This window comes from Cajanus cajan, chromosome 4 (assembly GCF_000230855.2).
Source record: "Cajanus cajan strain Asha chromosome 4, NIPB_CcT2T_4, whole genome shotgun sequence".
NCBI lineage: Eukaryota > Viridiplantae > Streptophyta > Magnoliopsida > Fabales > Fabaceae > Cajanus > Cajanus cajan.
The window spans coordinates 8,190,365-8,262,453 of record NC_138520.1 but is presented as its reverse complement, the minus strand read 5'-3'; the positions used below and the strand labels follow the sequence as shown (position 1 = coordinate 8,262,453).

At 33.5% G+C, this 72,089-nt stretch overlaps 2 protein-coding genes and 1 pseudogene across 2 annotated transcripts; 2 read left to right on the top strand and 1 right to left on the bottom strand.

The window, feature by feature from the left end:
- The first annotated feature begins 14,098 nt into the window (after positions 1–14,098).
- On the top strand, positions 14,099–19,407 carry LOC145957136 (alpha-L-arabinofuranosidase 2-like; annotated as a pseudogene).
- A 348-nt stretch (positions 19,408–19,755) lies between these two features.
- Positions 19,756–21,770, top strand: LOC145957135 (uncharacterized). The gene is made up of 3 exons (XM_083073350.1): positions 19,756–21,385; positions 21,477–21,613; positions 21,717–21,770. The coding sequence occupies exons 1-3, from the start codon at positions 19,756–19,758 to the stop codon at positions 21,768–21,770; spliced, it is 1,821 nt and encodes a 606-aa protein (XP_082929476.1).
- A 24,038-nt stretch (positions 21,771–45,808) lies between these two features.
- LOC145957133 (uncharacterized) lies at positions 45,809–48,503 on the bottom strand. Its single transcript, XM_083073349.1, has 3 exons — positions 47,603–48,503; positions 47,234–47,353; positions 45,809–46,572 (listed from the first exon to the last, which is right to left on the bottom strand). The coding sequence occupies exons 1-3, from the start codon at positions 48,501–48,503 to the stop codon at positions 45,809–45,811; spliced, it is 1,785 nt and encodes a 594-aa protein (XP_082929475.1).
- Between the last annotated feature and the right edge of the window lie 23,586 nt (positions 48,504–72,089).

Here is a 72,089-nt window from a genome sequence, read left to right as displayed (position 1 = left end):
TATATATATTTTTCTTTTAATACAATGTGGAAACGAAATGCGTACATTATTTTTTTTAATATTTTAAATTTTAATATTGGTAATAATATTTTCTTTTTTAAAAAATTATAATAAAGTATGTAAATAGAATATGAATTTATCTTTCAACAAACTTATAAATTTCACTTTATTATATAAATCAACAAGTTTAATATTTAAAAATATAAATAAAAGTATATATAATTTCAATATATTATAGTAAATTTAATATGATAATAATAATAATAATTATTATTATTGTTATTCTTTTTTATTCAAATAGATCAATCTTTTAAGTGTAATATAAGTTTTTATTAAATAACTTGTAGCGTATGCTTTTAAACTAAATAGATTATAGTAAAAAAATAAATATTTGATAAAAAAAATAAATATTATTAAAAATTTTCATTTTTTATTTTTTATTTTTATAAATTAATGATGATAAAAAATATCATACTAATATTTGGTTTTAAATTTAATATGAAAATATTATAATACAATTAGATAAGATTTTAAATTAGTATTTTATTAATGGTTAATAATTAGAAAATAAAACAAGAATAAATATATTTTTTGAATTTTATATCTTATATTTACAAAATTTACATTTAATATACAGTTATTGAGCGGTGTAATAATTAGTAAAAGTTACACCGGTGTTATTATAGCCCTTATCATTTTAAAATATATAAATTATTATTTAAACTTTTAAATTTATAATAAATAATTTAAATTGTATCATAATATTAATTTTAAATAGAAATAAGTAGATTGTTAATTATACAAGTAAGTATATCTATATATATATATATGTATATATAAATAAAGATTAATTAAATATAATATAATTATTATTATTGGTAATATAATTATTATATATTTTTATATTTTTATGGTCAATCTGTGTAAAAGTGAACTCTAGAACGGGCGTTCTGATTTTAGAACGGGCCGTTCTGCTTTTTTGAAACGGGTCGTTCTGATTTCAGAACGGACCGTTCCAGTTGAGAAATTTACGTATATTTAAAGGTCCCGGAACGGGCCGTTCCGAATTCAGTACGGGCCGTTCCGGGAGCGCCAGGATGCCTATAAATAAGGGCATAGGGGGTGAAAAATTTATAACTTAGTAAGAAGGTGAAAATCTTAGAGAGAGAAAGAGAAAGAGAGAGAGAGAGAGAAAGAAAGAAAGAAAGAGAGAGAGGGAAAGAAAGAGGGAATCCAGAGGAGGAGGTCCTGCCCAAATTTTAGGTCTAACTTATCCAGGTAAGGGGGAGGAGAACCTTATCTCTTTAAAATTTTATCTACCACTATTTTTATTTATTTTATTTAGTGGGGTGTCCCTAACCTCATTTATTTGCTTAACCTTTGATTATTTTTGTCTATAATAATTATTAAGGTGTTCATATTTTATATTGTTTCTGTTCTTACCGGAAATCTGCTGTAGAGCTGATCCGCCAGGTAAGATCGGTGAGCCTCTTTCACAGGTACGCTAGTGCTCCAAGATGGGAGTGGTACCTGCAAAAGAGACTCCGATGCTAAAGTTAGTTCTTGTGGGAGTATGAATCTCGTATAAGTAATGCACGTACCTTAGTGTGGATTAGGGTTGCTTTGGGCCTTGGGCCTGAGATAAAATATGATAGGATTAAATGGTGGATCCCGTCTGAAGCGAGATCCCTCGAGATCGGTTATGATCTGCTTAAATGTCGAGCTGACGTCGCGTAGCGCGTGCCCGACCTCATTTTGTGCTGTGATGTCGAGCTCGGAGCTCGGCTTCGCGGTACGGACAGTACAGTTTCATTATTTTATAATGATTGTCATTTTTATTTATATTATTGGTACTATTAATATATTCTTTTTACGTAAATATATTTATAATTAACTATGATATAGTTTTGTTAAAGTCTCTTTGACTCATATTGTTATTATTTCTTCACGTATTTATGAAGATAAATATTGTTCTATGGCCATAGAAGATAAAGTTTGAATTATTTGTAGTTGGAGGTTTGACCTTGGAGATTTAAATGAGTAAGGAATGAAGGTGAAATATCCTATTGTTGGTTAAGGTGAAATATCTTTTTGTTGGTTGGTGTTATGATGATGCTCATTTATCCTGACTAGTCACTACAAGTATAATTCAAATTTTATTGTATCATGAAAATCTAATATATGATTTGTATATATATTTATATATATATATATATATATTTAATATTGATTATAAATAATTCTGTTTATTCTTTGAATTATTGTATTTATTGGATATTGTTCTTACTCCTTTCCTTTCTTTATTTTTTTTAAATTAAATATATTATAAAATAGATGGATCTACTTGGGATTCCAGATCATTTTGCAGTTGTTATTACCGTTGTCCTACTTGGGAGAAATTGGAGTATGGAGACTTTTTGATGGATTTGTTATAATTTTATTTGTCAATCATATTATTTCAATTGCAGTTTTCTTTTCACTATCAATGTAATTATTATAATAGAAGTGGAAGAAAGAATTAATGTGTATAATAATACATTATTGTAAATATTTTAGAACGATATGTCATGTATTAAATTCATAAAATATTCTTTTTCTTTATTTTTATCTTCAAAATAAAATAAAAATATTGTTAATGATTTAATTGTAAGATGAAAATATTATATAAGAAAATATATAATTATTATTATATAATTATGGTTATATAAATCCGACGTTACAATAAGGATGAGTGACCTTCTGGGAAGTTTCCAGAAAATGTGCAGTAAGGAAAAAATACGTTAAAAAGTTAAGTGTCATGAAATAGCATCCTTGAGAGGCCAAATATGAAGGTTGTTACATTAATAAATTTATTAAAATTAAAAAAAATTCGTAGGTAACGTTACCTACGAAAAATTTCTGTAGGTAACGTTATCTACGAGCTTATTAACTACGAATTTTTTTTCGTAGGTAATTCGTGGGTAATTAATAGTTACCTATGGATTTTCAGCATTATCTACGGATTTCTTCCATAGATAATGCTGATTTTTCTTATAGTGATTGTTTCTTATTCTTCTTCTCTTTATACTCAAACCCTATATTCTTTCTTCTTCTTCTTTTTCTGGCCATTATACTCGATACATATTCACCTCTCTATATTCACCTTGAGGTATTTTTTCTTTCTTTTCTTCTCATTATACTCACTGTATTGTCTTCACTTTATCTTTTTTTTTTCTTTTTTGAAGACAATGGAAATCATGGATTCTTCTACAGTCTTGCTATAATGCTCGTGTCATATAGCCATAATCTCCTCAATTACCTTGAGGTATTTTTCTCATTATTTGTGGTGCTCAAGGTATTTTTCTCATTATTTGTGATGTATCACAATATTTATTACAGTTGTTTATTTGTATATATTATTGAAATTATTGCTATTCTTTGATTAATTTTAAATTGTTATTGAGCTGTTTATTTTTCTCATTATTTGTGGTGCTCGAGGTATTTTTCTCACTATTTGTGATGTATCACAATATTTATTATAGTTGTTTATTTGTATTATTGAAATTATTGATATTCTTTTGTTAATTTTAAATTGCTATTGAGCTATTTATTTTTCTCATTATTTGTGGTGATTGAGATATTTTTCTCACTATTTGTGATGTGTCACAATGTTTATTATAGTTGTTTATTTGTATTTTTGAAATTATTGATATTCTTTTGTTAATTTTAAATTGCTATTGAGCTGTTTATTTTTCTCATTATTTGTGGTGATCGAGATATTTTTCTCACTATTTGTGATGTGTCACAATGTTTATTATAGTTTTTTATTTGTATTATTGAAATTATTGATATTCTTTTGTTAATTTTAAATTGCTATTGAGTTGTTTTTTCAACTTTTGAGTTCTAAAATTTGTTTGGATTGATGTCTATAATTTTTCTTACAATTGGAATCTTTAGTTGTTCTTAATTGTTCCTAACCTTCTTCATACAATTTTTATTGTTCTTAGTTGTTCCTTTAGTGTGGTGACTATGGTGTTAAAAATGTGGTAAATATTAAAACCTCACAACTACACACTTAGATGTTAAGACCTTTTAGATTTATATTAATTATAACATTTTTATAAACGACAGAAGATGGATATTCGACAAAGTTGTGGTTGGATGTATGATAAACTAAGATCGAAGGGGATATACTAACGCATTTTTAAATGGGCTAGATGAATTTGTGTCTTATGCATCCCTACAAACAAACTTATCAAATGGAAAACTGAGATGTCCTTGTTCTAAATGCAAAAACTTGAAGTTCTTAAATTCTGAAGAAGTTAAAGTTCATCTTTATAAGAAAGGATTCATACTTGATTATTAGTATTGGACATATCATGGAGAAAGTGATCTAGACCTGTGTGTAACTTTTAATACCCATACTACTACTACACACGAGGGATATAATGATCATTTAAATAGATTTGAGAACATGGCTTATGATGTTGTTGGTTCAGACTACGAAACCCATTATGATCAAGAAATGGATGAGTCTCCAAATATAGATACTCAAAAGTTTTATGACTTGCTACATGCAACTCGAAAGCCATTATGGCCAGGATGTAATGATCATACTAAATTATCTATTGCTGTTAGATTGCTGGCAATTAAATTAGTGGGAAACATGTCCCAACGATCTTTGATCAAACAGTGTATCTTATGAAGGAGACACATCCTCCAAATAATCTTATCCTGAAAGATTATTATAGGACAAAAAACAATAGTTTCAAAACTTGGTTTGACAGCGAAAAAGATTGATTGTTGAATCGATGGTTGTATGTTATTCTACACTTTTGAAGATATGCAATTAAAAGAATGCAAGTTTGTTCATAAACCTCTTTACCAAAAAAAAAAAAAAAGGTTGGCATGGGTAAACACAAAGAAGCTGTGAAGAGAATGCATTACTTACTACTCATTCCAAGGCTTAAGAGATTATATGCCTCAATGAGTTCTGCTCCACATATAGGGTGGCATTATGAGAATAGACGAGAATCAAGGGTGTTGTGTCATCCATCAGATGGTGAAGCCTGGAAGCACTTTGATCAAATGTATCTTGAATTTGCAAGTGAACAAAGAAATGTGAGGTTTGGTTTAAGTGTCGATGGTTTTGTGCCTTTTACTAATATTGCTAAACATTATTCTTGTTGGCTAGTAATTGTCACATTGTAACACCCCGGAATTTCTACTATAGCAATATCAATTATTGTCTATTTTTATATATTTATGAAGATTATTTTTATAAGTTATTTTGGTTAATTAAAAGGGGCTTTTATAAAATATTTGTAAAGGTTTTTAATAATTTAAAATTATTTGTAAAAGTTTTATAAAAATCTATTTTTTTACGCCGGAACGGGCTGTTCCAATAGTGGAACGGGCCGTTCCAAACAAAGAAAATATACTGATTTTGAGGTAGCAGAACAGGCCGTTCCAAAAGTGGAACGGGCCGTTCCAGTTTAGTAAAAAGGCCCATTTTTGTTTTCGCAGAACGGGCCGTTGTTGAGATTTTTGTTGAAACACTTTTGTTAATATTTGTAAATTCGTTTAATTCTATCAACAGTCTCAAACACGGCAAGTATACCGGCCGTTCAAGTAGTAAAAATATCGTATCCACAGGGATTAGAATGTAAAATAAGCATTTATTGACTATTCGTGACTAAAGAATAATTCCAATTTGTAGTTTGTCATGTGAATGTGAATTAAAGATCATGACTACTGGAATGAAAGCTATAAAAATATTTGTTTGAGAGTGGAAAAGGATAGAAATGATATTGTGGTATTGTGAGGTTGTGGGGGTCAGATTTCACCAAACGTAACACTAATGTATCCTTAATCTCTTGTTACATACATTGCTTAGTCAACCCATAAGTTTACTCAAACCTAATCCCTTAGAGAAAGAGTCTAGGTGCGGACATTGAATATCAATCCCTTGAGTACCCAATATCTACACCCGCATTACGGGCTAGGGTTTAAGACTACTAATGGGTCAAGCTCTATCCCTAGATACAATCTCCACTAGGCATATGTTCCAGAACAAGTTTCAAGGGTATTTCCCAATACTCAATGGAACCTTAAATCATGCAAAGGGTGATCAATCCAAAGCAAGCATTAAGCGTAGAAACGTACACAACAAAGAATGAAACAATACATATATATATATCATTAAAAACGTAAGGATTACAATAGAGTATGTTGGTTACATCTAACCCCATAAAAATGGGTGGAACCACTCAACAATGAGGGTAAATACAAAATAGAGATGAAAGGAGAAGTGAAGAACCGAAGGAAAGATCCGCACACGAACGATCCCAAGCCCTGGGAATCCCTTCTGCAGCTCCTAGAGGCGCCCAATGTGTGAATGAGGGTTTCTCACTCGAAAATGGCTTCAAATACGAGCCTGGGAGATCAGATTAGGGTTTCGCGCTCGGCGTGTACGTCTTCGCACCCGGCGCGTAATCTTTTGAACACTTTCTGCCTCATTGTAAGCCCGACGCAATTCCATTTTACGCCCGGCGTAATGTCTTCCAGAGAGTTTCAAGCCTCTCTGTCACGATCACGCCTGGCACAGGTAGTTTCGCGCCCGGCGCATGTGTAACTTGCAGAAATTGAATGCTCTGCTTTTCTCAAGCCCGACGCGGTTCATATTGCGCCCGACGCAGACACTCTGCTCTGCTCCTTAGCTCCTTAGATTTCCAATCCTAAGGTCTTCCATCCTCAATTCACTAGCTCAATACCTGCACAAAAAATGAGGTGTATTAAGGTATTGTTAGCTGAATTTGGGTTAGTTATATCTGCACACAAAATGAACCAAAAAGTGAACAATTATATTGCAATGGTTCAAAGGATGAGTGAAATTTGTTCAATAGGTCTCATCCAAAAAGAGGTAAAATTGAGACTTAACAACTCCCCCAAACTTAGAACCTTGCTTGTCCTCAAGCAAAAGGTAATTAATCTAGCAGATAACAAGCAATGCAAGTGTGTCAAGTTCTACATCCTAGTTTACTTGTATTTTTTTTTCGCAAGCATGAACCTCAGATGAATTTTCAGTCACAGTTATTGCAATAGAACATGACAAGGTGTAAACAAAGGTTTCAAAAGAGATCAAAGAGCTGAGAAGAGTAATGACTATCTGTATATGCATCCTCACTAGGAAAGTGTTTCTCTCTATGCACACTAGTGTATCAGGGCGAGTGTTTCTCTTTAGTCTACTACTCACGCCACATGATTCAACTTTGCTCTTCGTTTCCAAATGAAACCAGTGGTCAAACAAATGCAGGCACTTATGAGAAGGTCTTTATTAGGGCAAATATGGGTTAAGAAGTAGCAATCTCATGGTATCTCATGGTCTTTCAAGGATTCAAGTTGCTATGGCTTAAGAGAGCAATTGAAATTTCTACAATGATATCCCTCTCCATACCCCAATACAACAATTTAGCACATGCCCTTAACTGAATCTAAGCCATTAGCCTTTATGAGATGCATATTTACACTTTTACATCTTAATATTTTTGTTTTTGTTTTGCTTTGTTTTTCTCCCTTTGTTTTTCTCCCTTTTTTTTGTAATGGCTGACCACATACTTTCTTCTTCCCAAAGTTCCCCATTCTTCAACTCCCCCAAACTTATCTGATGTCATCGATTTGCTCTCTTAACCAAAGCAAAGGTTATGGTTAATTTTTCATGATTTGGGACAAGTAGAAGGTGTGGTGTTTAGGCTTAGGAAGGTATGAGTCAAGTGAAAAGTGGAAATGGTTTCTTGGCTTAGAAGGTTAACAAAATAAGGGAAAATATGAATGCCTTGATCACATAAGTACACAACATAAGCAAACCACTAGGGAAACTCAAGCAAAGTCTATCATGCAACTTAAGTGTAGTTCACTCATTAGTGTTTAGGCTCAAACCTCACCCGGCTATGCATCCACAAACTATCAAACTCAGCTCAGTTCTATGATCAACATTGAAACCCGTATGCAACTAGTCATGAACTAAAGATCTAACGTGACTTGAAAATGTCTAAGGTACACGCACCACAAACATCAAGCAAACCACAATCCAGAATCGACCACAAGCAAAGCGAGTATCAACGAGATTAAAAACCGTGCTAAAGCAGACTATTCACAAAAAGAACCAACAGAGTAATCATAAAAAAAGAACTAAATATAATAATAACAGAGTTCAAACATAAGAACAATTAAACAAACTAAAAATAAACTACAACAAAAACATAAAAATGGCCTAAGGCAAGCTCCATATGCATCCATCACGGGGCCTGATCATCATCATGTCCAGCTCCAATTCCAGCATCAGCATCAGCATCAGCAGCTCCACCCCCCCCCAAAATGAGGAGCCTGGTCCCCAGGCCACCTAGTGTAAGCATGATAGTCAGCAGTGGCGGGGAACTGGTAGGCAGGAGCGGCGTGCAGGGAGAAACTCCTGAAAGTATCCAATATGAACATCTGGCCGCGGTGGAGAGACTCCATCCGGTCCTCCTGCCTCTGCATATAGGTCTCCATGCGGCCCTCCAGTGCGTCAAAACGCTGATGGAGAGTGAGTAGACGGCCTGGAGCAGCAGCATCCTCCATGGGTATGTCCTCCTGAGGCGTAGCGGCATGAATAGGCTCTAGTGCTGCCGGTGGTGCGCGGTCCTGGCAATAGGCAGAAATGTATCTGCTATCAATGGCCCTGCCAGGACCCTCAAAAGGTGGGGAGTGGACATCCACGCCTGCGAGCTGGCATAACTGAGTGATGAGTGACGGATGTCCAAGGGCGGAGCCAGGAGCCGAGTTGGCACAGCCAGATATCTCCATACAAATGATGCCTCCCAAGTCCACGGTCCTCTGTGTCATGATGCAGTACATAAGCATGGACCTGGACCAGTGCAGGTCAGAAACATGGGAGCACGGGAGAATGTTAGCATGCACCAAGGCGGACCAGATCCTGACTACTAGAAGAAGATCCTGACGCTTCACGTGGAGAGGCAGCTGAGATCGATTCCTGTGGAACCCACGTCCAGGTACGCAGATAGTCGCCTCTACTAAAGCAGGGTCCATCGTCTCAGTATTGTAGTTGTCATACTTAGACGCCTCATCGGCCCTCAGTGCAGTCCCCAGAAACTGATTGATCATCCGGGCATCATAGGGGACATGCACACCCCTAACATAGCTTGTGAATGGTGCAAGGCCCTCCTGTCTCAGGGCATTGGTGTAAAATTCCTTCACCACAGCGATGTTGGCCGGGAGGGGGTAGGAACCAAGCGTATCCCACCGGCGTCTGCGCAACTCAGCCTGAAATTCTGGAGCCTCATTTGGCTCCAACTCAACCCGCCTCTCTAGAATGAACTTTCGGCCACTTATAGACTCGAAATGCTTCTCATTGCGCTCGGTCAAAAAGAGGTTGGAATAGGGCCGACTCGGCTTGCGCGGAGGCTGACCCGATTTGCTGGCACGGGGGCGCTTACTAGAGGAGGTCATCTGCAAAAATAAATAAAAAATTCCAGGCAGATAAACATGAGCACAAAACATACAATGATGACTAGTGTAAATTAGTCAAAAGGAAACTAGCCTTAGACTAAAACTGGGACCTAAAAAGAAACTAAAAACCAACGAAAACAAGGGTTCAAAGGTGAATTGCGCCGGGCTTATGATTCATGCGCCTAACACAGAGAGTGTAGAAAACTCTCTGGAGTCATTCGCGCTGGGCGCAAAATAGAATTGCGCTGGGCGCAGAGAGTAGAGAGGACTCTCTGGAACCGACTGCGCTGGGCGCAAAAATGAATTGCGCCGGGCGCAAGTGAACGCTTTTTTGAAAAGTAGCCCAGAACGGGCTGTTCCAAGATCAGAACGGGTCGTTCTTCAGTTCAAAACGGGCCGTTCTGGAATTGGAACAGCCGTTCCAAAGTCCGAAACAGGCCGTTCTGGAATTGGAACGGGCCGTTTCGAGGCTTTGATAGAAGGCGCGCCGGGCTTAGCTTCAACCAAAAAAAATTCAAGTCACGTTTGTGCCAAGCGTGATTCTTCGTGCCTGGCGTGATTGCACCTAGGGGTTGCCTTTTGTGAAGACATATCAGCCCTAAACCCCAATGTGGGTGACAAGAAACCCTCAAGGAACCCAAAAATAAAAATAACTGAAAAATAAGGAAAAAGAAAGGGAAACGAGAAGACCTACTTGAGTTGTTGAAGGAGAGGAGAGGAAGATGCGTTCCCTTGAGATGGAGAATGAGAGAAAGATGGAGAGAGTGGGAAAGAGAGAGACGTGAGAGTGAGAGGATTGAGTGAGAATGGGAGCGTAAAGAGTGAGTGGGAAGTTGAGAGAGTGAAGAGAGGAAGAGTGGGCGCGAAGAGTTATGGGGCATCTGATGGGTCACGCCGGGCGTGCAATTCTCCCGTGTCTGACGCGATATCAGTAGAATCTCAAGAGTTGCCCTCATCTGGTGTGGCGCCGGGCGCTGCCGTTTCTCGCCGGGCGTAGTAAGGGTTACAAACGTGCAAGCATTCAATGTGCCCGACTTGGGAAGATTCGCGCCCGGCGTATTTAAGGCTCAGACCTTCCAGTAGTTAATGCGCCCGGCGCCCCAATAAATGCACCGGGCTTAGTCGTTCTAGGGCTTTAATGAAGTCTGGGCAGGGCGAAATTTCTAATTGCGCCCAGCGTGGGTCTTGGCAGAGGCCCATTTACTCTAGGTGCGCTGGGCGTGGCTAAGTCGCGCCCGGCGTGGTTAACTCTGTGAAGCGTCCACCTAGATTTTTCCACTCCTCACACTCCTAACATATTCTAATCTATATTAACCCACTCAAGCAAGATTCACATAATTAATACCTAACACAAAACAAATATAATACAATACAACATACATATCACAGAACAGAAACAATCACAAAACAAGTCCCATAAACAAGTATAGCATATAATTATAACACAATCACAATAAAAGTTAAAACACTAAAGCAACCGAAAGGCATATAAAAACATAGTTCAGATCTCTGGGTTGCCTCCCAGGAAGCGCTTGTTTACTGTCCCGAGCCTGACGATGACCAACTTGAAGTGCTCTGATTCTCCTTCTCCTCCTGTTGCTCTTGTTCCCCTTTGCCCAATGTGCAACCTCATGATTGCTCAACAATGGCTCAGGAGGATTGGTGAATATAATTTGAGCAGTACCTTGCATACAAGAGAAAGCTGAAGACTAGAGTACACAAGTTAGCTCCAACAATTCATTGCTAACATAAAAATAATAACAGCAATAAAGGATTAAATCACAAATAGCTATAAATACTAAATTGCCTTGCTAATCCCCGGCAACGGTGCCAAAAACTTGTTGAGATTTCCGTTGAAACACTTTTGTTAATATTTGTAAATTCGTTTAATTCTATCAACGGTCTCAAACACGGCAAGTATACTGGCCGTTCAAGTAGTAAAAATATCGTATCCACAGGGAACAAAAGGTAAAATAAGCATTTATTGACTATTCATGACTAAAGAATAATTCCAATTTGTAGTTTGTCATGTGAATGTGAATTAAAGATCATGACTACTAGAATGAAAGCTATAAAAATATTTGTTTGAGAATGGAAAAGGTTAGAAATGATATTGTGGTATTGTGAGGTTGTGGGGGTCAAACGTAACACTAATGTATCCTTAATCTCTTGTTACATACATTGCTTAGTCAACCCATAAGTTTACTCAAACCTAATCCCTTAGAGAAAGAGTCTAGGTGCGGACATTGAATATCAATCCCTTGAGTACCCAATATCTACACTCGCATTACGGGCTAGGGTTTAAGACTACTAATGTGTCAAGCTCTATCCCTAGATACAATCTCCACTAGGCATATGTTCCAGAACAAGTTTCAAGGGTATTTCCCAATACTCAATGGAACCTTAAATCATGCAAAGGGTGATCAATTCAAAGCAAGCATTAAGCGTAGAAACGTACACAACAAAGAATGAAACAATATATATATATATCATTAAAAACGTAAGGATTACAATAGAGTACGTTGGTTACATCTAACCCCATAAAATTGGGTGGAACCACTCAACAATGAGGGTAAATACAAAATAGAGATGAAAGGAGAAGTGAAGAACCGAAGGAAAGATCCGCACACGAACGATCCCAAGCCCTGGGAATCCCTTCCGCAGCTCCTGGAGGTGCCCAATGTGTGAATGAGGGTTTCTCACTCGAAAATGGCTTCAAATACGAGCCTGGGAGATCAGATTAGGGTTTCGCGCCCGGCGTGTAAGTCTTCGCACCCGGCGCGTAATCTTTTAAACACTTTCTGCCTCATTGTAAGCCCGGCGCAATTCCATTTTACGCCCGGCGTAATGTCTTCCAGAGAGTTTCAAGCCTCTCTGTCTCGATCACGCCTGGCGCAGGTAGTTTCGCGCCCGGCGCATGTGTAACTTGCAGAAATTGAATGCTCTGCTCTTCTCAAGCCCGGCGCGGTTCATATTGCGCCCGACGCAGACACTCTGCTCTGCTCCTTAGCTCCTTAGATTTCCAATCCTAAGGTCTTCCATCCTCAATTCACTAGCTCAATACCTGCACAAAAAATGAGGTGTATTAAGGTATTGTTAGCTGAATTTGGGTTAGTTATATCTGCACACAAAATGAACCAAAAAGAGAACAATTATATTGCAATGGTTCAAAGGATGAGTGGAATTTGTTCAATAAGTCTCATCCAAAAAGAGGTAAAATTGAGACTTAACAGCCGTTCCCAAAGGGAAACGGGCCGTTCCAAGGTTATGAAATTGCCTAAAGACCTTAGTTGGAAACGGGCCGTTCCAACTATGGTCAATCAGTGTAAACGTGAACTTAAGAACGGGCCGTTCTGCTTTTTGAAACGGGTCGTTCTGCTTTTTGGGAACGGGCCGTTTTGATTTTGGAACGAGCCGTTCCCGTTGCTAAATTTGCCTATGTTCGAAGGATCCAGAACGGGCCGTTCCGAATCCAATACGGGCCGTTCCGGGGACCCTCGGATGCCTATAAATAGGGGCAAGGGGGGTGAAAATTTTATACTGAGTGAGAAGGTGAAATATTAGAGAGAGAAAAAGGAGAGAGAGAGAGAGAGAGAAAGAGCGAGAGAAAGAAAGAAAGAAAGAGAGGGAAGGAAAGAGGGAATCCAGAGGAGGAGGCCCTACCCAAGTTTCAACTCCGCTTATCCAGGTAAGGGGGGGAGTGAGAAACCTTGCTCAGGGGTGTGGGGATAATTGTTGGATAGTTTGTTTGTCGGATTGGCCCCCAATCCCTTGCCGTTGTTCTGTCTTATTTTCTGTTTGCTCTACTTTATTTCTTGTTGGAAATAATAAATAATTATGTAATCTCAATCCCTTGTCGTTGTTCTGTCTTATTTTCTATTTTCTCTACTTTATTTCTTGTTGGAAATAATAAATAATTATGTAATTTCAATCCCTTACCGTTGTTCTGTTTGATTTTCTATTTACTTTACTTTGTTCTTTGTTGAAGGTGCCGTTATTCTGTTTGATTTTCTATTTACTCTACTTTGCTCTTTGTTGAAGGTGTCGTTGTTCTGTTTGATTTTCTATTTACTCTACTTTGTTCTTTGTTGAAAAATAATAAATGAATATGAAATTAATGTTAATAATAAATGAGTTTTAATATGAACAAGAATGCTCTCTGGATCTCTGTGAATTCCTGTGCGGACCTTATGAGGAGTATTTATGACATGACCATGTGAAATATGGACAAATGACATGAGACCTAAGAATGGACTATTGAGACAAACTATGATTATGAGACTATGACATGATGTACTAAATGAAATTATGTAATAAGTTAAATGTTGAGTCAATGAGATTATAAATGTATGACATGCATCATATGCATATATTACTCCAGGTGTGGCGCTGAGGCCGCATACCCACGACTAACAAGGTGTACCTTATGGTCAACCACGATGTAACATGCTAATAAGGGTGAATCTTCTACCTTGTGATATTTGAGACATTTGTCAACTATGAAAGATTTTATTTACCCAAAAAGAAAGAAATTTTTTTTACATTTGTTGTATATTAATGTTGGGGTAGAAGGGTGTCACACACACCTTATAATCTTCCTCCAGAACTATGCATGACAACTCCTTATATGTTTTTGGCATTACTCATTCCTGGACCACATAATCCCAAAGGTAAGATAGATGTGTATTTGCAACTGTTGATAGATGAGCTAAAACAGTTATGGGATGAAGGAGTGGTGACATATGACATTTCGAGGAAACAAAATTTTGTAATGAAAGCTACACTAATGTGGACTATTAGTGATTTTCCTGCATATGCAATGTTGTCAGGTTGGAGTACATCTGGTAGATTAGCATGTCCGTATTCTACGAATCAATCAAAGGCTTTCAGATTGAAAAACGAAAGTAAATTTTCTTGGTTTGATTCACATTGTCAATTTTTGCCTATTAACCATTCTTTTAGGAGAAATAAGGATGCATTTTACAAGAATCGGATAGAAAAATCTCAACCACCTCAGTTTTTAAGTGGGAATGAAGTATGGGAACAAGTTTGTTGTCTCCCAAAAATAATTGAGGTTAGTCCTTGTATATGTGATGGACATGGTGTGTCTCATAATTGGACAAAGCAGAGCATCTTTTGGGAGTTGCCTTATTGGAAAACCAACTTAATATGACATAATCTTGATGTGATGCATATAGAGAAAAATGTCTTTGTTAATGCTTTAATACAGTGATGGACATCAAAGATAAGACTAAAGATGATGTTAATGCAAGAAAAGATTTGAAAGAGCATTGTCGACGACGTGAATTAGAACTATAAGTGCATACTAATGGAAAAGAGTTAAAGCCTAAGGCAAAGTTTGTTTTATCCAATGAACAAAAAAAGGTTGTCTGCAAATGGGTTAGTGAGTTGAAAATGCCTGATGATTATGTCTCAAATTTGCATAAATGCGTAAACATAGAAGAAAGGAAGTTTTATGGAATGAAAAGTCATGATTGTCATGTTTTTATGGAGAGACTATTACCCATTGTTTTTCGTGCATTAACATATTAAGTATGGAAACCTATTACCGAGTTAAGTAAATTTTTTAAGGATTTATGCTCAATAATATTACGAGTAGATGATTTGTTGTTGATGGAAAAACATTATTGTTACAACATGTAAGTTGGAACGAATCTTTCCACTTGCATTCTTTAATTCCATGTTTATGTTTTAAAGCCTATATTCATTTTCCACTTTTGTGTTTTAAAATTATCCATTCAGTTATCAAAAACAAAATGTTTTGAAATTATCCTCCATGTTTTTTCGCTGACAGTTCACGTATGACGTACATCGTTAATAGTTTAGACTTTAGATAAGTACCAATTTAAAATATGAAAGTATTTAACGCTTTTGCTTTTAACCAACTAATACAGAAGATGATTCGGTAAGATAAGATTATTTTAAGTAATTAAAGTAGTTAAAGTAGTTTTTTCTTAGTTTTTTTTTTCTTAAAATTATTTTTTTCCCTTAAGACAATTAATTTTATTTACAATTTATACAATTTCGTTGCCTATATATACGATCGTTTTGTTAAACAAGGATATCATTAAAATCTTGAAAAAAATGGTGTTTTGTTCTTCCAAAGGTTCCTTGGGTGTTATGTTGTATTCCTTGGTGATTTATTTTCTTGCATTTCAGTATTGCTACGTTGATGCAAACTCAACGCTAGTTGTAAATGCTGCTACCAAAGCCACTACAAGGCGAATTCCTTACACCTTTCTTGGAGCATTTCTCGAGGTAATGCAACAAATTATTCTCCTTGCATTGCATGCATGACATCAATATTCAACTTTAAAATTAGTAATTAATGCAAATGAAACAAATTTAGAGTTTGAAAATTTCCTTTTAGCTAAACACATGTTTTAAAATATTTACAAAATTTATTTATTAAATAAACGAAATATAGACCAAATCACGAAAGATAAACCAAACTCATTTCTAAAGATGTATTACATAATAACCTATTTTTCAGGAGATGAACCTATAGAAAACAAGTATCAGAAAAAAAAGAAAAAAAAATTCAATTTCTAAAATGGTCATCAATTTCTTTGAACTTATTTTTCAGGAGATTAATCATGCTGCCGCCGGGGGACTGTGGGCAGAACTTGTTAGCAACAGAGGTTATATCCATATCCCAAAAACAATTCTTCATCTTTGTCTTCCTAGTTCAATGTTTCATTTAGATTTCAATATATTTTAAGTGATATTTTTCTATTATTATCAATCTAATTTTAGGCTTTAAAGCTGGAGGCCCAAACAATACCTTAAATATTTATCCTTGGACAATTATTGGAAATGAATCGTTGATTTCTGTATCAATTAACCGTTCATCTTGCTTTGAGCGTAATAAAGCTGCATTACAAATGGTGGTGCACTGTGGTGGTTACACACCTTGCCCTTCTGGTGGCGTTGGCGTCTCTAACCCTGGTTACTGGGGCATGGTAAGAAAATAATTAATACATATAAATATTTTTCATATTTTTTCTTTTTATTATTTAAGTTTAAATATAGCAGAAATGAATCTGAAAATAAAGACTTAATGTCACACCTTTATTTTTCTTAAGAAATGACAAATTTATTATTAGTTTAATGTATATCTTTCTAAAAGTTTTTCTTTCTTCAATGATCATCAGAATATCGAGCAAGGGAAGAGGTACAAGGTGGTCTATCATGTTAAATCAAAAGAAAAACTTAATTTTCAACTTTCATTCACGGGTGTTGATGTTAACATAGTGTCATCAAATATCAAGTTAGTTCTTTTTTTTCTTTAGAAGACATGTGGTAGAGATTCTGCAACCTATATTCATAAGATTATTTGTTGTGATGGTTCTTGACAGGTATGGTTATGGAGGTGCAAAATGGAACAGGGTGGAGATAATAGTGGAAGCAAAAGCTACTAATCATATTTCAAGTCTTCAAATAACCACTACTATCCAAGGGGTTTATTTGTTAGACCAGGTGTCAGCGTTGCCATTGGACACTTACTTGGTTAGTAGAATAAAAGAATCACACCTTATAAATCAACAAATGTGGCTAAAGATGAAAACCCCATTACTTTAATTTTGTAAGATTTAATATTAATTATTTTGTCTTACAATAATTTAAAGTGTCATCGATTATTCTGGGGAAAAAATAGTTCACCCAAATTTTTGGTAATTAATTACTATTGAAAATTTAAATAAACTTTGATCTCACATTAAATTACAATCGTAATTTAATCCCAAAAAAAAATCCTAAGGAAGGAATTATTCAAATTAATTATCATAGTAGTAGTTTTCACGTGTTCTCAGTAATAAAATAATTAATAATTATTATAATAAGTTCTCAATACCCAATGATGGCAGTGCATTATATTTTGTTTGTTCTTTTCCTTGATATCATTTCACTCTTCTCTTGTCACAGGGTCATGGCTTCCGAAAGGACCTTTACCAAATGGTTGCAGATTTGAAACCAAAAATTCTTAGATTTCCCGGTTTGTTGAAATTCTATGCTTTCAGAGTGAGGATTTGCTATACAATATATTTATTTATTTATTTATATTGGGGAACAATATACGCTGCATTCTTGCCTAAACAGTTAAATTAAATGTGTAAAAACACAAATCAGTTTCTAGACAGTTATAAGTAATTAAAAGAATGTATCATGGTGGGAAAAAAAGCTGTCGAAACTGATCTAGTTGTATTCACCCATTCACATGTAATTAGGGCATTGTGTGCAAGGGTGTATATATGTCGAATTCCATGTAACCTTTGGAATAACTCTATTTGTGAATGGCGATGCATTAGGTGGCACTTATGTTGAAGGTAATTATCTGCAAAACAAATATTAGTGGAAAGATACTGTTGGACCATGGGAAGAGAGACCTGGACACTTTAATGATATTTGGAACTATTGGAGTGACGATGGAATCGGTTATTTTGAGTATCTCCAAGTGAGTATCTTTTTACATATATAACATAATTGAATTTGTCCTATTTTTTTCTTCTGATTTTTTACACCATTTGTCCTACTTAGTTAATTGAATTAATATAATGATTTAATATTTTTTAACAGCTAACAGAGGACCTTGGTACATTGCCCGTATGGGTGTTCAACGCTGGTATATATATATATTCATTCATCTTACCCCAATTGAAATTTGTTCTCAACAATCACATGCAAGTATTTGAATTTTTTTTATTAATTAATTAATTTAAATGTCACATTTAGGTATCAGTCACCATGACGAAATTAATACATCAAACATAGCACCTTACGTACAAGTACAACTTTCTTCCCTTGCTCTTTTATTCTTAGTTAATTATGAATTATATCTTTATATTTACTATAAATCTATGCATTAAAAGGACGCTCTCGATGGCATTGAATTTGCAAAAGGCTCTCCTAGGTCAAAGTGGGGTTCTGTTAGAGCTGCAATGGGACATCCTAAGCCATTTGACTTGAGATTTGTTGCTATTGGAAATGAAGATTGTGGTCTTTTTAATTATGAAGGTATGCAATTTTATTGTGTTTATCATCCTGTGAGCACATATTTTAGTGCAATCTTCATATATATGTTAACCATGAAAACTTGTTTTATACGACTGATCGATCACCTTTGAAATTTTGCACGATTCTAAAGATTGACTTTGATTAATTCAATTGTTAATTTAATTTAATTTTTTTTGACTTTTTGTTTCTTATCAGGAAATTACCTTAGGTTCCATGATGCTATAAGATATGCCTACCCTGATATTAAAATTATCTCAAATTGCGATGTTTCTACTAAACCATTAAATCATCCAGCTGATTTGTTCGATTATCATGTAATGATAACATTCTGATACTACATATTGAACTTTCATTTGTTGCTTCAGCTTTGGCAAGAGTGTTTTCTTGTCTTGTTGTGTTTTTCAATTACTCACATCCTTCTTAATGTTTTATTTTTATTAGATTTACACAGATGGCATGTTTTCTAAGTCTACTCAGTTCGATCACACATCACGATCTGGTCCAAAGGTTTGATTAATTTCAGTTTTAAATTTTTATGAACTCTTCCAATTCATCATTTATCGATATTGATTTATCTGTCATTTGATATATGAGTGCTCAATTTGATTACAGGCTTTTGTTAGTGAATATGCGGTGTGGAGAAAAGATGCTGGAAATGGAAGTCTTTTGGCTGCTGTGGCTGAAGCTGCGTTTCTCATTGGATTGGAAAAAAACAGGTTTACGAATTTGTTTTAACTTTTTTTAATGTACTGTGTTTTGTGTGGTTTTTCAACTTAACCATATAAAGTTTTTTATTTCTTACATATAATTTTTTTTTTCCGATGCAGTGATGTTGTCGATATGGTTTCTTATGCACCACTGTTCTCAAATATAAATGACAGGAGGTAATTTTCTTATGCTTTTGCCTTGAAAACTTATACTCTTTAACATAGAATAAGAACTTTGAAAATTTATTGTCGGGAATTATTGTTGATTTTAACATATATGCAAAGACCAAAGTGGTTACCGAAAATGGTATCCCTTTTATATATTAGTATAGATGTGAATGATTATTAGAATATTTTGCAATATTTTTATATATAATATGCTTAGCCTAATTATATGTATATCAATATTAGGTTGTTTATATTTATTTTTATTATTATGTTAATTTATTAGTCATTGTTCTGAAGTTTGAAATATAATTTAATTAGATTGATATTATATTTTCAAAATTTTATACAGATATAATACATAATGACATCAAATGAAGAATTTCCTATAGGAAGACTAGAAGGTGCTCCAAGCGACGATATTGGATGGCATTTTGGAGTACCTATAGCAGGAAATCGCAACAATGTCCAATGTAAACTTTGTCAAAAGATAATAAGGGGTGGCATTACAAGATTGAAGCAACACATAGCACATGATAAAGGTCAAGTAGCAGGTTGTCCAAGAGTCACGTCATTTGTTAGGGAGAATATGATGAAACTTCTCAAAGATAGAAAAGAAAAGAAAATTGACTTTAGAAAAAGAAAAGAAGAATTTGAATCTCGATTAAGAGAAGATGATGAAGAAGATAGTGACGAGGAGATGATGATAGCTTCGCAACAAAGCATTAGATCACAACGTGAGTGGGAAGATAGACAACAATTCAGACAACAAACAGAGGGATCTAATAACATCTATGAATCAGGTGGAAGCTCTCGCATGAGTGTTAGTCAAACTTCAAGAAAAGAAGATGCTACTTTTGCTTTAAGGTCTACAAATGTGGATCTTGTGAGAAGTAAAAGTATGAAACAACCAAAAATAGGTGGGGGTCTTATGAAAACATTAAAGAAAAAGCTCGGAGAAGCGGTAAGCAAGTTTATAATTTATGAACGCTTACCTATGAATTTATCAAATTCTCCATGGTTGCATAATTTGATTATTGCAGCAGCTGAGGTAGGTCCATCAGTTAAATGCCCTACACCTTATGAAGTTTCTGATGTGTATTTAGAAGCTGAATATAAAAGCATGCAAGAATGGATAAGCAAGTTGAAAACTACATGGAAGGAAAAAGGAGTAACAATAATGTGTGATGGTTGGACAGATAGTGTAAATCATACACATATTATGAATTTTCTAGTGTATTGTAGCAAGGGAACGATTTTCTTGAAATCTATTGATGCTTCTAATGTTGACAGTAGAAATACTGATTACTACTTTCAGTTATTGGATAAGGTTGTGGATGAAGTGGGAGAAGAATTTGTAATTCAAGTTGTTACAGATAATGAAAAAGCACTTAAAGCAGCTGGTCAAAAGTTGATGGAAAAGAGACAACATTTATATTGGACTGCATGTGCAGCACATTGTTTGGATCTTTGTTTGGAGGATATAGGGAAAAAAAAGAATGTGCAAAAGTTATTAAGTGATGCAAAAGTAGTAACAACTTTTATCTACAATCACACATGGATTGTAAATCTCATGAAAAAATACACTGGAGGTAGAGAAATTGTTCGTCCTGGTGTTACCCGATTTGCAACACAATTCTTACAACTTCAAGCAATTGTGCAACAAAAGCAAGGCTTGAGGAACATGTTCAACTCAGAAGAATTTAGACGATCTAAATTTGGAAGAGACAAAAATGGATTGGCATTTGAAGCAAGACAAATTGTTATTGGCAATGATTTTTGGAGCAAGGCTAATGATATATTGAAGGTATTTGAGCCTTTAGTAAAAGTTTTGAGGCTAGTTGATGGTGATGAGAAACCAACAATGGGTTTTATATATGAGGCAATTGATCGAGCAAAACAATCAATTCAAAAAAGTTCTCGTTATTATTCTCAATACCAAGAAATAATTGACAAGCGTTGGAGATTCATGCATTCTGATCTTCATTCTGCTGGTATGTCATTGTAATTTTACGTTTATTATATAAAGCAATACATTAATACATACAATTATAGATACATATTGATTAACTATTTATTTTTTAGGGTATTTTCTTAATCCACAATTTCAATATGGAGTTGAACATGGATCTGATGTGTATCGAGAGACATTTGAAGGAACCAAAAAGGTCATTATGAAATTGGAGAGAAACATGGATGATCAAATTAAAGCTTTAAACTCGGTTAGTAATAAATAATTATATTTTGTTTTTTAAAATTATTGTTATATAACTATGTATTGATATATTATACAATATAATGTTATATAGTTGGTATTGTTTAAAGACATGGGTGAAACATTTGCTACACCTCAAGCTCAAAGAGCTTGGTCTAGAATGAATCCAGGTAAATATAGTTTCTTCCTTTCTCAATAAATAAATGTATTTTTTTTATAAATAATAACTTTTTTTTTCTTGATCTCTTAAAAAGCTGAATGGTGGTTGATGTTTGGTTCATGCTCTCCTGAACTTCAACGTGTGGCTATTAAAGTTTTAAGTCAAACAACTTCAGCCACAAATTGTGAAAGAAACTGGAGTACGTTTAGCTATATTCATACAAAGACAAGGAATAGGCTTAAGTACAAAAAGTTGCAGAAACTTGTCTTTACACATTACAACATGAAATTGAAAATGAGGCATCAAATGAGAAAAAGTCAAGAAGAAATTGAATCAAGTTTCAATCCAATTAATCTTGATTATATATTTCGAGAAGATGATCCATTATCTGCATGGATAGAAGAAATAGAAAATCCACTTTTAGATGGAGTTCAAAATTCAGAGTGGTTGCCTCGAATTGATACAGATGATGAAGATGTGGAAGGTGGAGATAGTGATAATGATGGGGGTGACTTAAGCCCACCAAGTAATAATAGTGGTGATGATGGTGTTGATATTGATGGTGAAGAAAATGATGGTGAGGATGATGAGGATGAACAAAGACAAAATGATCCATATCAAGAGACTCCATATAATAGGCGTGACACAAATCTGGTAATTGATTTCACTACTTCTATGCCAGGTATGATTCCTCCTGATCGTTCATTTTCAGGTGATAATAGAAGAGACAATTCACAAGTTAGAAGAGGAAAAAATAAACAAAATGTGTCATGTCAAGATTCTTCATCTTCTCATATTGAACAAAGTTTTAGTGAATTCAATATTGATGATTCTTCAGAAAGTAGTCAAGGGTACTATCCACCATTAGTTTATCAACATCCTTATTTTAATGCATACAATCAATATGGAAGTGACCAAGTTCCCTCATACCACCAACCATCAATGAATTATAATGATCTTTATTATCAACAACAAAGTGTTGGATTTTTTGATTATGTTTTTGGACAAGGAGCCACACAAGGGGATAGCCAAAGCGAGAGTAGAGGCTATGATCATCCTCGTCACTCTACTATGTGGTAATAAGTATCATGTGAGTTATAAATTTATTATATTTATAATTTTTCACTTGTGAAAAAAAGTTCATGCTTTTTATAGTTTTACAATATTAATAAAAATTTCATATTTTTTCCTTGTAGTGAAATGCATCTCTGAAGGGTGGCATTGCTTCTCAGATAATTGATGACAATGAAACTTGTGGGCAATCATATTACTTTATGTCAAGCCATGTCCTTTTTTCTTTCTTGTCTATTTAAAACTTGTCTAAATGTGTGTACCTTTAAGTTTTTTATTTGTGTCAATGAGACAATTTGCTTTTGAGATATTATGACAAATATTATGTAAGAATTAATCTAACCACTATTGTGTTTCTCTTACTTTTAAATTAATTTTAAAATAAATTAAATTATTCATTAAAATAATAGAATGTTTTAAAAAAGGAATAAAAATGTATAAATTTTTAAAAATAAAACATATATCAATAATTACAATTTTTTTATATTTAGTGCAAATAATTAATAATTTCACACCGCAACAGCCGCAATCCGCATCGCAATACTCGCAATACCCGCAACCGCAGTAACTGCAACCGCGACCGCAACCGCGACCGCAACCGCAATTTAAAACCATGGGTTCCCATAAAAACACAAGATTTTGTAAACGTGTCAATGTAGATGGGTTCCGGATGCAATTGTGTTCGACTCATATCAGGTTTATGGAACTCCAAGCTATTGGGTGCAAAAACTTTTCATTGAGTCCAGTGGAGCAACATTTCTTGACTCAACACTCAGTACAATTAATTCATCCAATAAACTCATTGCATCTGCAATTATTTGGAAAAATTCTACAGAGAAGAAAAACTACCTAAGAATAAAGGTAAGAGGTGTCCTTTTTCAACTAAACTGAAATTCTGACTATTGTTATATGCAATGTCTGAAAGTGAAACAAATATGAGCATCTTTTAGATTAGGTCTAGTTCATTTTTCATCTTCGATTAGCATTTATATTTGGTGTAAATGATTTTAACTATCACTATATTCACCTGGAGTAATAATTGATTTCTGCAGGTAGTAAACTTTGGAACAGCAAGTGAGAGCCTTAGCATTTCTATAAATGGGTTGAACGCAACCGTGCAACAATATTATGATACTAAAGCCACAGTCCTTACATCTAACCAAGTAATGGATGAGAACTCCTTCTCAGAGCCGCAGAAGGTACAATTTGGTTTTGCTGTACTTGTGTTAGATACATTACATAAATTAAATACAGGTGGTTCCACAAACAAGTTCAGCAGGGAAGGTTGGCAGTAACGTGAAAGTGATTCTCTCCCCCTATTCAGTGACATCATTGGATTTGTTAATTTGATAAGAAGATAGTTCCGAAGCAAGAGATTTTGTGGCCTATCTTTTACGTTATGCGGAAATGTATTATTATCAAGAGTTTGAGCACGAAGATGTGCGAGTATTATACTGAGTTCTGTTGTCAAGGCTCAAAAATATGTAACTGTTTGTGTTAATTAAAGAAGAATGTTATTTCCGTTTATTTTATGTTATATTTTTCGCATTTTAAATGACAAGAAGAACAAATTATAAGTTTTTTTTTTCTTTTTTATTTGAGAACATAAAATTGAAAGTTAAAATCATTTTTCAATTTTACTACCGCTTTGTTGACATCATATATAGATGCGCACCAAGTAAAATCTCAACTAGGATCAAAACTAAAGCATGTTTTCCAACTCCATGTCTTTAGTCCTTGTCTTCATACAAACCTTATTTTAAGATTTTCTCTTCTTTAATTATCTTTTAATATCAAATGATCAATCAACAACTAAAAATAAAACAAAATTTAAACATAAAATATTAATACAAAAATATCACTTGACATTGCTATATTCTACAACGATCATTACGTGATTGAGGTAGAAAATAATATAATGATATTTTTATAAAATAATTGATGTAAAAAAACTCATTTTAAACAGATTTAAATCAAAACCGGTGGAAAAAAGAGCTTTTTACATCAATTTAAATTTCATCCGATGAAATAATTTTTTTTTAATTTCAAAATCGTGAAATGAAAAGCAATAAAGGAAGCTTGTTTTTTTATTTATTATTTTATTTTTAATTTTATTTTTATTGTTTTCTTGTTTTGTCTGGTATTGTTTGTGGGGGCTATTTGAGCTAGTAGAAAAGGGGGCTCATTTGGGCTATGGTGGTGGTTAATGATTTTACAAATGTACCAAAATCAAAAGCATGTTCTATAATGGATAGGATTTTAAATATTCAAATCGCGAGAACTTGTGCAAGACTCACTCAATTTCTATTTAACATTTTTGTATTTATAATTTGATTGGGGAAACTTAATTCTTAACAAATAGTGATTTTTTTTTTTATAGTTTTCAAAATGTATTAAAAATAGAAACTAAAATAAATCATGATTTACAAATGATAGAGAAGTTATAATTAATTTCAATAACATTTCTCACACGTACCGTTGATCCCGTGGCAAATGTACCAGAATCAACTTGTAACAGTAATGAGTAAGGTCGTCTCCTCAGGAACTAGGTAGATTGATTGATTCTCTATTAATTTTGAAAAGCACAAAATAAATACATATTATATATTCACACATATTCAACACCTGATTCATTAAACTCAAAGTTAAAATTAATAAAACTTAAAACAAGTGACAAATATGCAAATTAAAATAAGTATTAGAGAAATTCAGATATGAAATGCTTGGGACTGGATTTCACCTATTACACCTCTTTGTAATCTTAATAAGCATACATAATTTAAATGTAAACTTTGAAGGAATCATAAGTTATGGTGTAAGCATAATAAAATTAGGGGCTTAATTAAAAACATTTAAAATAAATGGAAATGAATAGGTAATTAATTACCATATTAAAATATAATTATCATGTCACATAATATAGTTAGCATAAGCTAACAGAATTTAACAACGTCTGTGAGTGAATGGTAATTACAAGATTTTTAAAAATAATAAAAATCCATTCAGAATGTTTTAAACTATAGAAACTTATGGATTAATTTAACCTATTTTTATTTACAATTTATACATTTTTGTCCCTTTCCTCCCCTTCCCCTCCTCTCTCTCACTCTATCTATTTATTTATCTATTTATTGGATTTTTTGTAATTAATGTAGTCATTTTTTCTCTTTTATGAAGGAAAAATATTTTTTAAAGAAAAATGAATAATAAAAATGTATAATAAAATTATTTTTTTATTAAAATTATATATTTATAATATATTGATAAAGATAATATTGTAAAACGAATATGTATATATAAATTAAAATGATATAAAATATATGTAAATATAAAATTATTTGAATATATATATATATATATATATTATAATTTTTAATATATTACTAAATCAATTTTAAGTAAGTCTTTCAAAAAGATTGAGGTTGATTTTTCTCATTCCCACATAAAAATATATATTTTTCCATATGATACACCATTTTTCTTTTACTTTTTTGAACATTTAATTATATATTATAAGTTTTTGTTAATTATTGTCTTTAGCAATAATTATATGTTGTGGTGTTTTGAGGTGTGTTGTTAACAGACTTTAACAGTTAATAAATTTCTGAGAAGTCTTTAGATGCTTTAAAACGTTTTTGAGAAGAGATCTAGTTTGATCATGAGAGAAGAAGTATATAAGGTTTTTTTTTAAAATTAAACTTTATAAGTTTAGTTCTTAAAAATCTTAGAGATATAAGTTAGGAAAAAAAACTCTCTAGAGTCTGAGTTTCTCTCCATCTTTGAACTTTCTCTTGAGAAGGTGATTTAGAGATCAAATTTATATAGTCACTTTTGCAACTTATTTAAATACTATTTTAGAGATTGATTATAGTTGGTCCCTAATTCAATCTCTATTGTCATTAATATTTTTAATGTAATTAGAGACTAAACTTTTAGTAGCTAATAGTTTAAAAATATTATTTATTTAATTAGATACAACGTTTTTGGTCTCTAATTAAAATATAATCAGAGACAAAATTTTTTGTCACTATTAAAACACTTTAGAAACCAATATTTTAGTATTAAGATGCACTAAAATTAGAGACTAAATTTTTAGTTTCTAATTATTTGACACAAAAATATTTGGTCTCTAATTAAAATACACGAGTAAATAATAATTGATTTTTTAGTCACTATTAACTCATTTTAGATAGTTTTTTTAGTATCTAATTATGCTATATTAAAGACCAATAAATCAATATATGATAGAAATATAATATACAACTGATTTTTTTAATCAATATTAATTTATTTTAGATAAATCGAGCTCTAATTAAAAAATAATAAAGATTATTTTTGTAATTACTGTTAACTCATTTAATATTTTAATTGAGTCAATCAATTAATAGAAATTTAAATTATTAAAAAACATCATAAACATTCAATTGTATTTTATTTTTACTTTATTTTTAATATTTTTAAAATAAATATCAATCTTTTTGATAATTATCAAAGCCCAACCTTTAAACTTATATTTTGTCTAACTCACCAAAGTCCAAAGTTTTATCTCAAAATATAATAAAGTCCAAAATTTAACCTATAATCGGATATATTCCTTTAAGTGAGTTTAAAGTCCAACCTATAATAAATAAAATTGATCATACAAAAAATAAGGTCCAATTGTTAGAGTAAAACAACAAAATTTTGCTATGATGAACTTTAAGCCCAATTGACCTCACCTTTTCTTTCACCAAAAAAATAAAAAATGAAGCATGTTTCCGGTAGGTTGTACTTGTTTTTGTATTCATCACTTCCCACATTTCATTTATTATGATTCCTTTATATATTTTTAAGTTGTATTTTTATTTAAAAAAATTAACTTGATTTTTTTAGAAAAGTCTTAAAATTATCCATCATAATTTTTTTATCCTAGTTTTTATACATGTATTATTAACTAATACTAAACTAAAATATTTTTTATTAAACTTGTAGTTGAATATTGCTTTAATAACTCTTAAATTACTAGAATATAATTTACTTCTATTTTTATCGAAAAAATTACCTTTTTTATTATAGTTAAGACTAGTAATTAGTTAATTATTTGTTTTTCGTAACCTAGCTACTAATAATTCCTAAAGTGCATGAATTTTTATTATGTTTTTGTGTCTGCAAAATTACATATGTAGCTTCCTCACTTTTCATCTTCTTTCTTTTTTAGTTACGCGTCAAACAAGTGGAAAGAGAAACTTAGATAATTGACACGTATAATTTTATCCTCGATCTTCTTAGATTTATAATACCTCGTCGAGTCCAAAGCTCCAGCTCAAATAGCAGAAGCAAGTCAGGAACTGGAGTTGAAGCGAAAGAAGAAGGAGCTCGCAAACGAGACAGTGCGAAGAGATGAGATGATTAACGTTGCTTCTCTCTTGGCTACCCGCATCAAGAACACAGTGGAACGGAAGAAAGAACATGAGCTATTCTTGAGGATTGCAGGAATGAAAATAACCTTGCTTGGCTAGCCGTTTCGACCTTATCCGTTGCCCTCTTCTTTAGAAGCCAAATTGCTATGCATAGAAGATATGGCAAAATACAGCCACCAGTTTCACAAGGATTTTCAAGCTTGTGATGTTAAAGTTCACCGTAATAATATCTTAGAAAATATATTCTATTTTCGTGTTTGCAGCTACACTGAGCAAATTGCTTTGATAAATTACTTGGACAAATTCATCATCGAGAATAAGGATGTAAGTATAGTATTTCATCAATCAAATTGATTTTTTTTTCCAGCAAACATGTTGAATTTATCCTTGAGTATTAACCCTCATATGTTGCATTGGATTGTCGACAATCGCAGTACTCTTGCTTTGGGTTTCTTTCCTTTTCCTTTTGATCAGTTGTTTTGTTACATCTTAACTAATCCATTGTGATCTATTTTTAAATACATAATTCCAGGTAAAGATCATCATTGTTGATAGTATTACTTTCCACTTCCGCCAAGCTTTTGATGATATGGCTCTCAGGACTCGATTGCTCAGTGAAATGGCTTAGAAGTTGATGAAACTTGCAAAAAAAAATTGTTTGGCTGTAAGACTCAATTTAATTTGCTTGCCAGAGCTGTTTTGTAGTGAACATAATTTATTTTCTTCTATTAGAATATTTGTTATGATTGATTTTTGTTATACTCAGATTTGTTCCCACTTTATTGAGTATAAATTTGGATTTAATTGCATATATTTATTGTATTTTATTTACTGAATCAGGAATTGGAATATTTGTAATTAATAATCATTAAGTGTCATTAATTATATATTCAATTTTAGGTTTATAACAAGTTAGTTTCTACATTTTTTCTGTCCAAATTTTATATACACATATATTATTACCTTGTAACCTGGAGCACAGATGAATGTCAAGTCACTCATGTTTCACTTTTTCCCTATGCAGAATCACATTTCCGAACCTTGTTTGATACTTTAGCTGGGAATATTGTTGTCCTATTGTTTACGGTGGAATTTGTTAACAGGTTCTTTTTATTTAGACTAGCACAACAAGTGTTTCAATTTAGGTATATGATCTCGGATTACAATGAAAAGGAATGAAATTGAATGATCAATAATGGCTGGTCTCTAAGCATTCATCAATGATTAATAGATAATTATTTCCATGCACGTAAACACTTAGATGAACATAATGAACAATAATGATATTAGCAATACAAATCATGGTTCAATTTTATACAATGATCAAGTTGCAGTACAGGTTGAAGCATATTGTTCAGGTTACAATTCCACTACGTGCTTACAAGAAGGACAAGAAACTACACTAAATCTACTCCTAAGATGAAAACAGGAAAATGGCCGAGAAGAAATCATACCCAAAAACAATTCCGTGTATGAAAGCCATGTGCGCAGGCAGAGAGTACTTCAGAGTATAATTTTAGTATGAGTTTTCCGACCTTTGTGATGGTGCAGCTCTTTTGAATTTATAGAATGAATTGATGACGGTTAACTTCGTGCATGCAAGCCACTATGGGATAACCGCTATCCACTATGCTCATTACGTGGCTTCCAAATTAAAACTTCTCATAACCGTTCTCCCACGTTCATATTAACCTCTCGACCTACCCGTCATTTCACGTATATTAATTTCTCGACTTGGACGTTAACTACCTTCGTATGACCATCAGCACCACACACACCTTTACTATTTTTCGAGCATATCTTTGCATAATCTCGACATAACTCTTTTCGATCTTGAACATTTGTTATTGGAAGGTGTCTGTCTTCATATCATCTTTTGAGGAATCTTTATGTACTATTTCGACTTTTGCAGTTTTTCGAGTGGGCCTAACAAATGCCCCCCTAGGAATTAAGTCGAAGTGAGCATAGTCATTACGATGAAAGACTTGAATTCCTTATCGAGAATTACTTTCTGATTCTTTGTCGAGATGGTTTTAAGCAGTGACTTTCTAATTCTTCGATGAAAACCTACCTTGATTTCGCATTAAATTTACATGACCATTTGATGGGACATTGATTGTCCTGACGGCGCATGCTCACTCTGCTCCATAAATTTGTCTTTGAGGAGACGGTTTTGGCGGCTTGATTTAAATGTATGTGGGTTAAAATTTGAAATAAGTTAAAATGGACCCGTTTTAACCTAAGGCCCATTTACCCCGTTTAAGATTTTTTTACCCTAGAGTAAATCCATCTTCACCATTTCACTTGCTTTGCACCCAAGTTTCTTGTTTTGCCTTGCTCCACTTGTTGATCTTATTTTCCGACGATCTTCACGTTCTTCTTCTTCATCACCTTTCTTGTTATTTGCTCCTGTCATCTCTATAATGGCCTCTTCTGCTGCATCTAGTTCTGCTGCCGTGGTCTCTACTACGTCTCCTGCTGCTGCCTCTGCATCAACTCCGGTCTTAACCACAACCGCTGCGTCCACCATGGCCACCACCACTCCCATTCAAGCGAGCTCTCTATTGATGACTAATGCTCAAGTCTGCACCATTCCTGAAGGAACTGAGCCTTTCGTCCCTATCCCTGGTATGGAAGAAGCGAGCTTGAAGATTTTTCAATCTCAGGTACTTCTTCCTTTCTCCCTTGAGAACGGTAATGTGCATGCTTTCTTAGGGCCTTTTGCTGGTCAAAACGAGAAGAAATTTGGCAACACTTTACTTCCTGAAGACTCTTCCACCCAACCTTTCATTTATTCTTCTGAGATAGATTTGTCACTGCTTAAGGATACCACTAAGATTTTTAGGGCTTTCCCTCCTGTTAAGGATAGACATTTGGCTTGGTTGACTCGTGTAGAGCATTCGATGCACTCTCAGTGGGTAGCAACCGGTATTTCTGAATTCATTCAGTTAGCTAAGTTTGATTTACATCTCTTCGATCCTCAAATGCTTCTATCTGCTATTTTCTTCTGGAACAGGGAAACTCGAGCATTCGAATTTCCTCGTGGCTTTGTGTGTCCAACCTTACTTGATGTCGCTGCTATTACTGGGTTGGCACCTATTGGGGATAGGTTTCACCCTGATCTTTTCGAGGAAGAAATTTCAATCAAGGAGACTTCAATATCTTGGAACAAGAAAACCTATCTAGCCTTTATCACTGCACACATGGGACAAGCCAATACCCCCGTCTCCGCTTCTGAACATATTGCTTTCTTAATGTATTGGCTTTCTGCTTGTGTATTTTGTACTCCTTCTTTACAGGTTCCCAAATATTATTATACCTTGGCACAAGCCTTACATTTAGGAAAGAGGATTTGTTTAAGTAAACTTTTATTAGCTTCTCTCTACACCTGCCTCGACGAAGCATCGGAAAGCCTTTCTCGAGATTCAGATCCCCGCAACCTCTCTGGACCACTTTGGTTGCTTCAGCTATGGCTTAATGCCATTTTTGAGAAAAAACTTTCTTTAGCTTCCACTTTTGCCCCAACTTGCGACCTCGAAGGAGCTCGTCTTACGACTCTAACCCCTCGTAAACGTTTAGTCGACAATTTTTCGATATATGTTGACGCTATTCTTAGTTTCTTGGAGTTTAGTGAAGACTTGGCCCCCTTCATACATACTACCTTGTCAGGCCCTTCTTGGCTTCGAGGTCATAATCAAGTTGGAAAGATCACCCCAGATTCGATTGATATGTGGATTGGGTTTCTTTCCTGGGACGTCATCATTTCGGGGATGAGGCAAAAGGATGTCAGAATTTATCCTTATCAACCACAACTCTTCTCTCGATAGTTTGGTTTGTGTCAAATGAAACCACTTCCCCTTCGACGGAAAGAGGGAATTGATTCTGACATTTGTGCAGAGACTGGGAATTATCAAGAAGTTTTGGACCTTATTCTGCGTCCTAATAAAAAGCTTACTCTTACCCCTTGCCACTTCTCTCCTTCCTTTTTAGTTTTTTAAAGTTTGTTATCGACCTGATAATATCGGTCGAACCATTTTCGATGCCTTCGTTTCCTTGTTGAAAATGGTACAAAGGAACATCTGCTCAAAAAAGGTAATTAACCCTCGAGGTAAAACCGATTTCAAAAAATTTTGTCCTAGAAATATACCCCCTCTTCCAAATGCTCTTTTTGGTTTAGCTAAGTATTTATCTTACCCTCCTTGGGTAAAAACACTTGATCTGTTTTACCTCGAGCGGAAGACAACCCCTGTAAAGAATAGAGTTACCTACGCGAAATGTTCCTTGTACGATTTTCCTCGAAGAAGATGGTGGCCTCTATGTTGGGTCGATAACACTAACCTACCCCCTGGTAACACTACAAAAAAAATTGTATTTAACTGGGGTTTTTTAATGGGGGTTATGCTAACCCTCGGGAACATAAGTAACTAACTGGGGTTTCAATAACCCTTGTTAAGTATTATTAAGTTACGGGGGTTAAAATTTAAAACCGTTGGTATATTTTAATAATATTTTTTTTATTTTTTTTATCTTTGTAATGATAATTAATTTTTTTTCATTTCCCTCTCACGTATGTTTTGGTTTCCCTCTCTCACGAACTAACTAAGAACACTCCTTCATCAGGAAAATGCAAATGACCTAGCCTCTCTCTCCGACGCTCTCCGACGCTCTCCGACTGCCTGCGATTTCTATAGCACCGACCAAGGTATGTTTTCCACTCATCTTTTATCATTTGAAGACCGTATTTATCTCTTGTATTACTCACACTCTTGAGATTTAACATTGGAAAAATTCCCTCATCGTTGTTCATTTGGGGTTTTTTCAGATTGTTAGCAGAAAATCCTTGAGCTTGGACTGTATTGATCTAGGGTTAGTGCTTTGCATGTGGGCTACGCTGATTGTGCCTGGGAAGTTTTTGTCCATCCACCCTGACTCTGAAGAGAACAGGTAATCACTCCTTGTTTTGCTTTTTGAAAAGTGCTTCTGGTAGGATTTAAGTTTGTGTTTGATTTGATTTTAGCGTGTGGTCATTCTAAAATTTTTGAGGGCTTGCAACTTGATCCAATGGAACCTATGTGCTTCCTTTGACTTTGGAATGAGACATTTGGTAAACTTGTCTCGAAACACTTCTATGAGAGAAAATCAGGAAAAAAAATGGAATAAGCTAAAATGTTTATTCATAAGTTAATTTGTAGAAGTTTTGTCATATTAACTTCTCAAAACTCTTATTTTCAATTTATGCATAAGCTGATTTTAGTTTATGGAGAAATTTATTTCAGTTTTTTCTTTTTAGTTCTTGTTCTAGAATTGTTTTTGGAGAAGTTTATCTAAACATGTTCATAGTGATTTGTGTGCAATCTTATATTATACCTGACATGAGTTGTTTACGGTAAGTGATAATTTTGCCCTTTTTGTGTTTGGTATACCTTGATTGAGTTTTGTTGGTTGGCAGAGAGGGATGGAATAGTAGAAGAATGGAAATAGAGAAGGTTAAGAAATTAAGATTGTTGGAAAGGAGGGTTAATATGAGTTCGGCAAACTAATTCTCAAATGGGTTCTTGTTTTGAGTAAGGTTATGGTTTAGTTGCCTCATTACATTGGTTACTTGGTCTTTTTGTATATACTTGGCTGTAAATTAGATGTGCTTGTTAGCTTTGTTTTGATTGATATTGGGTGGAGAATGACTTTGGGATATTTAATTTTAGAAATTAATCTTGGAAGAGTTTTATGTTTGAGTTGATGGATTTATAATTTGGATGAGTTGCAAATTGTGAGCCTAAAGTGAAAGATTCATTGTGGGATTTGGAAGAAATACTTTTGCAGTTTTGCCCAAAATGTATATTATGGTACCACCTTATATAAGTTGATCTCACTATGTCCTTGTCTTGTCGTCTAAAGCTTGGTCTACCTTCAACCGGTTCTATTATTTTTATAAGTCCTTCATTTAGTCATAGCATACTGATTCTACTGGATCAGAATATAAGAAAAAAATGGGAACTTTATTGATAGAAACGTCTGTAATGGAGAGATAATGGACAAAAATGAGGAAATGTCGATACAGACTCCTCCAAGAGTAATTAACCCAAGCTTTTCCGCCCAATCTCACTCCGAAACCAAAGACCTACCCTCCTTCTCGTAGTTATACATTTGTCCCCTTACAAATAATAATGTACCACTAACTGACAGTCCAGCTGTCAGACAAACTAACTACAGCTGTCTAATCATGACAGTTACTACCTGCTATTTCTGTTACTAATTGATTCAAACCCCACTGAGGTATGTATCACATACTTGATAGAATAGGGGCTACATTTAAGTGGAAATACGGTAGGTGTGGAAGTTAATAAGATTGGAAAAATATTTGCTTCCTCCTGAGGGTAAAAGCAGAAAATATTCAAAATCATCTTTAACCACCTTGCTTGTTTGGAGTTTGGTAACAGATAGACAAATAATTTTATGCAAGAGTAGATTAGTAATTGGAATTACTTCATTGTTTTTCTTCCTATATTTCATTTTTGTACTTATTTAATTTTGTCTCTTCCCTGTCGTGGTAGACAAATAATTTATTGATGTGAAGATTATTAATTAATTCAATTTTGAAAGGCCTAGTTAGTAGGCAGTCATTTTCATAATAATTTCATATTAAGTAGATACAGGTCATGGCATGATAGTTATAGTCATATATAGGTTGTGTTTTAGATTTTACAAGCCAATTAAGGTGTCAAATTGTTATTTCTTGTGTTTTGATTCTTTTGAAGGAGGAAACTCCTAATTAGGAAGAAACCTTGCTTGTACTCAAATTTTGCCTGGAAACTTTATTATTTCTAATTTTCTATCATTTTTTCAGAATTCAGTGTGCTTATTTCTTGAATCAATCCCCTGCCCACAATTGATATCTTTTTTATTTCAGCAATGGAGAACGAATTTTTCCTTCAATGAAAGTTTCCTTTGTTTTTGGTTTCTTATCATAGTTTCCCTCCTCTGCGAACATAAAACACCAAAACAAGGGCAATTAACTCCCCTTCCATCCCTTCTCCCTTTCCTTTCCTCTCCCCTAAATAACTTCCGGTGCCATAGACAGAGCAAATTATCATCTGCGTTCATTAATTTGCCATGTGACCACTACATATGTTAGATTCTTCATTCACAAATCACAGTCCTGTAGATTAGATGCTAAGTAACTGAATTTGACAAATATACTCAAATTGGCATTATCTATCAGAAAGAAAAATGAAATGGAAAGTTTGGCTGTTCCCCAGCATGACATAAATATTACCAGAAAGCTCAAGCTCGGCTGTTCAACCACTAATCTCCTTGTCCACTACTTATATGATTTATTTCATTTAGATAACAATTTACTAAACTGGAACAAGTTTTCTGCTCAATCAGTCATATACGTAGTAGTTGCACCCTCCATTAAAACACGATATGATGCCTAATATATTGATGTTTTTGTGTAAAAGCATGCTGCCTAAAATATACCAAGTAATACTTTAGACCCCATTTTACATCTATTTTGTTTTTAACGGATCATTTATTGTTAGTTGTTTCTATTGATATGAGATAAATAAAATGAGTGTCGAAAATGGCGTATGGTGCTAAAACATTGCATTAGAGAGGGTGTTAAAAAGCGTTAAAATACTAATAAATATTTGCCCCTTGTCAAACGAAATTTCTCTTTCCAAAACTTAGTAATTGCTATCCTTGGTTGCACTTGGTTCATACTTGAGGTATAGAAACTTAGCAAGTCTGATTTTACTGGCTATATGCTTGTATAGAATTAATTATAAAAAATAGTTACAAAAATAATATGTAAAGTTTATATTAGAAGAAAAAGATAAATAATATTAAAATATATATTTAATTGAAATAGTTAAAATAGATAACTATGTCTCATGAACACATATTAGCCATTAATTATCAGTTTTAAGACATTGTGAATATCGTATCTATGAAAATAATAATAAAAAAATTGTGATTTTTAATTAGTTATTTGTGTAAAACATTTTACAAGACAATACATGATCGACAAACTTTTCTATAAATTAACTTATGTTTAAATTAATGTTAATTTAATTTATTTTTTTTTTCTTCTCTAAAAATAAATTAACTTTTCTATTAATTGTGATTTTTAATTGGTTATGTTTAAATTAACTTTTCTATTAATTGTGATTTTTAATTAGTTATTTGTGGTTTAAAGTTTTGAAGAAAACAAATAAAATGTCACGTTTAATATTGGTATGATTTTCATTTCTATTTATGTTTTTATTTGTGTTGATTTTTATTTTGAAACAGGTTATTGAATTGAAATCTCAAATGGCTGAACAAAATCAGAAAATAGAAGAACAAAATAAAAGATTTGAGACAATGATGAATTTTTTTGCACAAAATTATCAAGGTCAAAGGCTTCCTGACTTGCCTGTATTTCAATCTTCACCGGTAATATTTTAAATTTGAATTAATTTCATAAATATTTTAAAATATACTTTATATTTCTAACTAAGTTTTATATTTAATTGTAGGTATCTGACCAAGGAAGTGCACAACCAATTAATGTCCCTAATCATTCTCCAACAAATTCTCAAGATAGACAATAGGGCTATATTTGTTATATTTGTTAGGGAAAGATCTTGACCTTTTTGTTTTAGGAAAATCAATATTTTGTTGGATATATTTTCATTACTTCTTAAAAGTCATTTTGGATATTACTAAACTATGGATGTTGCTTAGGAATTTTTTTGGATGACTTGTTTATGTACATTTGCTTATTAATATATTGAATTTGTGGATTGTTTGTTCATTTTATTTTTTAATATTTATATAACTTGTGCATTTCAAAATTTATATATAGATTGAAATATTATACATGGTTAAAAACCATTTATAAGCCACAGGGATTTAAAAATTAAAAATACAATATATTAAAAATATAGTGTGGCGTTAACGAGGGTTTACAACCCCTGGTAAATTACAGGATTATATAAACAGCAGGTTATGTGATGACATTAACGAGGGTTTAAAGCCCGTAGTAAATTACGGGGGTTATCACAAACAACCGAAATCAATGATGGTGTTAACGGGGGTTTAAAACCCCTGGTAGACTATGTCGTTAACGAGGGTTCCAAAACCGTGGGTATGCTATGCATTTCCGGGGGTTGTCAAAAACCGCTGGTAAATCGCTTGCCACGGATGCTTTCCCGGCGAAAATCACAACCGCAGGAAATACATTTTCCGGAGGTTTTAACCGCGGGTAATGCCAAAAATAACCCCGTTAACTCTATTTTTTCTTGTAGTGTAACAACCTGTAACTAAGAAATTTTGTCGAATCCCTCACTGCACCTATCTCACTCTTTATCTACGTTATTGTACAGCTGCTGTTCCTCAACGTGTTCCACAACACGTCGACCAAAATCCCGACTGGGAAAGTGATGATGATGATGACAAAGGATCTTCCTTACAGGGTCGAAAAAGGAAGACCAAATCTGATAAGGTCTCTCTGCGCTATAAGGTACCATTTTGGACTATCTTTTCAATTAGTTTCTAGGTTTCTGATATTATGTTCCTTCCTAACTACTTGCCAAATTTCCAGCAGCTCGAAACCTCTAAAAAAACAAAAAGCGAACTCTCAGAGTACTAAAATTGTAAGTAATTATTTTTGCATCGTTGACTTCCTTTCACCTTTCGATTGTAACTTTTATGTTTTCAGGTTTCGACTACTAAGAAACAAGACAAAGGAAAAGCTAAATTGACTATACCTCTTCCCAAGAAAATTCAGAGGCTCCCTTCTGAGAAACTCCTCAAAGATGCTATGAAATCGGTGGCAAAGGTACTCTTGTCTTTGATTTTGCTTACGTATTTTCTTTTCCTCGAGTACTTCTATTTCTAACTTGCTTTCTATTTTAGGACACCGAGGTCATTCAGATTGATTCTTCTCGAGAATTCTCGAGAGATGTTCCTCCCCTCACTGAGGCATCTCAACAGGTTTAGCCCCTCTTTTCACAGTTTCTAACAAATTATAAGAAAGAATAATCTCATAATCTCCTTATTAATTTATAGGTGGTCACTTCTCAGTTAAACGTTACTGAGATGGATTCGATGATAGCCTCCAATCAAATTCCTCCTCAGGTCGAGGATGACAAGGTTCCTCAGTCGGATCCTTTGGTCAATGAGGAGACATTGCAACAAGACTCCGCTCAAGGTGACCCTTCTTTTCAGCTACAACCTCCCTTGAGTCCGCACAAGGGTATATTTCTTTCGACTTTATCTTCTTATCATGGTGTTTAATGAGAACCTCTTATGCATTTTTCTTTTGTACAGGTTCGACTGAATCTCCCAAACCTTTCACGACCTCTCCTTCGACCCAAGGGGGCGCCACTTCCTCTGTTCAAGGTGGCCTTTCTTCTATTCCTTCGACTGGCTTGGACTTGCTAAGTTTTTTCAACGAAGAGGACGAAGATATCCACAATATTTTTGAAGTCCTTGATAACTGGACAAGTGGTCCATTTGAGTCAGGAAAGGAGAAGGACACAATTGAACAAGTCTTTGAGACAACACCATCTTTCCAACCTGTGCTCGAGTCTTTTAGGTTAAAAGCTTATGTGGATAACCTGGATCAAGCCCTTCTCGACCCAACTTTTAAAGTCGAAGTTGAACAGATGGTTGAGGACCTGCTTGCCTATTCAGATCTTCCTTCTGCCATTCATTTTGAACTTCAAGAGTTTATCAAGTCTTTCACTCTTGCCTCAGATCTTCGAGTACAATGGTCAAATACTTTTCAAGAAGTTGCTCAGATTGAAGTCGAGAGTGAGGGTGATCGTGCACGACTCGAAAAGCTTCGTGACGACTTGATTTCGAATCGTAAGGCCACCGAGGAGATTCTTCCTGCCTTAAAGAAACTTCAGCAGCGAAAAGCAGATTGTGTGGCTACTATCGAAGCCTTACAAATTGAACTGAACAACTATCGCTCTGAACAAGCCGCTTTAAAGGCTCAGAGTCAAGAAGTTGTTCAACGTCAAAAGATCTTGAAGGACGAAGGCAAAACAATCTCTTCTCGACTTGCGAAGTCACTTGAGCACAAGAGACATTTGGAGAGTCAATGCTCCACTCGAAGGCAGAAGTTGGATGAAGCTTACATGGCCTTTACCGAGTTCAAGTCCAAGTTTTGTAATAATTAGATTCTTTAACTTTGCTTTCTGATTTATCTTTGTGTTGCTTGTATCGAACAATTCTTATTCCACCCTTTTATGAAAATGTTTCAAGTATTTCCCGTTCATTACTTTAGTCACATTTGAATTTATCTCTTTAATAACGTATGCATTTTTAGAATATGTTTGTTCGACTATGAAGGGGTCTTCCCAATTATAAGACCACTTGCCTAAATATCGAGATTTTTGATCCATGGGAAGAATTACTTTTAACACCAAGTCCCCAACTCGAAATCGTTGTGTTTTAACCCTCTTGTTGTACGATTTCTCGACTCTTTCCTTTTGTCGAACAATATTTTGCAACGCAATTAACCTTTCCTCCTCTAAAGAAATCAACTCATCATACATTAAATTCCAATAATCATCAGTAGGTAATTCATTCTGTTTCTGTATATGAATTGATTGTAAGTTAATATCAATAGGAAGGATAGCCTCATGCCCATACACTAATTTATATGGAGTAGTTTTTGTAGCATCTCTCGGAGAATTTCTGTATGCCCATAGAATTTGCACAAGTGTTTCATGCCAACTTCGTGGCCTGCTTGATACATGCTTTTTAATTAATCCGATCACCACTTTGTTAGCAGCCTTGACTTGACCATTTGCTTGCGCATAATATGGTGTTTAAGTTATCAACCTAATCCCTCTCGATTCTGTATATTGAGCGACTTTTCGACCCGTGAAGACTGTGCCTTGATCAGTAGTAATTGTTTGAGGAATCCCAAACCTTGTAATAATGTGATCTTCGATGAAATTAATTATGTCGTTTTGCTCAACATCTTTTAAAGGAATAGCTTCAACCCATTTTGTAAAGTAATCTATGGTAACCAAAATATATTTGTGATTTTTCGAAGAAGATGGGTGTATTCACTACAATAAATCAGCTAAACAGTGGAGGTTATTTTTACGTTTAGTGGAGGTTTTTACCCTCCGCAAAATAAATCGCAGAGGTTTTTAAAAACCTCCGCAGTTACATTCGCCGCAAGCAATTAACAGCATTTTTTAGAAACCTCTGGTATTGTGAGTGTTTAGCGGCGGTTTTGTTAACGGAGGTTTTAAACCTACACTAATAGTGGAGGTTTTTTAAAGGAGGTTTTAAACCTACACTAATAGTGGATGTTTTTTAAAGGAGGTTTTAAAGATATGCTAACTGTAGAGGTTTTTTAAAGGAGGTTTTAAAGCTATGCTAATTGCAGAGATTTTTTACTAGAGGCTTTGAAGTGGAATAACAGTAAAGATTATTTAGTGGAGGTTTTAAAGTAAATTAATTATTACGATCATTAATCAATATATTTTTGTGGAGTTTCTAATCCTCCCTATTTTCCTGTATAATAATTTTTATACTCATTTTAATTGTATAATCTACATGTATTACAATTTCCCATTTTCACTTTTGATATTTATAAGAAACTTAGTGAAAAAAAAAACACATAAAATGGATGAAGAAATTCCATTAATAACCAAAAACACAACATATAGTTCAAAGATTTATAATTCAAACTTCTATTATAAATCCAAGTACAACATAAAATCCATAACATTGTCAAATTAGCCTCATACTAAACTTTAAATCCAAAATACATTATATGCAAACTAAGGGTTGCTAGCACCAGATGATCCTCTTGCATCCAAAGGTGTATTAGGAACACTTGAAGCATCGTTTGGCTGAAATAAGAAAAGAAAAAACACTCAGTCAGGAAAAATATATATAAAAATATTATATGATAATGACAATTCCAAACACCCATGACTATATTAGCCAAGGACCAAAACAGACCAACCAATTAATGTAACCAACAACATAACCCATAGTTAAAACTAGAACTACAAACCAACAACTCCATGAAGCCAAAACCATAATAGCAACACCAAACTAGAGATGTGTAGCAGCCAACTAGTTCCCAACCCAATAACCAAGGACTGAGAGTAGTCCATTCAGACTCTGAACAACCAAAACTAGAACTAAACCAACAAAACATCCAGCCAAACCAAAAATTGTAATAGAAATCATGAGTGATGAGGCAATATGGGAAACTCTTCCGGTAAGGATTTGTAGAAAAAAATAGGTATAGGCTGCAGTGTTTTCTTTTTATGAATGACCTAAATATAGTTTATTTTTCATGTTCTTTGTTGGGTTCTCTAATATAAAAAAATAGAGAAATCAGTGCAGTACAATTATTATTAATTGTAAAGATCTCAACAAAAATGATTTTTTATTACTGTTTTCTATTAAATATATTTTAGAAGTTGTATTTAATTGTAAAGAATTAGAATTATGCATGTCCATACGAGAAACACTTGTCACTTCTCAATGTTCTCATTCCTGATATATAGTTTGTATTCCATAAAATTGACAGCGGAAAAGGTATTAAATAAGGACAGAGTAAACCATACCCAATTCAAAAGCAACAAAACAGTAATTACGTAGAAGCTAATGAAGTACAAATAGGTCCAAGAAGTTCCAGTTAATTCCTTGTAGCTCTGAAAAAGAAAATCACAGAACCTATGTTGTAAGTGCATATTGAAATCGTAATTTCGCAATTTTAAAGATGAAGATTTCATATAACAAGTGGTTGCAGCAACTAACAGATGTGAATAAGCATCCTATAATAATGCAGCAAGTAATTTATGCATATATTAGATGTATTATTGTTAATTTCAATAATAGTGCTTTACAAACAACCCAGCATTGAATGGTCAATGCAAAAAATGCTTGCTAACTATACATAATCAAATTTATCTTGACTTGATAATTCGGTTCATTATTGACTGAACTCTTTAAAGAGAGATTTGTTCTTTAGCAAAAAGACAACTATGAAAAACACTTCTTGATCCTATGTTAGCATGAAATATAGTTGAATCCATCATTTTGTCAAACACAGCCAATAAGAGGGAACTGAAAGTAGATACACTAAGACCAGATAATACTCTCAAGGTATATAAATGGCCCATGATATGTTGTATACAAGAAACTTATATAGTAATTTTTTTTTTAATTCAGCTTATATCAGTTTAAGTTGTCATACTGATAGTCATATTTTAGTATATCTTTCTTTATGTGTTTTTACCTTATTTGATTCTTTTTAGTATCCTATATTCATGTTTTAGTTTAGATTTGCATTAGTGAATCATTTAGGAATTAGTTATAAATTTTACTAATTTTCCGTAAGAATTTCCTGTTTTGACAGTTTCTTGTACAAGCCATATCTGGAACTATTCAACTCGGAATTTGGAAAACTTGGTGTCCCTGTAAAGATAAGACAGAGATCTACAATTCTCATGTTGGACGAAAAACCCAGTTTGGACATTTTCAGACCTAAAATCGTGCTTTAAAGTCGCGGCTCTGCACTGAATTGTTCAGCTTGTCATGAAAGTGTTTACTTTAGTTAATTAGGCTTTTGAATTGTAATTCATAGGAATGATTACACAGTTCAGTTGTAACTGAACTCTAAAAGAATCAAAAATAGAAAACTAAGAAAAGATACAATGCAGCACGTCTCTATAATAAGAGCCTGCACCAGCTCTACTTAAAAGTTAAAACGAAATAAAACTGTATTGATACAAGTGATATTCCAAGTATTTCTAACAATTCATTATTAACTTTCACTACAAGTCAGATATATTTTACAGAAATTACTTGTTTGTCATGCATAACAGCCCAAGTTAAATGATAGCTTGAAGACAACTTGTATGAGGAATTCATATAAACTATTCTAAACCTGACCCAGCATGCAACCAAAAGTAACAGGTCGATAACATAGGCAGGTTGTAAGTGATCATGTCACAGAACACAATCAAAACATGCCAGCAGGCATCATGCTTCACAAGCACTTTGGTTAGCACATCAAGTTTTCCACATAACAGCTGATGACGATCCCATCTAGATCTTTCCCACATATAACGATTTTAATAAATTAAACCTCCTATTAAAAAGGCATATTAAAAGAGAAAACAAGGGCTACACAGCATCAGAATTCAGACCACCACATGGGCAGTATAAAGATAATGAGAATATCCACTATGGAATTAGAAAATTCCTAAGTAGAAGAAAGGAGTGAATTTGGTAAAAGAGTGACTAATGAAGAGGCAGACAGAGAAGTAGGTGGAGTAGAAGATTAGGAAGTTGCAGCCCCTCAACATTTTCTCATTTTTATTTGTTCTTTTTAAGCTTAATTCTATAAATTCTGCAATTTTGACTTGGAGAAGCAAATACAGGAACATGTATATAAATACTACTTAAGCAATTTTCACTTGGAGAACCTAATATCATATTAACTATTAACTATATTCTAAATTGAAACTCACTGTTTCAGTGGTTTGAGGTGCTTGATGGGTTGTTGGGTCCGTATTGGAAAGCAGTGGGGTTGGCTTTCAAATGTACTTTCCTTCTCTTTGGATCTGTGATTCAGCTCATAGGATGTGCAAGGTCAGATCCTTTCTTAATTTCTGCAAAAGAAAAGGGTTAATCTTATATGGTTTTGTTCTTACACAACACAGCACCTCTAACACTCTCTATTGGTTCCTGTTGGAAAAACAACAATATATATTACAGGTTTCTGTAAAATAATATTACTATTATATATTCATGTAATAAAAGTTTATTTTAGAACTGTAGAAGCGATTTTGCTATGTTTTTTTTTTCCATATTTGCTTGCTGCATAAATGCAGAAAGATATGGTACATTGTTGAGAGTGTTAATAAAGAATACAAAGTTAATCTGCTATACATTATGTCACAGCTTTGTTATGAAAACTCCACAACTTGAAAATACAGAAAAACTGTTACAGAATCCAAAGAATCACGAATTCACATGTACCTTAATCAATTCACAATCCACTAGGAAATATTTAACTAATTACATATATAATACAAATAAAATTAGTATAAAAAATATTCCCTTCATCATTTCAAGTTCTAATATTTGAAACTAAGAAACAAATTAAGAAAATTCATTTTTATAATTAATAGAGAAAATAGGAAATGAAAATACAAGTGTTTTCCCATACACAAAAATCGATCTTTAAGTTGTAAATGTGAATATTCTTGAAAAGTTTTCTATTTAACAGAGTGACAAAACCTAAGAAAATCCAATCTCCTGTTATACAAACTAGGAAAAGACATTATCTAATACTTTAGAATCATAGGTATAGCTAACTTAAAAGAATTTAGACATTTACAACTAATGTCTGTAAAGTACTGTATCAATGTCTGTATTGCCTATTTGCTTTCAACGAAAAGTGAAGGGATTGTGTGATGGAAGAAACAACAGTCTGGCCACGAGTGAAAAACTAAGGAATGAAAGAGTAGGGAAGTCTTAAGGGTTTAGGTGGGATTGTTGAATGAGTGTTATTTATACATTCAACTAAAAGGTCACTCAAAATCCACCATATAACATAATCCATCCAAATTTATATGTTTTTTGAATGTCATAGGACTTTTCATGAATCACAAACATATCCTAGACTAACACTTTTCAGGCTCTTGCTCAATGTGAGAACACGCTAACAAAATTCAGATTGGTGCGAGAAGCAGTTGATGACACAGTTGGTGCTGCTAAGGTAAGTGTAGAATTATTGAAAGCTATTTAGCTGGTATCATTTTAGGTGTTTCTGTTGACTAATGGTCATGCTACAAAAAGAATTTTTTTTTCCCCAAATATACTAAAATGGAAGAACGATTTCAAACTCGAATATAAAATCACATATTCAGTTTCCAACCAAACACATATTTTAACATTAAACATCACCTAATTTCCCATGAAGTGTAAAATGGAAGAAGGATTTCAAACTCGAATATAAAATCAACGCGCATGTCTACTCTGAGTCAACAAAAATAATGTAGAAAAACATACTGGTAGGAGTTTAATCTTCGACCATTATTAAAGGGTTTTCATTTACCTTTTGAAAGACAGCAGTGCGCAAGAATCGCCTGATGAGTAAGTATGTGCAAGAACTGGGCACCCAACTCAGCGTCAAAGATGACCCAATCAGCCCAAACCCCAATTTGTAGACAACCACCCAACTCAGCACGAAATGCAACAGCAGCGTGAGCACGGAGATGTAATTGCTGGGTGCCACCACGCTTCACTACGAATGCCACTCGAACGTCGTTTAGGGTTTCACATTTCACAAAAGAGAATTCTGATTTTTAAGAAGAGGGACGCGCGAGTTTAAGCGGAAAAATAATTTATTTTACAGAAAAATGAGATTTAAGCGGGAAAATATTTTTTAATTAGAAGAGGTTAAAAACCTCCGTAAATTAATTTAAAAAATTGCAGTATTTGTACCTAATTTAATAATTTAAGGAGGTTTTTAAAACCTCCGCAAAATAACCTCTATTATTTAATATGTTTTTTGTAGTGATTTGTCCAATTAAATCCATTGCCCAACCTCGAAATGGCCAAGGTTTGATGATCGAATGCAACTCACTTGCTGGTACCTTTTGTATTGGTCCATGTTTTTGACACTCTTCACAACTTTTTGCGAATTCGATAAATCCTTAATCATGGTTGGCCAATACAAGCCTTTCCTCGACAAAACCCATTTCATCTTCTTTCCAGCCTGATGTGCTCCACAAACGCCTTCATGTATCTCTGCCATGGCTATATAACTTTCATGGTTTCCCAGATATTTGAACAAAACTCCATCGAAACCTCTTTTGTACAATTCATCGTTTAGTAAGAGATAATTGAGAGCTTGGAGTTTAATCTTCCTTTCAACCTTTATATTAGGATTTCGCAAGTATTCGATCAATTCGCTCCTCCAATCTTGTTGACTTGCTGAACCTATGCTTAGAATTTCTCGATGGTCTAACACTTCACTTTCTGTATGAATCAGATATTCGAGACACTCTTTACTGATTTTATATCCAGAGGCTATCTGAGCCAACTCATTTGCGATAAGATTTGAGTCCCGAGGAATGTGTTGTAATTCTACTTCACCAAACGTATCAAGTAACTGCACAACTCGAGTCTTGAATTCAACTAATTTTTCGTTTAAACACTTATACTCTCGAGTTAATTGTTTGATGACCAGTTGTGAATCTCCTCGAATTACCACATTTTTAGCGCCCAATTCTTTAAGAATCTCGAGTTCAGTAATGAGTGCTTGGTATTCAGTTTCATTATTCGAGTATCCTGTATTTGTTTTGAATGATAACTTAGTCGGAATTCCTTGAGGAGAAATGATTAACAAACCTATCCCAGTGCCTAAGTCATGTTTCGAACCATCGAAAAATAATTCCCAAGGCTTAATGGCTAAGTAATTAATTTTTTCAGTTTCTTTCGAGTGATCTACAAGAAAATCTGTAATTACTTGACCTTTGGTTGCTTTTAATGGCTCGAAAGTTAATGAGTATTTAGTTAATGCAAGTGCACATTTACCAACTCGAGAATGTAACACAGGTTTACACAACATATATTTTATCACATTACTTCGACAAAATATTACAACATCACGAGTCCTAATATAGTACTTCAACTTTGTACAAGCAACATAAAGACTTAAACATAATTTCTCTAAAGGGGTATATCTAATTTCCGCCCCTACTAACATTCGACTTAAATAGTAAATGACTCTCTCGATGCCATTTTCATCATCTTACGCCAGCATGCCCGCAATAGTCGAATCGTGCAAGCACTGGTGGATGAGCCAAGTAAACTTTGATTTCATCGAACGCTTTCTGGTGCTCTTCGTTCCATCGAAATTCTTGTTCCTTTTTTAAATGTAAAAGAGGAGAAAATACTTTAGTTTTACCAGACAAGTTCGATATGAATCTTCGCAGGAAGTTTACTTTACCTAGGAGAGATTGAAGTTCCTTCTTATTTGATGGAAGTTTAGTTTCCATGATAGCCTTCGTTTTGTTTCGATTTACTTCAATCCCTTTCTGGTGTATAACAAACCCCAGAAATTCTCCTGCTGAAACACCAAAAGCACATTTTAGTGGATTCATTTTCAAACCATGTCTTCTCATTCTTTCAAAAGATAATTTTAAATGGCTTAGGTGGTCTGCTTTTTGTTTCGACCCAATAATTATATCATCAATGTATACTTGTATGAACTTACCAATTAGATCATGGAATATTAAATTCATTGCCCTCTGGTAAGTGGCACCTGCATTTTTTAGTCCAAATGGCATCATCACCCATTCATAAACGCCCAACGTACCTGGACATCGAAAAGCAGTTTTCGATACATCATTAGCTGCAATGAAAATTTGGTTATATCCTGAATAACCATCAAGTAAAGACATAATTTCATTACCTGCAGCAGCGTCTATCATGGTTTCAGCAATGGGCATAGGATACTCATCTTTGGGAGTTTCCATGTTGAGATCTCGAAAGTCAATGCATACTCTGAGTTTCCCGTTTTTCTTTATAACCGGCACTACATTCGAGATCCACTCAGGATATCTTGAAGTTCTGATGAACTTCGCTTTTAGTAATCTCTCAATCTCTCCCTTGATTTTCTCGATTATTTCAGGAGCGAATCGTCGAGGAGTTTGCTTCACGGGTTTCTTTCCTGGGATCATGGGTAGCCTATGCTCTACCAACTCTCGATCTAGTCCTAGCATTTCATCATAATCCCATGCAAAGCAATCTTTGTATTCATGCAAGACTCGAATGATTTCCTCCTTCAATTCCCCTTGCAAGAACTTGCTGATATAAGTGACTTTTTTATTCTCGACAGTCCCCAGATTAACTTCTTCCAGTGGGTCTTGGGATTCTAACTTATATTCTTCCTTGGCGTCCCTTTCGAATCCCAAGGGCGAATTATCGAAAATACAGTCTAATTTGAGTTCAAGCTCTTGCTTTTCATACTCTTTTGTTTTTGTTTTTTCGACCTCTTGGCCTCTTTCTATTTTTTGATTTTCTTTTTTACTCGAGACTCGTTGGTCCCTTTGTTTTTCTATTTTTCGTTTTTCCTCGGCCAAAGTGACCGTACTTTTGTCATCTATTCCCAAACATCCTTCTTCACCTTCAACCTCTTCGGCTATATTGGTCGTTCGATCGGCCATGTAAGCCGATATTCGAGCTAAGAAGCTCGAATAAGGATTCTCATCCTTCATTCCTCAAGCGAAGCCGAATCCTTTTCGGCTCGAATCACGAATCCTCTCTTAACGTCCCAACAGAAAGTTTTCTTGACTCCTGCTTCTTCATCCATCACCCCAGAATTATAAGCATCGAACGGTTTAGTCTTGGCAAATCCTGTCAATTGTTGATCAGCGAAATACATACCAACTTCATATGTTTTCTGGTCGGCCTCGAGAACCTCTAACCCTTCATCATCATTCCAGAAGAAAATCTTCTGGTGCACTGTGGAAGGAACTGCACCTACTCCATGGATCCATTCTCGACCTAGCAAAACATTGAAATTTGCCTTGGATGGCGTTACTATAAACATAGTGGTTCTCTTCACACTCCCAATCTGCACATCAAGCAGAATCATGCCTTCAGGGTGTGAAGACTTCCCTGCATAGTCAGAAATCATTATGTTGTGAGGCTTCAAGTCACCCAAAGACTTCCCAACCCTTTTCAGCATTGTTTTTGGCAAGATGTTCACAACTGCACCTCCGTCGACCAAAACCTTATTCACCTCTTGCCCCTCGATCATCAATGTCAGCAATAGGGGCTTAAGGTGTCCCTTCATTTCCTCCGTGGGAGAGTCGAACACAGCAGAATTGAACTTGGGGATCACCCTCGAGATTTGATTGACCCATATGATTTTGGATTCATAATTGGGGTCATCGAAGAAGTCCTCTCGATGAATATCCTCTTGTTCGTTCACAGACTCCATAGCCCCAACATACTCGGAAGGCAGAATGGAAACTACCCTGCAAATGTCTTCCAGAGAGTACTCGAAACCACTTTCGAAGCAATCAGTAATCATGTCTTCATCATCCTCGAGAAACTTTTGAGATGATTCCCCTTTCTGAGGTACAGGGATCGAGAAGCGGTTTCCCCCAACACCTTTAAAGGTAGCTTTTCGCATCCTTTGCTGTCTCCTCCACTGGGTCTTAGTTAAATTATTGAACGGTTGTCGAAAGCCCTGTCCATATCCCCCAGTCGAAAATTTACCAGACCTTGGAGCCTGATTCGAGAATTTCCCGAGATTTCCTTGTACTGGGTTTCTAGCATAAGTCATTACCTGCTTCCCTCGACCCATTCCACCAACTATGGGTTTCGGAGGTACATTCCATTTTCCGATGGGGACATTAGCATTTGGTACGAAAGTATTGCCGAATCTCGAGGAGTTATACATCTCCATTTTTCCTACTGGAGCATTGTATTGAGGCATATAAACCTGCCTCATTGTTAACCCAGCATGTGGTCCAGCATTAGTCTTGGACTTTTGTCAAAAACTTTCAGCTTTGTAGTTCCTCATCATATCTGATTCTTCAAAGGCTTTAGTAGCAGCCCTATCGAAAACAGCACTACATCGAGGACACAGCATAACCTCTTTATCAGCTTCTTTCTTTTTCGACAAGAACTCAACCAAACTATCCCCTTCTTTGGGGTATATAGGCTCCTGCTCCTTGGCAAAATCCTCTATTAACTCCTCAAGCTTCTCATCAGAAATGGATTCGATGTTCTCATCATCCTCGACAGCAACATCCACCATGTTGATACCCATCGAGACTGGTTCGACGTATCCAGTATGAGCAGCGAATGGGTCTGTATCCACCTTCATGTCTTTCTCTTTGAAAGCAAGACGACCATCAGTAATCGCCCTTTCGATCAAATCCCTGAAACGCACACAGTTGTTAGTCCAATGACCATACATATTGTGATACTTGCAAAATTTCTTTCCTTTTCTCTGCTCGAATGGTGGGATTTTATGATTTTCAGGGAGTACAATTTGTTTATCTTTTAATAAGATATCAAATATTTTTTCTGCTTTTGTTACGTCAAAACTATATTTCTTAATCGAATTTCCTTCTACGTTATCCCCTGGTTTTAACATTTGACATTGATACGTGGGGCCAGGACGTAGTTTGTGAAGTCCCACATCGGTTAGGAAGGAGAACGAAGCATGCCATATATATGGGTGTGGATACCTTCCTTGTGTGGATGCGTTTTGGGGTGGCATGCGTGCCATTGCCTGAAGCAAAACCGTGAGGGCTGCGGCCAAAGCGGACAATATCCACATGCGGGTTGCTGGGATGTTACATTTGGTATCAGAGCCGGGACCCGGGCCGGTGTGCCAGCGAGGGCGCTGGACTCCCTTGAGGGGGGTGGATTGTGAAGTCCCACATCGGTTAGGAAGGAGAACGAAGCATGCCATATATATGGGTGTGGATACCTTCCTTGTGTGGACGCGTTTTGGGGTGGCATGCGTGCCATTGCCAGAAGCAAAACCGTGAGGGCTGCGGCCAAAGCGGACAATATCCACATGCGGGTTGCTGGGATGTTACATTCACGGCCAAAGCGGACAATATCCACATGCGGGTTGCTGGGCTGTTACATTTGGTATCAGAGTCTGGACCCGAGCCGGTGTGCCAGCGAGGGCGCTGGACTCCCTTGAGGGGGGTGGATTGTGAAGTCCCACATCGGTTAGGAAGGAGAACGAAGCATGCCATATATATGGGTGGGGATACCTTCCTTGCGTGGACGCGTTTTGGTGTGGCATGCGTGCCATTGCCAGAAGCAAAACCGTGAGGGCTGCGGCCAAAGCGGACAATATCCACATGCGGGTTGCTGGGCTGTTACATAGTTCTGCTAAGTTGATCTCAAAATCTTCACTCGAAACCTCACAGTTAGGATCTTCACTAAGTTCGGAATTTTCTAAATACGCGACCTTCTCTTTTCGAACAAATTTTTCAAATTTTCTTAATCTTTCTTTCTCTATCTTAATCTGTTCGATCCTCCTTACCTTTTCGGCTAACTAGGCCATATCCCTCAACTGTTCATTTACTAATTTCTTGCGTATCGAGAAATCTAACCCTGTCGCTGCAATCCTAACTAATTCATGTTCAGGTATATTAGTATAGCATCGAGATTTTAATTGCCTGAATCTATTTAAATAGTCGTCTAAAGTTTCATGGCTTTGTCTCTTAATGTTCATTAGATCAACTATACTCACTTTCGTTTCCTCTCTGAAGAAATGTTCGTGGAAACTACCTTCTAACTGAACCCAAGTATGTATCGAATTAGGGGGTAGAGTTGTGAACCAAGTGAATGCATGTTTAGTCAATGAACTTGGAAAATATTTCATTTTCAGATATTCATTATTCGCTAAATCTCCGCATTCGACCCCGTACCTAGCTATGTGTTCGACTGTTGACTCGGTCAATTCTCCCGCAAATTTCGAAAATTTTGGTACTTTGATTCCTCGGGGTAGTTCTACCTGAGTTATATAATCCGGGAAGGCTGACACAAAGTAAGGACGCTCGTTTCGACCAACATCGAATCTGTGCCTATTCAGTATTCTTTCTACCATTTCGTCTAAGTTATCATTAGGATTCCTATTAGGTCGAACTACGTTCTGATGAAAATTTCCATGCCCCCCAAGGTTTTCCATTTCGTTCAGGTTTGCACTCATTGCTCTCGAAGGAGGTCCATTACCTAATCTATCCCCTATTTTGTTTATCAATTCGTACAGAGGAGTCATAATATTATGCATTTGAGTTGACAACAAATTAACCATGTCATGATTACTATGGTCCATTTGTTGTCGAAGAGCCATCATGGCTTGATTACTAATACTCGTAGGTACATAACTGCCTTGTCGAATCAAAGAACCCTCCTGACTTGTTCCTATATGCTGATACGGGTCTTGCATAACAAAACCCATGCCATTCGGCCCAGGATTATATCCCTGTGGGGATACATGCATTTGTGAATTGGGTCCTATTAACGGTATTGGCATTTCGACATGTACAGGTTGGGTATTTCGCCAATTCTGTGGCATACCCCAGGGATATTCCCTAGTGACATTCACTAGTTCCTGAGTAACATTTGTTTGCCTAGCTGTGTTTTCGAGTAACACAGGGGATGAAGACGTTGCCCCCCTGGTCACATTAGTCACATTATCAGGATTATAATTTGCTTGTTCTACATCTACGTGATTATTATTGTTAGTACCTGTTTCTCTATTAGACGTAGACATTGTTCTTCCACTCCTTAATCTCATGCAACTCACACACCTAAAACTAGTCCAATTATGTTCTGATGCTTTCCTTAAACATGTCCCACTGGGCGTGCCAATTTGTTTACGGTGGAATTTGTTAACAGGTTCTTTTTATTTAGACTAGCACAACAAGTGTTTCAATTTAGGTATATGATCTCGGATTACAATGAAAAGGAATGAAATTGAATGATCAATAATGGCTGGTCTCTAAGCATTCATCAATGATTAATAGATAATTATTTCCATGCACGTAAACACTTAGATGAACAGAATGAACAATAATGATATTGCAATACAAATCATGGTTCAATTTTATACAATGATTAAGTTGCAGTACAGGTTGAAGCATATTGTTCAGGTTACAATTCCACTACGTGCTTACAAGAAGGACAAGAAACTACACTAAATCTACTCCTAAGATGAAAACAGGAAAATGGCCGAGAAGAAATCATACCCAAAAACAATTCCATGTACGAAAGCCATGTGCGCAGGCAGAGAGTACTTCAGAGTATAATTTTAGTATGAGTTTTCCGACCTTTGTGATGGTGCAACTCTTTTGAATTTATAGAATGAATTGATGACGGTTAACTTCGTGCATGCAAGCCACTATGGGATAACCGCTATCCACTATGCTCATTACGTGGCTTCCAAATTAAAACTTCTCATAACCGTTCTCCCACGTTCATATTAACCTCTCGACCTACCCATCATTTCACGTATATTAATTCCTCGACCTGGACGTTAACTACCTTCGTATGACCATCAGCACCACACACACCTTTACTATTTTTCGAGCATATCTTTGTCTAATCTCGACATAACTCTTTTCGATCTTGAACATTTGTTATTGGAAGGTGTCTGTCTTCATATCATCTTTTGAGGAATCTTTATGTACTATTTCGACTTTTGCAGTTTTTCGAGTGGGCCTAACACCTATATATTTAGCACTTCAGATTCCAACTTAGCCTGATTAATTGATCTAGAACCATAAAAATGTGTTGATAATGTCTTTAATACTACAATGTAGTTTTTGTTGTGTTTGTTATGGTATTTTCCATATGGCTAGTACAATTAGTTCTGAAGTACCAGAACGATTATATCTCTTTTATTTTATATTTCTCTAACAGTACTTTAGTCATTTTCTCTAACAGTAAGATGGAATTGCATTTTATCTTTTGATGAGAGGGAAAGTAGCATGGGTGCAATAAGGAGGTACTAATTGGCTTATCCAAAAAGCAGACAAGCAAAGTTCTAAATGATAAGTTAAATTAGTATGAACATTTTAAGAGGAGAAAAAGAGGCGAATTTACTATAAATGAAAATAAATAACTATATTATTGAGGATGGAGTGAAATATAGTGAAATCCAGTAAAAAATACACTTTTTTTTTGTCTATTACATTATTTCCCCCTTCTTTTATACATATGCTTATGCCAACTTTATTTCCATTGCCTGTACTTCTTGTTAGTTGCAAAAATTGTTATTCAGTTTAAATTATTCATTTGATGCTTATACTTCTTCTATTTTTAAATTTAAATTTAAATTTAAATTTTGCATATATGTTGTCGAAAAATTTCAATTTTGCCAATTTCAATTTTCAACTACTTAAAAATTTTGATTCACGCAAACCACACGCAATTCAAAAATTACAAGACTTCATATTTTCCATTTAAAAAAAAAGAAAAAGAAATCAGGTAACTCACTTTTGCAAGTTGGTATGCTATGTCTTAATAGAATCATAATATAATAATTGTTAACAAATTTTAATCTGACAAAAGGCATTGCTAACTCTATTTTCGATATATATAAATTGTTCTATTTTAATATTTTTTTATTATTTTGAAAGTCTCGCTCCTCTTTTTCACATTTATAATCAATAGTTTACTCATTTTTCAGACCGCACATTTCAGCTTACTCCCTCAAATCCTCAGGTATTCACTACAAGAAAAACTGTTATTATCTATGGAATATTACTTACGAAATTTTTTTCGTAGGTAATGTTCAGTTATCTATGGAATATTATTTACAGAATTTTTTTCATAGGTAATGTTTAGTTATCTACGGAATATTACCTACGGAATTTTTTTCGTAGGTAATGTTTTAATTACCTACGAAATATTACCTATGAAATTAGTTATCTATGGAATATTACCTACGAAATTTTTTCCATAGGTAATTTATAGTTACCTACAAAATTTTTTCCGTAGATAATGTTTAGTTATCTACGGAATATTACCTACGAAATTTTTTCCGTAAGTAATTTTTAGTTATCTACGAAATATTACCTATGAAATTTTTTCCATAGGTAATTTTTAGTTACCTACGAAATTTTTTTCTTAGATAATGTTTACTTATCTATGAAATATTACTTACGGAATTTTTTTCGTCGGTAATATTTAAGATTTTCTTTTTCTCACAAATTTTTATTATATATATTTTTCTTTTAATACAATGTGGAAACGAAATGCGTACATTATTTTTTTTTAATATTTTAAATTTTAATATTGGTAATAATTTATTTTCTTTTTTAAAAAATTGTAATAAAGTATGTAAATAGAATATGAATTTATCTTTCAACAAACTTATAAATTTCACTTTATTATATAAATCAACAATTTTAATATTTAAAAAGATAAATAAAAGTATATATAATTTCAATATATTATAGTAAATTTAATATGATAATAATAATAATTATTATTATTATTGTTATTCTTTTTTATTCAAATAGATCAATCTTTTAAGTGTAATATAAGTTTTTTTAAAATAACTTGTAGCGTATGCTTTTAAACTAAATAGATTATAGTAAAAAAATAAATATTTGATAAAAAATAAATATTATTAAAAATTTTCATTTTTTATTTTGTATTTTTATAAATTAATGATGATAAAAAATAACATACTAATATTTGGTTTTAAATTTAATATGAAAATATTATAATACAATTAGATAAGATTTTAAATTAGTATTTTATTAATGGTTAATAATTAGAAAATAAAACAAGAATAAATATATTTTTTTGAATTTTATTTCTTATATTTAAGATGAATAAATATATTAAGTTAATTAATTAATAATTTATTTAAAATGTTAAATTTTAATTTATAAAAATAATATTTTAAAAGAGAAGGGTTATAATAACACCAGTGTAATAATAAGGATTATTTACAATGCTAAATTTAATTTATAAAAATAATATTTTAAATGTGAATTTTATAAATTCAACCGTTAGATTAAATTTTTTTACTCTTAGCTCATATATACAAAATTTTATATTAATTCAAGATTATTTGATACTTCATTCTTGTAAAACAAAATTGACGTAATATATACATTTCGAAATATACTAAAATATGAACACTTTGACTACCTTCAAATTGTTGTTCAATTTTAACAAAATTTGATATAAACATATAAAGTGATATGAACTTTTAATCTAACGGTTGGATTTACAAAATTCACATTTAATATAAAGTTATTGAGCGGTGTAATAGTTAGTTAAAGTTACACCAGTGTTATTATAGCCCTTATCATTTTAAAATATATAAATTATTATTTAAACTTTTAAATTTATAATAAATAATTTAAATTGTATCATAATATTAATTTTAAATAGAAATAAGTAGATTGTTAATTATACTAGTAAGTATATATATATATATATATATAAATAAAGATTAATTAAATATAATATAATTATTATTATTGGTAATATAATTATTATATATTTTTATATTTTTATAGCGGACTGGACATACCAAAATGAGAGGGATCCAAAAATAGTATAAGTATGAGATTGTATAGTTGAAGATGACTTAAATGAGTTATTTAGTACAACTTATACTGATAACATGCATTAGCTTTTCTGTAGCCCATCTCATTAGAACTCCACAGTTAACTGTGCTTGACCTGGAGTAGTATAAGTGTAACATCCCAAATTTTATACAATATTTTATATTTATCAAAATTATTTTTCTTATAGTTATTAATTAATAAAAATGGGTCTTTTATGTAGAGATTTTAATACTTGATTATTATGTATTTTAAATATTTATGAAAATTATTAAAGGAATTTTTATAATTAAAAATAATAAAATTATTCTGGTATTTTGAAGGCTCAGAACGGGCCGTTCCTAAAAGTGGAACGGGCCGTTCCAAATTTTCAAAAAGGCTTGTTTTTGTTGGCCCGGAACGGGCCGTTTCAAAAATGGAACGGGCCGTTCCAAATGTGTAAAATGGCCTATTTGGGTTTTCCCAGAACGGACCGTTCCCACAGGGAAATGGGCCGTTCCAGAGTAGAAAAATGCCTAAAAAGTTCAGTTGGAAAAGGGTCGTTCTCATTATGGTCAATCTGTGTAAAAGTGAACTCTAGAACGGGCGTTCTGATTTTAGAATGGGTCGTTCTGCTTTTTGGAAACGGGCCGTTCTGATTTCAGAACGGGTCGTTCCAGTTGAGAAATTTACGTATATTTAAAGGTTCCGGAACGGGCCGTTCCGAAATCAGTACGGGTCATTCCGGGTGCGCCAGGATGCCTATAAATAGGGGCATAGGGGGTGAAAAATTTATAACTTAGTGAGAAGGTGAAAATCTTAGAGAGAGAGATAGAAAGAGAAAGAGAGAGAGAGAGAGAGAGAGAGAGAGAGAGAGAGAGAGAGAGAGAGAGAGAGAAAGAAAGAGAGAGAGGGAAAGAAAGAAGGAATCCAGAGGAGGAGGTCCTGCCCAAATTTTAGCTCTAACTTATCCAGGTAAGGGGGAGGAGAACCTTATCTCTTTAAAATTTTATCTACTACTATTTTTATTTATTTTATTTAGTAGGGTGTCCCTAACCTCATTTATTTGCTTAACCTTTGATTATTTTTGTCTATAATAATTATTAAGATGTTCATATTTTATATTGTTTCATTATTTTATAATGATTGTCATTTTTATTTATATTCTTGGTACTATTAATATATTCTTTTTACGTAAATATGTTTGTTGTAAATATATTTATAATTAACTATGATATAGTTTTGTTAAAGTCTCTTTGACTCATATTGTTATTATTTCTTCACGTATTTATGAAGATAAATATTGTTCTATGGCCATAGAAGATAAAGTTTTGAATTATTTGTAGCTGGAGGTTTGACCTTGAGGATTTAAATGAGTAAGGAATGAAGGTGAAATATCCTATTGTTGGTTAAGGTGAAATATCACTACAAAAAAAAATTGGATTTAGCGACCTCCAAAATCGGTCGCTATTTGTCTTAGCGATCGAATTAGCGACCGAATTTAAGTAGTCGCAAAATGGTTTAGCGACCGAAAATTTTGGTCGCTGTTTAGCTACCGAAATTTTTGGTCGCTGTTTAGCGACCGAAAATTTCGGTCGCAAAATGGTTGCAATGATTTTGGTCGCTGATGTGTATAGGGACCAAATTAGTGACTGAATAAATCGGTCGCTAAAGATTTATTTTTTTATTTATTAAATTTTATAGACGTTGCAAATTCGGTCGCTACGAAATACTCATATTTGGCCTCTCAAGGATTTTATTTAACAATACTTCACTTTTCAGCATGTTTTGTCCTCAATTACACAATTTTTGGGAAATTTCCCAGAAGGTCACTCATCCCTATATTACTCCAAGTCAAGCACGCTTAACTGTGGAGTTCTTATGAGATAAGCTACAGAAAGGCATATGCATATTGTCAGTATAGTTAGTACAAATTAATTCATTTAAGTCATCCTCAAATATACAATCTCATACTTATACCATCTTTGGATCCCTCTCATTTCGGTGTATCCGAACCGTTATAAAAATATAATAATATATTTAATAATTATATTACCAATAATAATAATTATATTATATTTAATTAATCTTTATTTATATTTATTTACTATTATAATTAACAATCTACTTATTTCTATTTAAAATTAATATTATGATACAATTTAAATTATCTATTATAAATTTAAAATTTTAAATAATAATTTTTATATTTTAAAATGAGAAGGGTTATAATAACACTGGTATAACTTTTACTAAGTATTACATTGTTCAATAACTTTATATTAAATGTGAATTTTGTAAATCCAACCGTTAAATTGAAAGTTCATATCACTTTATATGTTTATATCAAGTTTTGTTAAAATTGAACAACAACTTGAAGGTAATCAAAGTGCTCATATTTTAATATATTTTGAAATGTATATGTTACGTGTTGAGAGTTACGTTGAAACACTTTTGTTAATATTTGTAAATTCGTTTAATTCTATCAACGGTCTCAAACACGGCAAGTATACCGGCCGTTCAAGTAGTAAAAATATCGTATCCACAGGGATTAGAAGGTAAAATAAGCATTTATTGACTATTCGTGACTAAAGAATAATTCCAATTTCATAGTTTGTCATGTGAATTCAAAGTTGTGACTATTGGAATGAAAGCTATAAATAAATATTGGTTTGTGAGTGGAAAAGGATAGAAATGGTATAATGGTTTTGTGAGGTTGTGGGGGTTAGATTTCACCAAACGTCAGACTAATGAATCCTTAATCTCTTGTTACATACATTTCTTAGTCAACCCATAAGTTCTCGAACCTAATCCCTTAGAGCAAGAGCCTAGGTGCGGATATTAAATATCAATTCCTTGAGTATCCAATATCTACACCCGCATTACGGGCTAGGGTTTAAGACTACTAATGGGCCAAGCTGCATTCCTAGATACATTTCCCACTAGGCATTTGTTTCAGAGCTAGTTGCAAAGGTTATTTTCCAATACCCAATGGAACCTATATCATGCAAGGAGATTCAATCCAAAGCAAGCATTAAGAATAGAAACATACACAACAATGAATGAAACAACATGTATATATCATTAAAAACGTAAGGATTATAATAGAGTACGTTGGTTACATCTAACCCTACAAAAAATGTGTGGAACCACTCAACAATGAGGGTAAATACAAAATAGAGATGAAAGGAGAAGTGAAGAACCGAAGGAAAGATCCACACACGAACGTTCCCAAGCTCGGAGAATCCCTTCTACCGCTCCAAGGAGGCGCCCCTGCGTGAATGAGGAAGAAAACCCCCAAAAATGCCTTCAAATACGAGCTTGGGAGTCAGATTAGGGTTTCTACGCCCGACGCATAAGTCGTAGCGCCCGGCGCAGGGCCTTCCAAGAAGTTAAGCATTTTCTGCCTCAGTACACGCCCGACGCAATTTCTTTTGCGCCCGGCGCAATGTCTTCCAGAGACTTTGAATCACTCTCTGTTTTGATCACGCCCGGCGCGGGTCATCTTGCTCTGCTCCTTAGCTTCTTATATTTCCAATCCAAGGGATCTTCAACTCTCAAGTCTCTAGCTCAATACCTGCACAAAAATGAGGTGTATTAAGGTATTGTTAGCTAAATTTGGGTTAGTTATATCTGCACACAAAATGAACCAAAAGGAGAACAATTATATTGCAATGGTTCAGAGGATGTGTGTAATTTGTTCAATAAGTCTCATCCAAAAAGAGGTATAATTGAGACTTAACATTACGTCAATTTTATTTTACAAAAATAAAGTATCAAATCATCTTGAATTCATATAAAATTTTGTATATATGATCTAAGAGTAAAAAACTTTCAATCTAACGGTTGAATTTATAAAATTCACATTTAATATAAAGTTATTGAGCGATGTAATACTTAGTAAACGTTACACCTGTGTTATTATAACACTTCTCTTTTAAAAAAATATTTTTATAAATTAAATTTTAACATTTAAAGAAATTATTAATTAACTTAATATATTTATTCATCTTAAATCTAAGATATAAAATTCAAAAAATGTATTTATCCTTGTTTTATTTTCTAATTATCAACCATTAATAAAATACTAATTTAAAATCTTATTAAGTTATATCATAATATTTTCATATCAAGTTTAAAACAAGATATTAGTTATAAAATATGTTAATTTGCATTGGAATTTTATTTCAACATGAAACTTTAAAATAAATGTACGAATAAAAAAAAACTTTGTTAAAACAATCACGTATTCTATTTGATAGAGAAAAAAGCAAGGAAACGCATTGTGATGTATTAAAAACTGATCAAAAAGAACCAGAGGGTGGTTTGCCCAATTAGTTAAGGGGGAAGACTTAAGATTTTCTCCACGTAAGTATGTGTGTGGATTCGAGCTCTACTGTCAGCAATTTTAGCCTTTTTAAACAAAGCAAGTGTAATTGTAATAAAAAGGAGGTGTATATATCATAAGTTAAATACTATGAACATTTATGAGTTAATTAAAATCAAAGGATAATAATTTTTTTAAATTACTAAAAATATTTCATTTTATAATTGTTTCACAAATTCTTACTAATTTTTGTATAAGTCAATTGCTTTTAAAACAATGAAACTAGTACGATTATATCAATTGAATGAAATGATTAAGCCTAACTTTTAAAATAACAATTGAAATAAAATAAGATTCATGAAAATAATTTCAATATATATTAGGTAAATAATTTTTATATATAATAAAATTAAAGACAAGGATTAAAATAATCAATGGAGTTAATGTAATATTCATTTATAAATATTTAAATAAATTATAAGTAGCAAGGTATTATTTAATTGATGTTTAAAATAAAATATTTTATAATATCTAAATGAATTGATTTTTAAGATAAACTATTATATACATATTTAATTAATATAATTTTAAAATATATATGTATAATTAGATATATTTTAAATAAATATTTTTATATTAAAAATTAATTTTTCATTAAACAAAATAAAAATATTTCAAAATATGGTTGTTGTTGAATCAGTTTCCCATGGTGGGATCATATTCATATATGATAATAGAATCATGTCTCCTCAAAGAAACGATATCTACCCCAAAGTACTATGAGCATAATCGAAGATAGATGTTATAACGTATTTTAAGTAATTGATCTCATGTGTTATTGGTGTATATATTTATATATATAATTTATTTTATAATTTTTATTTATTAAACTAATGGAACATTAATTATATTTTATCAATTTTAGATTTGTTTGATAAATTTTTATTAATCCTTATATAAGCCAATTATTTTTAATTTAATGGAACTAACGTGTTTATATCAATTGAACTAGATGTTTAAGTCAATTTTGAAAATAATAATGAAAATAAAATAATATTTATGAAAAGAAGTTTATTTATCTTAACAAAATTGGAAAGTACAATAAATTATGAATTTTCATATTATCTAATAATGTAATAAAATTTTAAGCATGGTAAAAGAGAAATAAATTTCTCAAGAGAAAAATAAATAAATTCTCTAGATAAATTATTATTTAAATTAGTCTATTTTTTTTTTAAAAAAAGATTCAATTAAAAAGATTATTATTTAATTTTCATTTATAGCATTATGTTTCTCATTTTTTAATACATCATGATATATTGGTTATCTATTTTAAATTATATAATTTGTACTCTTTTAAAAAACAAATTAATTTTATTGGGAGGGTATTGATTTTTATTTCTTATCATTAATATTTTTATTATTATAAAAATAATATTACATATTTTTATATTTTCTTTCATTTAAAACAAATATATTTTTAAATTTTTAAAAAAATTTACATTTAGCGACCGATTTTAATTTGGTCGCTAAAACTATTATAAATAATAATATTTTTATTTTTCTAGCGACCGATTTTAATTTGGTCGCTAAAATTATTATAAATAATAATACTTTTATTTTTTTAGCGACCGATTTTAATTTGATCGCTAAAATTATTATAAATAATAATTTATTTTTATTTTTTTAGCGACCGATTTTAATTTGGTCGCTAAAAATTATTATAAATAATAATATTTTATTTTATTAGCGACCGATTTTAATTGGTCGCAAAATTATTATATAAATAATATTTTATTTTTTTAGCGACCGATTTTAGTTTGGTCGTTAAAATTATTATAAATAATAATTTTTTTTTAATTTTTTAGTGACCAATTTTAATTTGGTCGCTAAAATTATTATAAATAATAATATTTTATTTTTTTAGCAACCGATTTTAATTTGGTCACTAAAATTTTTATAAATAATAATATTTTTTTATTTTTTTAGCGACCGATTTTAATTTGGTCGCTAAAATTATTATAAATAATAATTTTTTTTTATTTATTTAGCGACCGAAACCGTTCCGTCGCTATTTTAATCAACCATTATTATTTTAGCGACTGATTATTTGCCACTAAAAAATTCGGTCGCTAAATTGGTCGCTAAATAAAATTTGCAACCAAATAAAATTTGGTTGCTAATTATGTCGTTATTAGCGACGAAAAAAAATTGGTCGCTAATTTCGGTGGCTAAATTGACTTTTTTTTGTAGTATATCTTTTTGTTGGTTGGTGTTATGATGATGCTCATTTATCCTGACTAGTCACTACAAGTATAATTCAAATTTTATTGTATCATGAAAATCTAATATATGATTTGTATATATATTTATATTTATATATATATATATGTTTAATATTGATTATAAATAATTCTGTTTATTCTTTGTATTATTGTATTTATTGGATATTGTTCTTACTCATTTCCTTTCTTTGTTTTTTTTTAAATTAAATATATTATAAAATAGATGGATCTACTTGGGATTCCAGATCATTTTGCAGTTGCTATTACCGCTGTCCTACTTGGGAGAAATTGGAATATGGAGACTTTTGATGGATTTGCTATAATTTTATTTGTCAATCATATTATTTCAATTGCAATTTTCTTTTCACTATCAATGTAATTATTGTAATAGAAGTGGAAGAAAGAATTAATGTGTATAATAATACATTATTGTAAATATTTTAGAACGATATGTCATGTATTAAATTCATAAAATATTCTTTTTCTTTATTTTTATCTTCAAAATAAAATAAAAATATTGTTAATGATTTAATTGTAAGATGAAAATATTATATAAGAAAATATATAATTATTATTATATAATTATGGTTATATAAATCGGACGTTACATTAAGTGGTATCAGAGCAGGTCGATCCAATCGGCCGTGAGTTATGAGTTTACCGTGCTTGTTTGGTAGAAGAAGTCTATAGTTACAACGATTGAATCCAAGGAAGATATATGTGGAGAATTGGAGTTTTAAATATTCTTGACAGAAGGCTAAAGTTGCATTTTTGTTATTTTTTTATTTATTTGGAAGTTATAAATTATTCCTAACTAGGAGGCATTGCCACCTTTACTGGAATTAATTTATAATTCCTTTATTACTTTTAAATTTTTCTATATGATTTCTTGATTTTTGATGCTTATGTAACACCCCAATTTCCTTAAAAGGATATTTTTATTAGTAATGGCATTTTCGTAATTATTGATGGCATTTTCGTAATTTTAACAAAGGAATAAGGGTATTTCTGGGTGTCGGAACGGGCCGTTCCAAATGCAGAACGGGCCGTTCCAAAAGAAGAAATATGCTTGTTTTTAAAGACCCAGAACGGGCCTGGAACGGGCCGTTCTGGTATGGAGAACGGGCCGTTCTGCTGAGATTGAGAACGGGCCGTTCTGGTTTCAGAACGGGCCGTTCTGCTTTTTGGGAACGGGCGTTCCGATTTTGGAACGAGCCGTTCCAGTTGAAAAATTTGCCCATGTTTGAAGGATCCGGAACGGGCCGTTCTGAAATCAGTACGGGCCGTTCCGGGTGCGTCAGATTGCCTATAAATAGGGCCAAGGGGGGTGAAAAATTTATATTGAGCAAGAAGTGGTAATCTTAGAGAGAGAAAGAGGAGAGAGAGAGAGAGAGAGAGAGAGAAAGAAAGAAAGAAAGAGAGGGAAGAAAAAGGGGATCCAGAGGAGGAGACCCTGCCCAAGTTCCAACTCCGCCTATCCAGGTAAGGGGGGAGTGAGAACCTCGCTCAGGGGTGTGGGGATAATTGTTGGATAGTTGTTTGTCGGATTGGCCCCAATCCCTTGCCGTTGTTCTGTCTGATTTTCTATTTACTGTATTTTGTTCTTTGTTGAAGATGCCGTTGTTCTGTTTGATTTTCTATTTACTTTACTTTGTTCTTTGTTGAAGGTGACGTTGTTCTGTTTGATTTTCTATTTACTCTACTTTGTTTTTGTTAAAGGTGTCGTTGTTCTGTCCGATTTTCTATTTATTCTACTTTGTTCTTTGTTGAAAGTAATAAATGAATATGAAATTAATGTTAATAATAAATGAGGTTTTGTAACAGCCCAAGAACCCGCATGTAGATATTGTCCGCTTTGGCCGCAGCCCTCACGGATTTGTTTCTGGCAATGGCACGCATGCCACCCCAAAACGCGTCTACACAAGGAAAGTATCCACACCCATATATATGGCATGCTTCGTTCTCCTTCCTAACCGATGTGGGACTATATCATTTATACGGTGAGAAAAGAAAAATTATCTATATGCAAAACACATACAAACACATCACAGTATAATTTATTATAACAACTTGTTTATTTCATATAAACGTATATAGATTTAATTATCAAATATTCAACCATTTCACAAACCATTATACATGTCACTTTCACAATCATAAAATCATTTTTCATGTCCATCAATATCACAATTAACACTATGCCAAGACCTCGCCACATCTGACACAAGTGATACAGGTTAATTGCCTCCCTTACTCACACCATACCAGGGGTACGCTCGTCCCTGAAGCATCACCTACCCAAGGTTCGTATCATCCCTGATTTACGAGGAGTACGCTCGTCCCTGAAGTATCCACCACACAGGGTTCGTATCATCCTTAATCCTTTAGTGTGAGTAACAACAATCACATTACAATCAATACAATCTCTTGCAATTAACCCTATGTCAGGGCTGCCATAACTGACATAAGTGGTGGTGTTAACTGTTTTTCTCATCTCACACCATGCTAGGGTCACGCCTTCCCTGTAACACCACTTATACAGAGCCGTGCCATACTAGCCATCGATGTGAGACATCACAATCACAATCATATCACAACCATACAACATCTCATCAAATTTATAACACATGTATAATTCCATATAACAAATAAACTTAACAAAGTAAGATCTACATACCCCTCAAGCATATTATATCAATATTCTTCATTCTTACAAGTAATATAGCAATTAACTTTCCTTAACATAAAAGTTAATAGAATAACAGTGAAATTCCTAATTATTCCAAATTAGAAATTAATAGGAGGCTTGGCCGTCCATTCACATAAATTCCAAATTTTAAATCAATAGGAGGCTTGGCCGTCCATTCACATAAATCAAACGTTATTCTAAGAAATTCTACCCAATACCCTCATGTATTTTACATATAAATAACCCTCTTTTCCCCCGTACCTGATTAAATAGAAATTTGAGTAGAACTTCCTCTTCTTTTTTATTAACTAGGACCGGAACTAGAGTAGAACCTCCTCTCTTTCTAGATTCTTCTCTCTCTCTCTCTTTCTTCCTCCAGAATTTCCTTATCTCAAGTTATGAATTTCCTTCAACCCCTAGCCTCTATTTATAGAAATTCTGGAATTACTATGCAGATTAAAATAATATTATATTTACTATGCACTATTCATTAAAATAATATTAATAGTAAAATACTGTGCATTCACGAGATTACTGTTCGTCCACGGATTTACTGTTCAAAAATACATATATTACTATTCAAAAATACGTATACGTGAATAGTAAAATACGTATACATAAATAGTAAAATACATATAAAAAAATATGATAATCCTTTTAACAATCCCAATACATAAAAATAAAATTTTAGGATGTTACATTACTCCCCTCATTTTAGAAATTTCGTCCCCGAAATTACCTGATGCAAATAAAAATGGAACAAATCCGTTTAGGAAGGAGAACGAAGCATGCCATATATATGGGTGTGGATACCTTCCTTGTGTAGACGCGTTTTGGGGGTGGCATGCGTGCCATTGCCAGGAACAAATCCGTGAGGGCTGCGGCCAAAGCGGACAATATCTACATGCGGGTTCTTGGGCTGTTACAGTGGTATCAGAGCCGGTTCCCGGGCCGGTGTGCCAGCGAGGGCGCTGGACTCCCTTGAGGGGGGGTGGATATAGTCCCACATCGGTTAGGAAGGAGAACGAAGCATGCCATATATATGGGTGTGGATACCTTCCTTGTGTAGACGCGTTTTGGGGTGGCATGCGTGCCATTGCCAGAAACAAATCCGTGAGGGCTGCGGCCAAAGCGGACAATATCTACATGCGGGTTCTTGGGCTGTTACAGGTTTAATATGAACAAGAATGTTCTCTGGATCTCTGTGAATTCCTGTGCGGACCTTATGAGGAGTATTTATGACATGATCATGTGAAATATGGACAAATGACATGAGACCTAAGAATGGACTATTGAGACAAACTATGATTATGATACTATGACAAATAATGACATGATGTACTAAATGAAATTATGTAATAAGTTAAATGTTGAGTTAATGAGATTATAAATGTATGACATGCATCATATGCATATATTACTCCAGGTGTGCCGCTGAGGCCGCATACCCACGACTAACAAGGTGTACTTTATGGTCACCCACGATGTAACATGCTAACAAGGTGTACCTTATGGTCACCCACGACTAACAAGGTGTACCTTAGGGTCACCCACGATGTAACATGCTAACAAGGTGTACCTTAGGGTCACCAGTGATGTAACCAGGTGTACCTTAGGGTCACCAACGATGAATTGTGAATCTTCCGTATGGCGCCACATGCATGCATTTATGAGTTGAGTCCATGACATCATAGCATGATAAATGAATATATATGTGATATTTGATTATTTATGTATGTTATGTTATTTACATGTGACTTATATTTGTTGTGTGTGTGTGGGCTATTTAACCTTTATTTCTGCACCTGAAACTGAGTGAGATGTTTCTCACTCCCTTGTTGTTTTTGTATATGTTTTAAATTGTGTTGCAGATGATCAGCATCATGAGGATGTTGGTGATGAGGCTTAAAGGCTTCAATTTGGGCATGCTCTGATAGGATGTGACATCGGGGCATAGTTATTTTAGTTTAATATGTTATTGCTTTTATAACTTTAGTTTCTCTTCTTTGGTAATTTCTAACGAAGAGATAACGTAGATAACATGTATAATTCTAGGAAAATATATGTTAAGAATTGTAATTTGAATGTTCTTGATAAAAGACCAAGATGTACATTTTTGTTATATTTTATTATATGATTTGGGAGTATAAATTAATTCCTAACCAGGAGGCACTGCCACCTTTACTGGAGTTAATTTATATTTCCTTTATTATTATTTGTATATATATGATTTCTTGTTTTACACTAAATTGTATTGAAAATCTTAACTTCTTTTCTTTTATAATTTTTACACTGGAGTTATGATTTATGAGTTACGAATGTGAATCTTCTACCTTGTTATATTTGAAATATTTGTCAACTATGAAAGATTTTATTTACCCAAAAAGAAGAAAAGTAATATCTTATTGTTACATTTGTTGTATATTAATAATGGGGTAGAGGGTGTCACAGCTTACATGTTGATTTTTTTATGGGTTAGGTTGAATGACGATTTTATTTTAGTTTCTAAGTTCTTTGTGCTAAATAGGTAAGTTCTTCGGTTTAGGATTGCAGGAAGAAACTTAAATAATGGTTTGGAAGTGTTTTAAGGTATTTTTGAGGCTTTACACTTTGGTGCGCTCTTTTGCTGATCCATGCAGGGAATGTCTTAGCTGCAACTTTATTGTGCCAGTACAAGTATTATATTGACAGAGTATTATATTGACAGAGTTGGATTTTATGATCTTCATAAAAGTTGTAGTCTTGGATGTTAACTTTTAAGGGCACCAAAATCAGGTACAATGGAGATCTAGAACTTTTGGTTATGACTATTTTAGTGAACAAAGGTCTAGCTGTTAAGCGCTGATTATATCTATCACAATTTTTGAAATTTTTAGCTGAGTATATGATCATTTTAGAATTTCAAGTCTTCATAAGAGTGATAACTTATCCTGTTAGCTTTCTTTTGGTGATAGGTTTGAGATCATTTGGATGAGTATAATTTTCTATGTATCATTTTCTTTAATAGTTGTTAAAGGGATATATATGTTATCATGATGTTTGTGAGTTATTAGGAAATCAATTTTATTCTAATATTCTGAGGTGTTGTATTGTGGATCACAAGTTTCTTTAAGGTTGTATGATGTTATGGGGAAAAGGCTGTTCATGTAACACCCCAATTTTCAAAAAGGTTATTATTATTATTATTATTATTATTAGATGATATTTGGTCATAATTATTTTAATAATTATAGAGGAATATTATTTTGTAAGTTTTAAATAATTATTATTTTGGACAATTATTTTGTACGTATTAAATAAGTATTTTTATTAGCATTTTTAAATAAATATTTATATGTTTTAAGAGAAGGTTGATTTTATATGATATTTTTTTATTGAAATTATATTATTATATTTAGGGTCAGAAATATATTATTATTATAAAGAAAAAATATTTTATAATATACATGTATTTATTTTATTTAATTATTTTGAGGAAAATTAGAAGTGGGTTAGAAGAGAAGGAAAATGGGTTGGGTTGACCCAGTCCAATGGATTAATTTTAAGAAAGGAGTCAGGTGGTGTTAACCCTATCTGCCTCATTTGTGTTCTGAAGGGTTAGGGAAAAAAAGAGGAGAAACAAAGAGCTCTAAGGAAGAGTACTCAGGAACGATCTTAGATCACACCAAGACCATTCATCTTCTGCTCATCCAGGTACGGGGGGATGGGTTTCTTCATATGTGAATATAGGGGTGTTCGGGTAGTGAGGGCAATCCCTAAGTCCCTCTAGGAACTCTATTTAAAATTCTGAACGATTATCTGTGCAATCGATGTTCTAAATTCTTAATTCATTTGGAAGAACTTATTTCTTGAATTGTCTTTGAATTCCATTGGGGCTTTCTTGTTAATTCTTTATCCTTAAATTTGATGACTTGAATTTTATGTGTTAAGAAGAGTTTAGATTTTTTTTTGTAAAACCAATGGAAACCAATTTTTGAGGCTTGAGATGTGTATGGATTGATTTGGAACGTATGAAGAATATAAATGGAGTTAAACTGAACCAACGGGGTGTAGAAGTAGTGAAAATTGGTAAAAACCTTGTTGGAACTCGTAAAACGCAGGTTTAATTTCACAGAGGGGAGTCTGGGCAGAGATTTGGGCGCTCAGCGCCAGTTTTGGGCGTCGGGCGTCGGGACCCCAACATACGTTTGTAATTTTGCGATATCTTTCTGTGTAGTAATCCAAATCGAGTGCCGTTTGTTTTGTTAGAAACTAGACATCTGGGGCTACCATTTAGACACAAGAATCGTGTAAAACTATTAACAGTTGATCAAGTTATGTGAGTTGCAATTTGAGCCTTCCAATCTGTGTGCGAACCACAACATCAATTTTTGTGAGCCCTGAATGGTAACCTAAACGACTTTATTAGGATTTGTGTTCTTCATGAAAGTTGTAGATATTGATGTTAGGATTCTAATGGAGTTGGGATCACTTAGAAAGGATATGTATATCTCGAGTTATGGTTAAATTATTAACTGAATGTCATAGATATTGTGATGTGTGTGAAGAATTATGTGAAATTTGTGGTCTATGATGTTGATAACTTAATGATAGGTACCTAGCATGTGAGGATGATATTGCATGGATTGTTATTGACATGTGATGATGTTATATAATGGAGATGCATTAATTATGAGTTACGTGGGATGCATGAGTTGCATGAGACTTATGAGTTGCATGTGGTGCTTGAGAAGCCAGACGTGGCTATATTGCATTGGACCCTGGGCCCAGAGAGGAGTTGAGACAGGGGGGACCATGACGGGAGGCATTCCATGCGTGGGCCGTTGGGTGTTTAACTGCGCAGCTCACTGGCCACAAAGGGTTTAACGGTGGGTGGATTGCCTTTGCACGGGCCGCTGGGTGTTTAACCGTGCAACATACCGGCCCTGGGAGGGTGTGAGAACGGTATGCCCGCATTGGCAACAACTAAGGGAATTGACGAGGTACGCCCATTGTGCGGAGTGCCAAGTTGAGACTCTTAGGAGAGGAGATGTGTATGAGCATATAGTGAGCATGTGTATGAAAGCTTGTATGATTGAAAAAAAATGATGTTTGGTAATTATATGAGATGTATTTGTTGTTTATAGTTAATGATGATATTTTGGTGCACGGTGTGGGGTGGGAATTGGGTAGCTCTATGTTCATATATGATGTTATTTATCTCTCACCGTCCTGTTTTTATGTGGTTTTCTTTTAGGTGAAGATGAAGGCACTCATAGTGTTGAGTTCTAAAGGGAAAGGGTTCTGCTCTGATAGGATGTGACATTGGGGCATGAATTTAGGATGCTTTAGTTATGAATTGTTATTTGTCGTTTGAGGAGACTTATTTTTAGGAGTTTTATATTCACCTTATATTTGTAAATTCTGGATCCCTTTCATTTTTCTTTAGAGACCTTGATAATTTTCTTTTAAGAGTAAAACTTTATTATTATTATTATTATTATTTCTATTTATTTCAAGACTTGTGAACCTATGAGTTTTTATTAAAATATGTGGACCCTTCTTGATGTTATATTTATTGAATTATTCTTATTGTTGTTACTTATCTATTATGGGGTAGAAGGGTGTCACAGTTCATGTACAGGCTATACGGAGTAAACGGTAATTGATTCATACATGCTTAACGATGGTATATATGAAGGTTTAAAGTAGGTATTCTAATATGATTTGATATGTATGTATGTTGATATGTGGATAGATGACCTTAGGGATCAATTAATGAATATTGGTGTGTTTAGTGAGATTGACCTTAGAATGTGATATCATCATATTGGAATTGAGGGTGAAAATATATTCAAGACAGCTTTATGCTAAGTTATCTAAGTATAAATTTTTATTGTATGAAGTGAATTTTCTAGGTCCTATGATTTTTAATGGAGATATAATGTAGATCTATTTATGGTAGAAGTTGTGTTTAAGTGGGAGATATCTAAGTCAATTAGTGAGGTTAAGAGTTTTCTTGCATTAACTTATTAATATAGGAAATTTATTGAAAAAAAAATTTCTAAGATAACATTATTTTTGTCTGGATTAACCAAAAAGAGAGAGTTACCTTTATGGAATAGTAAGTGTGAAAGTAGTTTTCAAACTCTTAAGGAAAGATTGTCTAGTGTAAGATTATTGGACTCTAGTAAGTGTTATGTGTTATATAGTGATGCTTCGAAAACGGGTTTGAGTGGATCGTTGATGTAAGAAGGAAAGGTAGTAGCTTATATTTCTAAGCATCTAGGTATGAAAAATTCATGAGAAAAATTACCTTACCCATAACCTTGAATTAGAGATTGTAATATTTACACTTAAGATTTTGGAGACACTACTAGTATGATTCTAATTTTGAGATATTTAGTGATCATAAGGATCTTACATATCTGTTTAATCTAAAGGAGTTGAATATGAGACAGAAGAGATAGTTG

Bases quoted from the DNA above. Each gene is read 5' to 3' on its own strand.
- LOC145957135 (XM_083073350.1), top strand. From the start codon at position 19,756: ATGACATCAAATGAAGAATTTCCTATAGGAAGACTAGAAGGTGCTCCA. The intron at 21,386-21,476 runs GTATGTCATTGT...TTTATTTTTTAG, and splicing joins TTCTGATCTTCATTCTGCTG to GGTATTTTCTTAATCCACAA. The intron at 21,614-21,716 runs GTTAGTAATAAA...TATTGTTTAAAG, and splicing joins AAATTAAAGCTTTAAACTCG to ACATGGGTGAAACATTTGCT.
- LOC145957133 (XM_083073349.1), bottom strand. From the start codon at position 48,503: ATGAAGGATGAGAATCCTTATTCGAGCTTCTTAGCTCGAATATCGGCT. The intron at 47,354-47,602 runs GTACGTTGGGCG...TTGGTGTTTCAG, and splicing joins AACTGCTTTTCGATGTCCAG to CAGGAGAATTTCTGGGGTTT. The intron at 46,573-47,233 runs GTAAAGTAAACT...AAACAAATACAG, and splicing joins GGAACTTCAATCTCTCCTAG to GATACTCGAATAATGAAACT.